Genomic DNA, 72,089 nt, shown 5'->3' with positions numbered 1-72,089 from the left:
ACTAACCCTAACCCTCCATTAGGGGTGCCTAACCCTAACCTCCCCCCCTAGGTGCCTAACCCTAACCCCCCTTCCCCTAGCCTAACCCTCCCGGGGGGATGCCTAACCCTGAGTCGCCCCCAAAGCCCCTAACCTAACCCGCCACCCCCGCGGCTGTCCGCGCCCGTTGCCCGTGCCCGGCTTACCTTCGGTTGGTATGCTGTGCGTCGGGCTCCCGGCATAAGTATAATGACAGGCATCGGGATTTTGACGCCTGTCATTAGTATCCTGCCAGGATTTGACAGTCGGGAAGCCGGTGGTCAGCGTTTCGACTGCCAGCTTCCTGACTGCATCCCTCAAAAAATAGGGAGGGCACCAATGCTCTTTCTGGCACAGGGCACCAAAAAGTCTAGTTACGGCTTTGGTAAGCACTACACAAAACAAAGATGATGTTGCAATCGGCACAGACAGTATTAGAAATGGGTTGGAAAAGTGATGGGCGTACCTGTGGGGTGACTGGGGGGTGGCTAGAATTGCACGCAAAAATTGTCTGTCTCATGGGTGTATAATAGGAATGTCGCAGATGTGTCAATGCCAGCGGCTGCAATCACAGACGCACAGCCATAAGAGATGGGGAAATTGCACCTGACACAGGGCTGGTGCAAGTGTCAATAGTACGAGCAATGGTGCGCCGATGGTGGCATGTAAAGAAACACCAGTGCTATTATAGCATGCAGAGACACTCAAAGTGGGCAAATTCAGACGCACACTTGCACATCACGGGAAGGGCCGGTATACACAGCCGCAACTCCGGCAAACGTCGCAAGGGCAAACACAACTGTGTCCATCTTAGAATCAGTCCTGTTACTCGTACCCTAAGCTCACCCTTACCTCACACCCTCTCACCCAGGAAAACATGATTAAAAACCTTTTCATTCTTTATTGGCCAATTTATCATTGACTGATCATGAGGTCAGACATGAGCACGGCCGCTGGGCACTTGAGTTTCCTGATTACTACGCAGCCCTATCAGTCTACTAATAATGAATGGGCCCATTACAAAAAACATGCAGAAACTAGTTTATCTGCATATGTATGGGAACCATTAGTGATGATGAGTACACAACTGTATACCAGTTTACTGTTACTCTGTTATGACATTAAACATTACAGGTGCAACTGACTTTACCTATAGTTATGTTTTCCCTTTGATCGAGCATATAATAAGGAAAAATTATCAATTGAACTCAAAGCTGCTACAAATTATCATCATTACATAGCTGTGGACAATTTTGATGTTGCCATCTAATATGTTGCAATTAATTATATCTGTTATATGCTGATTTAGATGTATATGAGTGAGCTTTTACAGGTGCATACACACTAGACGATATGCTCCCTGAGCGCTATCGTTTAGTGTTTCCCTGGCAAGGTGTGCTCAATGTCGTTCATGACATTGAGTACACCGGCTGAACAATATCATTAAAGATATCGTTCAGCGCCGGGCTCTCTCCCCCATTTCCCAACATGCAGCAACCTGAAGATATCGTCAGGTTGGCCTGCATGTTTGCCAGATGAACGATAAAGATGAACGACCTGCGGGAACGCGCATCGTTGGTCGTTCGTCATTATCGTTTATCATTTTGGTGAAAAAATGGACGATATCGTTATATCGTCCACTTTAATCACCCAGAATGTACGCACCTTACAAGTTGGCTTTTAGGCTATCTGTACTTTTTCTGTTTTATATATATATATATATATATATATATATATATATGTGTGTGTATTAAGTAAATGCATTGATTTTTATACTCCAGTGCAGAATTGTGTTATATAATTTTGGTATTTTATGTGAGGCGGGCAACACTTATTATTTATTCTGCAGCAGGTCTGTAAAGAGGTTTATATCAGGTGAGTTGCTAAAAACAGGCGCTGAGATCATATTTGATATTGTCACAGAGTCAGAGATGAATGCAATGGCGATTACAGACGCAGATCAAGCAATTGTTTATCAGTAAGCAAGTGTATAAGTCACACTGCGCATGTGCAGCGATTGCATTGTGATTACGGATGCACAGAGGATCCCAGGCGAAGTGAGTGACAGGTAATCAGCGTTTTTTGGGATTTTAACAGGGGGGGGGGGGGGAATGCAGTCATGTCTAACCATTTGAACACCGTTACATGGGTGTGCATCAATTAGCCATTGTGATCTCCTACGCAGAACCCTCTGTGTGTCAGGAGAGCTGCTGGGTCTGTGGCTGGTCAGAACTGCTGCAAGGGAAAGATGGTCACTCGATGTGCATCGATGTTACCGATTTACGCATGTAAGTGACATTGTATGCATGTAAGAAGGCAGCACTGTGCGTCCCTATGCCTGGGGGATCTCTGGAACCATTAGCATATTTTCGCAACCGCATTATCGTCCATCTCTGAATCAAGCCTACAGACACTAGGAAAGTACACTTTTTTTTATTTGTCTTTGCATATCTCCCATTCTGAGTGTCTGTAAAATCAGGCAATGTCCCTGCTTGGTGACATGGTAAAGCCATGTTCTACACACCTTCGGAAATTGAGACTGTTCTGCTGGTTGGGGTGTCTATGGGGCATATCCAATTAGGTGTGAGCTTACAAGAAATCTCACACCTGCATGTGCCAGATTTTTGGTATTTCAATTTTTTTTGAGTGTTCAAATTTTTTTTTCAGCGTCTCCTGAGCAGGTTTCATTTTTGTTTAAATCTTTTTTTTAAGGGAAAATTATTGGGACCCCTGTGGCACCCTCTTAATGACTAATTAAGCAATTGAAAGTTTCCAATTAGCTTTATTAGTCTAATAATTACTCTTCCTTCTCTGATTCTCCAGCATGCTGAAGTCTTCCCTCAGATGTCTGCAGTGTGTGTGATTTATATGTGTGTGTGTGTGTGTGTGTGAGACCCTGTCAGTGTGTGTGACCCTGTCAGTGTGTGTGTGTGTGTGTGTGTGACCCTGTCAGTGTGTGTGTGTGTGTGTGACCCTGTCAGTGTGTGTGTGTGAGCCCTATCAATGATACTCATCAGTTGTGTGTGACCACCCCATCAGGTGTGCCCCCTCAGTGTGTTGTGCAGTCACTTACCTCCGTGCAGCATAAGTTGCAGCCAGTCCAGAACCCTGCAACCAATTTTTTTAAATTGGAGCGTAACCAATTTTTTTGGTTATTGGGAGCAGGCATATCCGCGGTTATCCAAAAATTGGTTGTGATGTCCGCATATTTTATGCTATTTCTGGAGACTTATGCAATTGAATCCTCTGAATAGGGGCTTGTACTTTCATTTTTTATCATAGCAACCATCTATAAATGTGATTCCATATAAATTGTCTGTTATTCATTTCAACTACTTGGCAGGATATGCAGCGCCACATTGTGCCCCTTCCCCCTCTTATGTTTTTTTTTATTACATTTGCTATTTTATGCCTGAACCTTTCCTCTTTACATCGCTCCATCCTACCATGCACCACAATACCACTTGGCCATTTTGTATTCTACAAGATCTTCACAATGTAAATTTCTAACCGCAAAGTTCGCAAACACATAGTTTTTATTAATAACTTAAAATTTAACCAAAAAACAGGCTTGTAATTTGGCTTGTCTGTCTCCAGAATGAATAGCAGCGTACTGGAAATTCAGCTCCTCTAATGTGATTGGGAAGGAAATAAAAGACTATTCCTTTATCTCTCACGGCTTGTTCATGTTTGGTTAAAATATGTATAATTTCAGCAGTGGGTTGAGATGGTAAAAATAGAAGTTACCCGATTCTAGATAAATGTGATTTATTGTTGTGCAGCATAAAGAGAGTCTAGTTAGCTAGAATTGCGATGCTGTTATCACCACTCCACACAAGGACACATGCACTGCATCAGTGGCGGTTCTAGGTGCGGTCTAACAGGGCCGTCGCACGGAGCGCCGACACAGTGACTGCATCATAAACTGCAATGGGAGATTAGTAATGTGTGATGCCTTCAGGACTGCTAATGGTAGCAAGTGAAGTAGCTGCCCAGAAATGAAGATAGATGCCCACCGGAACCATCGCAAACTCATTCACAACTGCGTACGCATAGGCAGACTATTTGCAAGAACGAGGAACATGGACTGCTAGGAATTCCATATGCAGGGCCGCCATCAGGGGGGGACCACTGGGCCTCAAGTCCCGGGCCCGGAGGAAAGAGAGAGAGAGGGGGGCCCGGATTTCAGCGGTGCTACACCACACCGGCAGACAGGGGATGCAGGGAGAGTTCATACATTCAATGCCTGCGACCACAAGCCAGCTTGAGATCGCGGAATGGCAGCCAATCAGGAGCGGCTGCTCCTGATTGGTTGCTGGTAGGGGAGTTGTGATTGGCTCGCGGATGGCTTTTGAAATGCCGTCAGAGCTGTTTATGAATTCTCCTGGACTGCCGTTGCAGCACCGCTGCCACCCGGGCCCCCATCTCTGAAAAGCAGTCATCCAGCCAGCCTTCCCTGTCCACCCACTGTTTCAGCCAGCCTTCTCTGCTCTGTGCTTACCCCCCAGTCAGATAGCCTTCCCTGCCCTGTGCCTCCCCCCCTAGTTTAGCCAGCCCTCTCTGCCCAGTCCCCCGTCTAGTCAGCTTTCTCTGTCCTGTGCCTCCCACCCTAGTCCAGCCAGCCTTCTTTGTCCCCCCCTAGTCAGCCAGCCTTCCATGCCCTGTGCCTCCCTCCCTTGTCCAGACAGCCTTCCCTGCCCCCTCCCAGCCAGCCTTCCCTGCCCTGTGTTCTACACGTACTCTTCTTCTAGCTTTCTCTGTGGATTCAGCTTTTTCAGTGTAATATATATATGTATATATATATATATATATATATATATATATATATTATAGCATGTCAATCTAACAACCACAGTGCAAAGTTTGTGAATTCTTAAAGGCACCAACTGATCCCCCAGTGTAGCTCCGCCCACATCTGCCCCCCTACACCCCCGGTAATCTCTTTCTAACTATTTATATATGTTCTTCTGTGTATTTTTTAAATAATTGACATTTTCTTAAACTCTTATTAAATAATTTTTTATATGAAGTTTTAAGCTAGTCTTAAATTTTTATATATCTAACTGGTTTTTCATAGTTATGAATTACTTATAGATCTTACGTTATTTATATTGCACTGAGTCACTTTACCAATCAGAGATAGGTCTACCTGCACAGGCTGTATAAATTTGCACAGGTTGCATAAGTTCACTTTACAAACGCACTAGTAGGTGCCTATGGTCAACTATACCGTTATTTAGATCATTTTTCTAAGGTGGCAGAGCCCAACTGCCACCATCCTGTTGACTGAGCAGACACCTTTATATTTAAGCAAAGGGAGTGCCACATATACATAAGTATATCCACATATACACACGTATTTTCTACACGTTTAATTACACACAATAAGCACTTATTGGTGAAACACGTTTCACGTTGCATAGAGTGGGAATATATTTGGTGCTGTTTTTCTTTCATTTATATATATATATACATACACACTGCATAAATAAATACATTTAGAAATCATTACCTACTTTGCAGGTCAGCATTCTGGTTGCTGCCAGAAAGGACCTGCTTCTTTCATCTTCGGGGGGCGGACCATACAATAGCTGGCATTAGGCCACGCCCCATTTTAAAGAAACCCCCGCTGTTCGCAGGTCTGCGGCGAGGAGGCGGGGCTAAATGACGCGAATCACGTAATTTAGCCCCGTCCCCTCCTCACGGACCCGCAATCGTCTATATTTAATTCTTGTAAAAATATATTTAGCATACTTAGAACAGTGCTGCACTTGTACATCCCAAGGCGGTACTAGTGCTATAGTGCAAAATCATGCAGTGTTACTGGCGCCTGTGTTTGGCACCGCATCACACTACAGGAAAGAAACTCAAAAGAAACTACAGCTCCCAGCAGCGAGGGCTGCCGGCAACTGTAGTTTATTTAGATTTTCTTCACTGTAGTGCGATGCGTGCCGGACACCGGCGCAAGTTTCAGTCTTGCCTGCTGTGCGAGTCTCCGGGCCAGCATAAGGTGAGCACACCGACACCAGGTATTATCCCCTGACCGCGGGTGGCACCGTTGGGCAGGGCCCCTCCTTGGCTGGTGCCCCTGGCGAGTGCCATCTTGGCCAAGGGGTAGATACGCCCCTGCCAGCAGTTATCAGATTATATCATAATTTCCACAAAATTGCCACTTTAGAAATACTATAGCGATATTTCGGTTGTGGCAGAGATAAAAATAAAATCATTATTTGGCACCAATCATATTACGCAGCGCTGTATGGAGAATCTGTAATCCCTCACAATTCTCTGACCCAATGGAGCTTACATTCCAAATTGTCTACCAGACACAACCTATGGGTCCATTTAGTCAAAAGCAGATTAACCTACCAGTATGATTTAGGATTGAGGGAGAGCATGAAAACATGGGGACAACATGCAAACTCTGTGCTCTGTGTCATGGCACTACGTATTTGTTGATTCGGGTCGAGGACCTTTTGGCAATAGTTACAATTTCATATAAATACAAACACGTCCACTTCCATTGTTTTAGCAAATAGGAATCTTCTGCAGCAGTCAGATAGTGGCTGATAGTCATCATCATCGTGTATCATTGCACAGCCCGGCAGCACCCGCAAGAGGCAGATGTGTATATAAGTCTACATCAGATTATATTGCAATTATATGAATACACCCGTACTTTACTTTGCCAATTTGATCTCAGATTGCCCATAGGCTTCACTGGCAATTGTCCCAGTCAGTTGATGGCTCAGGGGCAGCTGGTCTATTGGGGCTGGCTCTAGTTTATTGGTGACCAGCCCACAACACAGATGTGCTTCCTGCCCCCCCCCCCCCCCCCATTGATCCGTTGCTTCCTTTCCTTCTCAGCCACTTACCAATTGGCTCGAGGATCCTACACTTTTTCCCATGCAACAGCCATTTTGGTTAAATCACTCAGGGAAAGGGGCACCAAGCAAGTGACAGGTAATCGGCGCAATGACCCATGAGTATTAAGAGTCAACTCAGCTAGTGACCAACATTAGATCTGTGTTCCTGTATTGAAGCCACAGTCCCCAAAGTATACCAATACCTACACATACCAGCCAGTAAACCATATGGTTCTTCCTGCCATTTAAGAATAAGAGTATCAGTGCCTACATGCTAGTCAAGATCTACAAAGTAAACCAGTGCTCCAACAGTATACAACTACCTCTGACGTATACCCTCTGGCGTCGAGGAAGCCGGGTCGGACATAAATAAAAGCATATCATCAGCAAATAATGCTACCTTTAGTTCAACTGCTCTAACTCGGATTCCCCCGAAATACCTTGGAAGCACGTAGTGCTATGGCAAGTTGCTCCAAAGCGAGTGCAAACAAGAGTGGTGACAGGGGACAACCCTGCCTGGTGCCCTTGTATATAGGGAAGGGATCCGAAGCATAGCCATTACAAATAATTGGTGAGGATGAATTAGTATATAATGAGGTAAGAAGCTTAATAAAATCTGACTGGAATCCAAATTTATGTAGTGTAAAGAACAAATGATCCCAGGACACCAGGTCAAAGGCCTTTTCGGCTTCAAATGATAAAATGGTATGTAAATCCCTGGTCTTTAATGACTGAACCCAGTTGGACGCTGCCAGCATTCTACGTATATTGGCCGTCGAGTGACGCCCCCATATAAACCCAGTTTGATCTTCATGGATCAGCCTGGGAAGTAATATTTTCATTCGCTCTGCTAGTATTTTTAATAATATTTTGTAATCATTATTAAGAAGAGAAATGGGCCTATATGAGCTAGAGTATTCCAAGTCTTTGCCTGGTTTGGGTAAGACCTTTAGGGTTGATGAGTTAAAGTAAGATGGTAAGTTCTTGGTAGTAAAAATGCAATTATATACAGAGGTTAATGTATCTACAATTTTGGGGGAGAGAAATTTATAAAATTCCCTGCTAAACCCATCAGGGCCTGGGGCTTTACCCAAACTCATACCCTTAATAGTTTTTTTGTACCTCTGATGCGTGTATCGGGGCGGTCAGGGAAGCAGCCAAGTCGGAAGGTAGTTGAGGAGGAGTGGACCAAAATGAATCTCTGCTTTTTTCATCAGGGGGGGACGCAGCATACAATTTGGCATAGAAAGGACGAAATTCTTCGACTATTTGTTTGCTAGAAGAAGTATAAGGGCCGGTGGATGTGCGAAGTCGCTTAACCAGGGTGGACGGTCGTTGGCCCTTTAAAAGATTGGATAAAAGGCGTCTAGTCCTGTTGCCATGTTTGTAAAACTGAAACCCTCTGTGAAAAGTGTGCCGATCTCCCATATCAGTCAGAATTGCGTCAAAATGAACTTTACAGTCCAAGTACGTTTTTTTAAGAGTAGGAGTGGGGGAAGTTTTAAATCTAAAAAAGGATTCTGTAAGTGCTTGTTGAGCAGACTTAAAAGCCTTCAAAAATCTTTTCCTATTATAGCTAACATATGAAATGATAACCCCTCTGATTACTGCCTTTGAGGCCTGCCAGAACAGTAGAGGGTCATCTTGTTCACATGAAAGATTATCCTGCCTGTAGTTGTGCCATGAGGATTCAATTATATTATGAAATTTCAGTGAAGACATTAGGCTGGACGGGAAACGCCTTTGGCGAAATGGGCCTTTATCTACATTAACTGCAAGATCAGCCCAGACCAACGCGTGGTCTGAAAAACCTATTGGTTCAATGCAGAGGCGGCCCTAGGCATAGGCATGATAAGCAAATGCCTAGGGGCGACTCTGCATGCTAGGGGCATTTTCCATCAAGCAGGGCCGAGGGCCGGCTGAGCTCTGCCCCCGTCGCCAGCAACTGCCGCTAGCCGCTGCTCCCTCCCAGTCCCACCGGCACCTACCTAGAGCCGGGAGAGCCCGCCCCGCCGGCACAGCTAACCCCCCAGCGCGCTGCCGCGATCTGAGCTCTCCGATCAGGCAGGGCAGCGGATGGCCAGGCGGCCGGTCATGTGACCGTCATCCGCATCTGCCCGGCCCCTTAGTCAGAATGAGCTTCTGCATAGAAGCTCATTCTGACAGTACAGGTCGGAGGAGCTAAGATGGCCGTGGGAGGGCATGCTGCGCATGCCCAGCCGCTGCCACACCTCCCATGGGCCTTTGCGGAGCAGAGCCATGAGCAACAACTCACGGCTCCGCCTCCGCCTCCATCTTGGCCCAGCCACAGCCCACAGCCACTGTAACGCTCGCTGTGCAGGTAAGAAGACTGAGTCTGACTCAGGGTGGGACAAATAATATGAAGCACAGCTGTCAGCTATATATATATATATATGACGGTCACATATATATATATATATATATATATATGAGTATATGTATATATATATATATATGCGTATATATATATATGAGTATATGTATCTATGAGTATATGTATATACATATATATATATGAGTATATGTATGAGTATATGTATATATATATATATATATGAGTATATATACATATATATATATATATATGTATATATATATTTGAGTATATATATACATATACAACCAAAACCAACCTGCGCTATATTAAAAACAGCCGCTCCTTTCAGTAAGTCCTCTGTTAGTAGGACCAACACATAAATACAAAACAATTACTTCAAGGGCACTACAACACACTTAATAATACAGACAATTCTTATATTCTTCGTAAATAACAATCCCTTCAGGGTTTATAGGCTCCAGTTATTTCTGTTTTGTGAATGTAGATAACAACTTTCGTGCTCGCTTTTCAGAGCTGATCGGAGAGTTCATATGACAAAACTTGTTTTAACGTCCTTCTTGAGGTTCTATAAGATACCCTCATACCAGAAAAACACCCAAGATAGGCCCAAAGGCCAACATTAATACAATGTAAAACAATCTTTATTAAAAAATTCGCAAATTCAGATAGATAAATGTATAAATATGTTAATACATCAACATCTTTTATACAGATAAAAATAGATTTTCCACACCTTACAAATGAATGAAGGTTTATAACATAATGTCCACCATTAGTATAAACCCTACGCGTTTCGTCTTACGTCAAGACTTCATCAGGGGTAGATCTCGAAATACATATATTTAAGGATATAGTATGACAGTGATCAGAACGGCTCTTGGAATCAATAATTAACCTCACACTCGTACATATTGAGATAAATCAGATCTTTAGATCATCAACATTAGGTTATACAACACTTTTTAGGTCCTTCTTCCTCTCAATCCCACTGCCACCTATACATATACTTATATATACGCATATATATATATATATATATATATATATATGTGGGTGTGTGTATATATGTGTATGGACATATATATGGTTGCGTGTACACATATGTATGTATATATATAACAGTGTATATATATATATATATATATATATAATATGCAGATAGCCGGCACTCCCAACCTGCTCAATATTAACTTGCGTCCGGTGCCCTCCGTGTTACCTCTCCTAAGCAAGTGAGGGCATATGTACATCGATGAAGGCGGCACTCTCAACGACTTAAAAGCAATAAAAAGTTATAAACCAATATGTTATTTTTGGCATCCACGTATAAATAATATGTTTGGTGGTGGGATTATATGCTAGGGGACACCAGTCAAAATTTTGCCTAGGGCACCAAATTGGCTAGGGCCGGCTCTGGTTCAATGCAACTATCAATTGATTTAAAAAATATGGAGTCGGACATCAAAATTTAGTTAAGATGAGATAATGAGCCATGGGCAGCCGACAAGCAGGAGTAATCCTTTTCTGTGGGATGCTTGGCTCTCCAAACATCAATGAGCTTTAGTTGCTGCATAACATATGGTATACCATATCTGGGTGTACGTGCAGGTCGACGAGATGGGTGCTGACAATCCATCTCCTTTGAAGCTATTAAATTAAAATTTCCACAGAAAATTATGTTTTCATTGCATATAGGGTATAGTTTTGATAGAACAGATCGTAAAAACATCTTATCATATCTGTTAAGTGCGTATATAGAACAAATCACATAAGGTACATCATAAATGGAGGTTTCCAGGATGACATAACGACCGTCAGGGTCCACTATAGTCTTAAGAACTGTAACAGGTAGAGAATGTCTGGTCATAACCTACAGCCCTCTAGACTTGGAGTTGTATGGTGATGACGCCAACACCCTCCATCCCAACATATTAAGTTTAGCAACCTCTGTCGCGACTAGATGTGTCTCCTGCAAACACACCAAGTCTACATGAAGCTTATTTAAATAAATTAGAATCTTTTTGCGTTTGATTGGGGAGTGAAATCCTCCCACATTCCAAGTTCCAAGTCTTAGCTGTGACATAACATCAATATAAGATGGTATTAAGAGAACATGTACCAAAATACCAATGAGCCAGTCTCACATAATTTTTTTCCAAACATATCATAAGGACATGACAAATAGAAAAAGTAATACATACACGGATGGGGAGGAGCGAATACAATGGGGAGAAAACATACGATGGGGTAATAGAAATACAGCCATTGTGATAAGCAATGGTAAATGCTTGTAATTGCAAATAGGCTGTTTCATAATCAGAACAAAGGCTTCCGGTAGGCGCAGGTGTCCTAACCAGACCCAGCAAAATATTCAATAATATAACCTTCAGCAGGCAACATCTTCAAATTTGTGGAACAATGTGCATCATAACTGAATATATTATTCATTATTAACTAAAGAGTAACACAGGCTATAAACAGATTAAACGTCAATGTCAGTAGGACACATTTTGTTCTAACCCTCGTGGGAGAAACAGGAGAAGATAGTGTGGCATCTTTTTCAATTTCAAATAACTCCCGAGTATATGCTTCATCATCTGCTGCAGTGGTGAAATCTTTATATGTGTCACCATCATATAATTTCAGACGCGCTGGAAATAATAAAACAAAGCGATGGCCATGCTGGATTAAATTTTGGCAGATAGGGGAAAATTCCTTCCTAGCCTTGGTAACTTCCGTAGAAAAGTCCTGTAATATAAATAGGCGGTGACCTTCCCATGAGAGGTTACGGCATTTGCGGGATGCTGACCATATAATATCTTTATGGATATAGTTCAGGCATCGAAATATTACAACTCGAGGTCGTCTGTCAGGGGTGTTTCTTTGTGGGCCCAGATGATGTGCTCTCTCCACAATAATATCCTGACAAGTCTCAGTAACATCCAAAAGGGCTGAGAGTGTTGTAGATAAAATTTAACAAGGTCTGTCCCTTTAATGGTCTCCGGGAGACCTACGACTCTTAAATTGTTTCGACGTGACCTGTTTTCAAGGTCATCAACTTTAAAAAGTAATTGCTGGTGAGATTTATGCAATGTGGCAAATTCAGCTTTTATAGTGTTAAGCTCATGAAAGTTAGATCCAGACACATTCTCAGTTTCAGAGACTCTTTGGGATATTTGCTGCATCTGGCCCTTTAAGGCAGACATTGTCTGCTGAAAAAGATCTGCCTGCTCCTGAAGCAAAGGTCTCATAGCCTCTTTAATGGCTTGGACCACCTCCCCATATGTTATGAAAGAATCAGCGGTACCTGTGGCAGGCTCAGAGGTGTTCTGAGTAGCCTGCTGTGCAGTAGTGGGAACCGATTCTCCCTGCTGTGGAGTCGCGGCCGCCATCTTGGATTCAGAGGGGCGGCTGTCAGCGCGATTTCTTTGTAACTTCCCCGGCATTGAGGAGGGGAAATACTTTTCCATGCAGGTGGGGGTCCCGAGTGCCACAGGGAGCTTCAGGGGGCTGAATTGAGGATGTCAAACAGCCATGTATTGTGGAATTTGCCTGATCCGGAGCGGAGCCCTAGCCACGCACAGCTCACTACATAGTGGGCGGAACCGGAAGGTGAGGGAAATATTTTTTAGATGGAAACAACAGGACTGCAAGAGGTTCTTGATATATGGTTTGAAGGAGATGGAGGAGTCCAGGATAACGCCAAAACAGCGCACTTTGGGGCTAGAGGAGATAGTTGCGCCATCAATTGGTAAAGAAATAGTGGGAAGTGAGGTTATGTGGGAGGGTGGGAAGATGATCAGCTCAGTCTTAGACATAATAAGTTTAAGAAATTGCTGGGACATCCAGGAAGATATCAGAGAGAAGTTGGAGATATGAGTGAGGAGAGAGGGGGAGATCTGAGTGTCATCAGTATAAAGATTATAATGGAGGTCAAAAGAGTGTATGAGTTCACCTAGAGAGGATGTATAGAGAGAGAATAGGAGAGGTCCAAAACATAACCGTGGGAAACACCTACTGTAAGAGACTGTGGGGGGGAAGAGGAGTCATGAGAGGAGACAAAGAAGGATCGGTCAGAGAGGTAGGAGGACAGCCAGGAGAGGGCAGTGTCACGTAGACCAAGGGAGTGAAGGATTTGCATAAGGAGAGGGGGGTCCACAGTGTCGAAAGCAGCAGGGAGATCAAGGAGCATGAGCAGAGAGTAGTGGCTCTTGGATTTGGCAGCAAGGAGGTCATTGCTGACTTTCGTGAGGGCAGTTTCAATGTAGTGGAGAGAATGGAAGCCAGACTGAAAAGGGTCAAGGAGGGAGTGGGAGGAAAGAAAGCGGTAAGGCGGTTATAAACAATACTCTCAAGGAGTTTGGAGGCAAAAGGGAGGAGAGAGGGGTCGGTAGTTGGGGAGAGTGTTAGGATCAAGGGTAGGTTTTTTAAGAATGGGGGAGACAAGGGCATGTTTGAATGCAGAAGGCACAGTGCCAGATGAGAGGGAGAGATTGAGGAGGTGGGCAAGATGGGAAAAGGCACAAGGAGAGAGGTAGCGGAGGAGACCTGAAGGGATAGGGTCAAGGGGGGTATATTATACAGTATATGCCTGGCAGTCATTGTGATGCTGTCAGAATTGTATGACGTTCACATGAATTACCTCTGCATTGTATAGTGGTTCAGTGGAAGCTCTCTGTATTGTGATTATGTGTATGCTTTTTTTTTGTATTCTGGCTAATCTTGACTACATTTGCGTTTGCCCAGCCAACAGTTAATACGGTCCTCCTGTTTACGTGGTCACTTTCAATTTAATCCAGAGCCACTTTTAAGTTCCCAATACACTCGCTATTAGGTTGCCTATCCCTGAAGTACAGCAACAGTTGAATGCCATAGGATATTTGAAAAAACTAACATTAAATAGCTGCTACACCTACAGAGGATACAAGCAGCAGCATACCCACAGATACAGTACACACTGTTCAGCCATAATATAAATTAAGTGTATGGGATCTGCTATTTATTGAAAACACTGTATCCATAATGCTGATCTCCTGTATATGTACTTGTTAAGATTGACAAAATGCAGATGCAGAACAAAAGCATTTAATTTCAGAAAAGGGTGGTAGTCCTCCTGAAATTGGGATTGTCGTCCCTGAACAAGGAAAGTTGAGAGCTATTGGGGTTGGATGGAATTATGCTTTAATGCAACCAAGGGGATTGCAGCTGGATAACAAATATGTAAAGCAATAACTCTATTACTGTAAAAGCATTAGATACACTATAGTAAGGGGCTCAATCCATATTTCAAAAATGTATATCCAACTCAAGTTGTGTCGGTGTATACCAATGCACTGGAGCAATTCATATTTAAGCAGTAGAGATGGGTGCGATTACGGAGCTGCAATGGCAATAGCGATCTTTAATGAGTCAGGCCCTTAGTTCACACATGCACACAGCGATGGCAGGTGGAGGAGGGATCTGAATAGAAACCTCTTCGCACTCTGGGCCTGATTCAGACCCGGACACTATTTGCGGCCGCTCGTTCTCAAAAAGGGGCCGGATATTAAATTGAGCGCTCGCTCTTTGCGGTGTGAGGACGCCTCTATGTCTGTGCGAGCGTCCACTAAACACTAAATGCGCTCGCTATTTTTTCAAGACGCCCCTTTGCCGTTCGCATCTCTTGTTTTTATTAGATTAATTGGGAACATCGAACGGCATCTGAACTGCTCGCAGCGCTTGAGGTAGGAATTACTTCCCGTAATCACTGCGAGCAGTTCAGGCTAAAAGACAACCAAGTGACGTGATCGATGACACTCCTTTGCTAATTATGCACTCCCATTAAACGCCTTTTTGACCGTTGGGCACGCCTGCGTTCGCACAACCACTCCCCCGTTTTCAAGCACCTTCCCCTGTTACCACCCACAAACACCACATTCTGTCACTCAAAATAGCAGCCCCTCTGTGTTTTACGAGCGCACGATTTCCGACCGCAATGACTGGTTTGCGCACGCGCATTGCGAACCATATGCATGCTCAGTTGTGCGACCATCGCTCAGAGCGAGCGTGCGGACGCTTATGAGCGGGTCTGAATCAGGCCCTCTATCCCTCAAATAGAAAGGATTGGGAATCAGCGGGCTAATGCCAAGTACTCCTGCAGAAAACCACCAAAGCCTGTCCATTGATGAAAGAACGGTGCCTACATCAGAGCACTAATGGTAAATAATTGGTTACTTAAAACATGTGCAAACTACTGTTCCTGCATGTATGATGGGCCTGTTCCCCTTGATGAATAGGCCCATAAGTGAGATGTGACCGGTACGTTACAAAGGTGGGCATGCTGTAAATTAATGAATACAGCCATTAAAAAAACACAAATTAAAGGAATTTGTGTGTATTGCTCAGAAATCATTGTATACAGCCTATTTCCTGAGTTGGACAAACCATTGATTAATTATCCCACACTGCATCGTCTTCCCCTATCACAACAACATTCTAAAAACTCTGATACACCCTGGGGCAAGGTAAATAATTAATTTATCATGCCGCTAAAGCTCTTCCTGCTCTTGTCGCTGACTATCTTGGCAAGTCTCATGACGTGTCAGCTTAGTTCTGATGTCATGTGCTACATCATGCCTCCAAATGCATCAGATCTCAAAAATATCACAAGATCTCATCCACAGACACTTCTACTGATAGTACACATACCAGCAGGTACTTGTGCCAATAGGTTAAATAAGATAAACCACCTTTTTAAATACAAGCTGCTGTAATATCTTCTCCATACAACTGTATGAAGGTGGCGATATCAGTACATGGATACTGTGGGTAACTGCCTTAAGGGTTTGGTATGGGATGCTGGCGCTCGGGATCCCGGCGGTCGAATCCCGATGCCCGCATCCCGGCCAAGTTAGAATGCAGACGCCCCCAAGTAAGTAAGCCTCACCTAACCCCCCTACCCCCCTGGAACCTAACCTTCTCCCTAGCCACAGTACTTGCTTTGGGGATTCCGGCGGTCGGGAAGCCGGCATTCTGACTGCCGGAATCCCAGCAATAGACATTTGACCGCATCCCCTGAATTAGGGGTCTAAGCCTTGGATGGAGATAAAGTGAATGGAGATACAGTACCAGCCAACCAGCTCCTGTCATTTTTCAAACACAGCCTGTAACATGGCAGGTAGGACCTGATTGGTTGTTACTATATCCCTGTTCACTTTATATCCATCCAAGGCTTAGTAAATAGACCTGTTGACGTTCGACATAAGTATCAAATTGCGCTGGATCTAGCGCATTTGGCACTCATCTACTGATAACACATCTCCCCCAATGTAACAATCCCATCGCTGACATTCCAAAACTCTGATACAATGTAACAATCGCATCACTAACATTCCTGCATCCTAAAAGCAGCGCAGCGACGTCACTCAGACGCAAGGCTCGTGCGCGTCGACGCCGGAACTCTCAGTCGCTGGTTGGCACCGCTCGGGTGACGTTTGGCTGGCAGCGTCCGCTCTGTTTTTCCGGGTTTACTGTTTCCTCGGCAAGGAGGGCAGGATGAAGGAGGAGGACGAGCTGGAGCGGTAGGAGCCTTCCCTAATTCATACTGCTCATTGTGTATAAATGGCTCTCAGGCTTTGCACCAGGGTCCATCGCCAGTAACTATTCCTGTGTGTGGATATATAGGTTAGTCGGGGGAGTCTTGTTACTCTCAGCAGCAAGATGCTGCTCGTCAGTTCTAGGTCTGTGGCTTTATGTATGCAGCATGCAGCCTTTTTGCTGTGTAACCAGCATATAGCTTCCTGCATCTACATGATCAGTTTCTCAGTAGTATGAATAGATCTTTTTACAGTTACATTTATATAAATGTAACTGTTTCTCCAAAACATATGGATGTGCAGACCAAGATGGCAGCATTTGTTTGGGCACAACTTTTGCATATGGCAGGAGCTGGGAATCCGAGGCAATCTCTGCTAAAGTGTATGTTCAGTGCATCCCTGCATGGTTATACGTGCACAAGCTAAACCAAAAGTTTTTTGCAGGATGACAATATTTAAATAAAACCGAGGAGTGTAAAATATGTATTAAAGGGAAGGGGGTTCCATTCTTGGTGGAGAGCCACATTGCATTTTCCTAACTGTCTAAAACAACTTGATGGGTTGTCAGCAATTTCCTAAATGATGCACCCGAGTCAGTTTGTGCTGGCAGTGCCCCAGGTTTGCCAGTTCTGGCTCAAGGGTACTTGCTGAGCCTAAACATCAAACTCCTATTCAGCTCTGGAACTGCTCCAGACTGCTGATCTGGTCACATTTCATAAGCTCCAGCTCAAGGGCAATTACATTTACTTTTTAACTGAGCTCCAGTTTAGTGTCCTTATTTACCATAGGCTTGATTCAATTCAAGTATATTTTGACCTAATATGCTACCGGTTTTAATTGGATATAAATATCAGCATAGTTTTTTTGTTTAAAAATTTTAATTTAGTTGAAGCTGAGCACCAACTTAAAGCACTAGGGGCCTCATTCAGAGGCAGTCGGAGGATGCAAGCGGTCGCTCAGAAACTGGGCGGCCACTTGAATCCTGACCGCCCGCCTCTGTTGCGGTCGTTAGGCTGTGGGTTAACACCCACAGCTCTAACGACCGCTCCGGTGATGGTCAGAGACCATCGCGACCATCGGGGCTTACGACGAGACCCTAGGGTAGGGTCTCCCTTGTCGTAAACCCCGGAGAGCTTCTGGCTCTGTCTGAGCCGGAAGCTCTCCACTGACATCACGATGTCCCATGGGAACGCCTCTGTTTGGGCTGCCACCCCCCCGGCCCGCCTTCCAAACGGGGCAAGCTGACAATCAACATCGACAGCTCGCCCCCTTTGGATCGAGACCGCGCCGGCGCCGTTGTGCGCATGCTCTGTGGGGGGCCATCGACCCGGTCCGAGCGCATCGGCGCTAACGACCGGGTCTGAATGACCCCCTAGATGTTTAGCCCTGTTCCATGCTGATTATGGCTCCTCTCCAGCACTATGGCCAGCTGCATGCGGGTTATGGCTCCTCTCCAGCACCTGTGCCAGCTGCATGCAGGTTCTGGAGCATAGAGTAATTAAAAAAAATGTAACTGATCAGCTCTGAGCTCATTTTACAGGTAAGCGTATTTTGCCCAATGCAACAAAAGCATTTCAACCCACGAGAGTGACGCACATGATAAAGTTAGTCCCAATGTCTTCTTGATTTATTTGTAGACCGGCTGAGCCAAATAGACTACACCTGTGATGTGTGTTTAGAAAATGAAAGCTAACATCCGATTGGTTTCTGTGGGTTACTGCACGGGTGTATTACTGTTCAGCGTTATATAAATGACCACATGGTGTTGATCTCAGCGGACACAACAAGATCACGGGTGCAAGTAGTTACATCAGTCATTGCACACACCTTTCCAATTGCATGTTCATAATTCTTTGTAATTCCTAGTAACAAGTAGTCCACTAAAATTCTCCATAGGGTACCTCCATGCTCAAAAGGAACATCAAGCAAGTGCTGGTTAGAATATTGTAGCAGACCATGATACCCTAGACCAGGGATGGGGAGCTTCCTGCCCGGGGGCCTTATAAGTCCCTCGGTATCATTTGGTCTGGCCCTTAGAGCTTTTCCTACTAGCCTCATTTGGCTAGCAGGGTGCCTAGAATGGCACACTGCAGCCAGAATGTATGCAGCAGTGCCACCTGGAGCATCCTTAGGATGCTTCAGACGGTCACACCACTGCCTTTACAGCTCCCCGGAACATCCTCAGGAAGTTCCGGGCTTTGCTGTAATCACCGGCAATTGTGGCCCCACCCCCATGTAATGTCACACGGAGAGGGCAGGGCCTAAACCAGGTCCACAAATAATGTATATATATCAAAATGGCCCTCGGCAGAAAAAAGGTTCCCCACCCCTGCCCTAGACCCTTTACATATTCAGGTCTTAAAGTGCATGTATTACGTTTCATGTTCTGAGAATCCTAATCCAGCTGTATGTGTGAATGACCTAGATACAGCTCAGAGTCTCTAACCTGCCTCCTCCATTGTTTCTTCTGGCTCCATCCTATCTGGAAGTGGTGGAACCAGTGGTGGTTGTAGTGATCCAGCCTAGTGGCCAAAGTTTGATCAAAGATTAGGAATAGCCTTTGCCTTCAGTGGACTGTCAGGTCCTGCTGTGTCTAGCATTCCTTGCATATGATAAACATAAGAATAAGGTTTTTACTTTCATGGGGGGATCAGTGGAGTATAAATGAAGGGGCAATGTGTAGTCATAATAGCTGTTTAGTATAGAGCACATTAAAGAAGTTACTATTTGTGTGCTAGCAGTTTTATCGCTGCTTTACTGAAAGCTCTTAATATCAAGAGTGGGTGCAGCTGTGCCAGGCATCTTCCTAATTTCTGAATGCAAAGTCTTACTTTCTTTCAGTAGTGACCCAGTTTTTGTAAAGCAGTTTGGTCCCAGAGGGCAGTTACCCTCATGTTCCCCACACCAGCTCTTATGTTCTTCTTCCTGAATATTACAGCCAGAAGACCATATAGACATTCATGTCTTAAGCCGCGTATCCACTTGTCGATTAAAATGAGCGATTTAACGATATTGTTATCGTTCAATCGCTGATTAATCCTGCATGAATATGTTGCCTGTATATGCTGGTCAATCTGCCGGTAACGACAGATTGTCCATGTTCAAGGATGAGGGAGGGTGCCTATACTGAACGACATATCGTTCAGTGTAGACACTACAGGGGAAGAGGAACGACTGTACGATTACAATGTTGTAATCATACTGTTGTTCCACTATCTGCTAGTGGATACGCACCTTTAAGTAATTGATATGTGGTAATGATCTTATAGGGCGCACCTAATGGAACTGTATATGTTAAAAACTAGGACCAATGCTGTCAACAGATGTTCTATCGTATACTAATATGCGTATATATATATATATATATATATGTATGTATGTAGATGGATAGAATGTGTACAAATGAAAATAGCGTTTATTAAAACATGATGTAGCAATTCAATCCAAATAAAATATAACTTATAGCAATGAGTATATACAATGTGCATCAAGATAAATGGCAGCACAAATTGATACCATAAAATAACAATTAATCCATAAAGTCACACAGTGTCTATAGTTTAAGACCAGCGTATTTCAAAATCACTGCTTAACAGATGGTTAGGAGACCTGTAGTTCCTAAGCAGTCTTCTCAAGGTTATCTTTGTAAAAAACTGGAAAATAACATCCGGCACTATTTGTCAAGTATTAGGTCCACTTTTTTCTTCCCTGGTCAATATTCCAAATGCCGTCTGTATTTATTATATATGACCTGGAACAAGTCCAGGCAAAAATGCAGTATTTTAATCACCGGACAGTTAGATAGTAACGCTGGGTTCCTTATTCTGATGTCCTAATTAAGGTATTGTATATGCATAGGAATGCAAGGTGAGATTGGTGTGGTTAGGGTGCGCGCACCTCCTACCTTTGGCTTGTCAGCTTCGCTTGCAGGTGGTGAGTTCCAGCTTGGCATGTTCCCTGCCTTGCGTGAACTCGTTAATCTGAGGTGTCCGTGTCTTCCGCCTGAATCACTGTCCCTGACGAAGCCCACCTGGGAGAAACGCATAGGACGCATGCACTAACTACAGATTCACACGCTCTGACAGCGCCAGCCTACATCGCAACAGGTGACCTGGACCCGTGGTAAGAGCTCTACCAGGGGGGACCCACACCTGCTGCCCGCATCGCCGGTGCCTGATTGGTACCACACACGGAGGGAGGCGGAAGACACGGACCCCTCAGGTCAACGAGTTCACGCAAGGCAGGGAACACGCCAAGCTGGAACTCACCACTTGCAAGCGAAGCTGACAAGCCAAAGGTAGGAGGTGCGCGCACCCTAACCACACCAATCTCACCTTGCATTCCTATGCATATACAATACCTTAATTAGGACATCAGAATAAGGAACCCAGCGTTACTATCTGACTGTCCGGCGATTAAAATACAGCATTTTTGCCTGGACCTGTTCCAGGTCATATATAATAAATACAGACGGCATTTGGAATATTGACCAGGGAAGAAAAAAGTGGACCTAATACTTGACAAATAGTGCCGGATGTTATTTTCCAGTTTTTTACAAAGATAACCTTGAGAAGACTGCTTAGGAACTACAGGTCTCCTAACCATCTGTTAAGCAGTGATTTTGAAATACGCTGGTCGTAAACTATAGACACTGTGTGACTTTATGGATTAATTGTTATTTTATGGTATCAATTTGTGCTGCCATTTATCTTGATGCACATTGTATATACTCATTGCTATAAGTTATATTTTATTTGGATTGAATCGCTACATCATGTTTTAATAAATGCTATTTTCATTTGTATACATTATATCCATATATATTAGGGATGTGCAGGCTCGGATAGGTTCGAGTTTGCACGTGGAGTTCGGATTTTTCCCTCCAAAAAAACGGAACTCAGAACGAGGCAAAACGTCATCTTACATGGACGAACATCATCATTCCTGGTCTTTTGTCCAGGAATGATGATGTTCGTCCATGTAAGATGACGTTTTGCCTCGTTCTGAGTTCCGTTTTTTTGGAGGGAAAAATCCGAACTCCACGTGCAAACTCGAACCTATCCGAGCCTGCACATCCCTAATATATATATATATATATATATATATATATATATACACACACACACATATTAGTATACGATAGAACATCTGTTGACAGCATTGGTCCTAGATTTTAACATATAGAGTTCCATTAGGTGTGCCCTATAAGATCATATCCACATTTCAATTACTTATTCTGGTGACCTTGGAAGGGGTCACTCTGATCTGTGGCAGCCCTAAGGATTTATAATACAATTTTTATATCACTCCCTGTCAAAATAGCGTGGATTTCACCCTACTACGATACGCACCTTTAGACTGTTCCAATCTTTTTGTCTATTTAAAGGTGCGTATCCACTCAGCGTCTTTGAAACGAGTGCACGATTACGACATTGTAATCATGCAGTCGATTCACAGTCTGTGATGTGCCTACACTGAACGTTCAGTCGTTCAGTGTAGGCACATCAATCATCCCCGAAAATGGGCAACCTGATGGCGTAGTCAGGTTGACCAGCATGTTCGGGCGATGATGGATGGCAAACACGACCAGGGGGCGCACGCATCGCTGGTTGTTTTTGACATTAAACTGCCAGATTTGTGCCCGATTTTCAAACGATTGAACAATAATGACGTCGTTATCGTTCAATCGCCTGGTAAAATCAGATAGGAGAGACGCACCTTTACTGTTGATTTTGGGTTTTCCCTTTTTTGTGTATATATTTTTATTGTATATAAAATGTATGCGAAGGAAAAGGCCATTCTCTAATTATGTGAAAAAAACAAATTATTCCAAAAAGAAGCCTGGTGTGCGGAATGGGCGTGCAGGGCCTGGTGCGCAGAGTGGGCACACAGTAGAGCGATTTTTGGCTACTGCATATGCTCCAAAGGCACACACTGTATGCGCACAGCGATGGGTTTGAGACGGTGGATGCAGTGTGGATTTATTCGCAAAGTGAGTGACAGGTAGTCAGCGTTTGGGGGAGGTCACGGGAGGAAGGCTACAAAAATGCAGACGTGTTGGGACGGTTTTCGACATCTTATGTGAGATGGATAATCTGAGACAGCATGGGGGTTACTCGGAGGTGCGATGTGTGACTGATGTTTCCTTTTTTATATGGAAGCAGCAGATGTGAGACACTGACAGTGGCCATCAGTCATTAGCATATTTTTGCAAGCCCGCTGCGTATGGGTTCGCAGCAGCGATGGGCGTTGCATGCACCTCTCAATCAAGAACTCCATCATTTCACAAGTCCCTACTAAATAGGCAGAATATTGGTAAAGCTGCCATTACAGTGTAGGAACCATTCACACTACAGGTAGAGGTCTAGCTCTAGAGCATGTAGGTCATTCATACAGACGTGTCCTCCGTCATTGCTGTTAGTCACGTTACACAGTCCTTCTAGTGGCGCCTAGTCCCGTGCGAGTTTACTAATGCAGAGCATCTTTTCGTATGTCTTTTTCGCCGCAAATGCGTCTTATTTGCAATGCTAATAAGATGCACCAGCAGACTTTGCTGATTAGTATGATATGTGGCAGGTATATATTTTTGCTGTATTTGCATATGAAATGCTACATCAGTGTCAGCGGCTGATTCCCACGCCATGTTCCGTTGTGGTGATTTTACAGACTCTGCCGCACACAGAACACATGCCACATATCATATTAATCAGTGTAGTCTGCGTGTGCATCTTATTCGCATCGCATTAGGAATAAGATGCATCTGCGGTGAAAAAGACACTAGCCGTATCGCAACATAACGTGACTCATAATGCACTGAGGATAGCCCAGGTAGGACATATCTGCATATAAAACACTTCTCAGGTTCTGAGAAGCCTAAACAGAGGTGTCTGCTTGAAATATGTGGTTCTGCATAATTCAGCTAGTAGGGTTCTAGCTGTCATTTTTCTGTTTCACAAACAGTTTTCCAAACTCCGGCATTACAGTCCACGTTTTAAGGATCTCCATGGCCGAGCATCGGTGACTTAATTAGTACATCAGTCAATTTGATTTAACCATCTGGACTCAAGCATGGATATCCTTAAAACCTGGACTGCAAAAGTTATGCCTATGAGACTATATGCCCTTTTTTCTGACTTGTACGCATCTGTGCAGCACTCTGCCCCAACCCCAGTGCAATGTCAGCGCGAGCAGCCGGCATCACGATAATCAGCCGTTACACCTACCACTTGGCTAGGTGCAGGTGACGCGACTGACGTTGGCGTGCATTGCTGGTACGCACCAGATAGGAATTCTACCCCCATCTGAATAATGATATTTTATAGCCCATGTGTTATGTTGCACATGTTCTGCTGTTTTAGGTTGCAATGGTTTGTTAGTGCTCTTGATCTTTTGAGAGGAAATGTCTCATTTTCGTTTGTTGCTGCAATGCTGGATGGTCAATGGGCACGATTCTATTCTACGCGTTGTGAATAGCGCCAGGAGTGAGCTCCCGGAGCTATTCAATACACCGCGCTGCTAAGCTCGACTAAGGATTTCTTCTTGCACCCCTCCGGGGATGCGAGTAGAAATCCGACACAAGTCCAGGCGCAATGCTGTTTTCTGCCCTTAGCACTGGGAAAACAGCATCGCGCGGGGAAGTTTAGTCGGAGAATGCCCGCTCTCGCACCTAAACACCCTGTTTAAGGCGCAAGAACGAGCCTTCCCCGACCTAACTTCGCGCAGAATTGAATAGCGCCGGGAGCTGATTCCCGGTGCTATTCACATCGCATAGAATAGAATCGTGCCCAATGTGGTAAGAAGAGCAGATTGTCTTGGGCTTGACTTGTTGATCATTTATGGACAATAACCATTAAAATAAAACTGCTACGCAATTAGTCTTTTTAAACAAACATTAAACTTAAAAAGCAAATTGATCCAGTATGGAATGCCCTTCTAATAACATGAACAACATTACTGTGTATTCATGTGATGACCAAATTTAAAATAATTAAAATGTTAGTGTTCTCTTGAAAAGTGGTATAGCATACCAGCGATGCTAATGTATTAACAATAGTGGAATGGCAGTGCCCGGTGAGTTACTTTTGGTAAGCAGGCCTGGTGCTGCAGGGTGTATAGAAGGTGAGGCCTGAAGTCTACAAGCAGTGATTGTGGAAGGAGATCTTTTCTACAGAAGCAGACTTCCAGCCATCTCATTGAAGGACATTGCTCCCAGCTACTTTAGGAAGCTTTAGAGAAAATGGCAGAAGAATATATTCTGAAATATTTCAAGTTGTGTTATGACATGGAACATTATTCATAACATAACACATAATCTTTTATTAAAAGCTCGGATATGTAAGGCAAATTCTGTGTTAGGCTTAATGGGTTCTTTAAATAGCTGTCCATTCCAAAAGCCTTTCTATAGCACTAAACAGGAAGCTTGGTGTCCATAGTAAAATTTACTTCCTCTCCAGTCCTCTCGTACCCCCAACAAGTCATGTTTTGAGGCTTTCTGTTGGTGTAAATAGATGGAATAGTATTTGACCCAGCAAAATCGATTAATTTACCTGTGGATTATTAGAGAAATCCTGAAGACATGACCTGTTGGACCTACTAGAGGACTGGATTTGAAAGCTCCTGCCCTAAAGAACCTCAGGACCTCGAAAATAGTTATCACTAGTTTGAGTTCCATATAAGTTTCTCTCACCATTTAAGCTGCGGTCACCGTTTGATAGACACAGAAAAAACAATAGCGTGCCTTTGACTACATATCAAATGAAAATACAGTAATGGTTACTGACTTTAGATGCAAATTTCTATTAAAGTCGGCAACCCATACTTGCCGACATTTGGGCTGCGCACTGGGGGGTGGGGCGTGCTCTACAAAGCTGTGATTACCGGCATTGTGAAACGGGTGGTGCTGGGATGACCTGATTCAAGATGAATTGCGTCATCTGCCTCCCAGACAGGCACATGGTGGGTGACTTGCCCACTCTTCCGGGCATCTGGAAATTCTACACAATTTTCTGGAGCCTCCCAGGTGATCTGGGAGAGTAGGCAAGTATGGCCCAACCAATTCAACATTTGCTTTCATTATCTAAATTGCTCCAGACCATTAGAAATTTTTCTTTTTTTTATTGGTTGTTATGGGTTATTGCAAGTTTGCACTTAAATGCACTGCTAGTATGTAACACTCAGACCTCTCAAGTTCTCGAAAGTTATTGCAATGTTTACATATCTGTGGATGTTATTAAACAAGTCAAATTTGTATTTTAGATATAGTGGTCCATGACCTTGGGGAGCATGGGATAAGCAATCATTCTGTCTAGCTTTTCTTATCTATTCCATTCTGTATGTCCACATTATGATGAGCTAAAACTCCCAACCAGGACAGCTGGGAAACACAATCTTCTTTACAGCGCTGGGATTTGATTGAACAGCAGTGTGCACTGATAAAACTGACAGAATGATAGCTGCCATCATCTCTCTTCAAAGTTGCATCAACTTCTGAGTAACTTTCTACAGATTGTTCTCACAGCTTGTGTCCATCAGAAACTGCTACTTTGCCTCTTCTGTTTCTCTCTGTAATTGGAATGTGACTTTTTTTTTTTCATATAGAAAAGCAGTAGAAGAACTTCTCAAAGAAGCAAAACGAGGAAAAGACCGTGCGGAGACTATGGGACCAATGGGCTGGTATATATTCCTTCTTTTTCATTATAATTATATTTGACCTTTATAATCTAAAATTTACATCTCAATGGAAAAGTCCAATTATTTTGTTTTATTTATTTTCAATGTATTCTAGGTAGGTGTTGCAAAGGGAAAGCATATCCCAATCTTTGCAAAACGGATACTACAAAAACATAAACCTAACTGTACTCTGCCTCTGGGAGCTAAACGGCTTATGCAGAACATTGCCCCTTCCCAAAAATTATCATGGGTTTATTAACAGGACACCCAAGGCCAGGATAGTTATATATAATGTAATATAACAAATATGCTGGCACTCACAGTCTCAGAATAGTGGTTCATTCTAGCACCCTGCACCTGTCACAACCGTGCAGTTCCTCTTTCCTGCCTGGGGTGTCACTCTCTGCTCTGGTACTTCTAGCACACTGAGCTGATGCAACAAACTTCTGATATACAGACCAGCGTGTGCTAGATGCACTAGAGCAGAGAGCGCCACCCCAGGCAAGAAAGAGGAACTACACTACAGAAGACAGCTGCCCCAGGTGCTCAGTACTTATGTAGTGTACAAGTCCAAGAAAAAAACGGCACTCCATATTAATAAAAAGCAAATATTATATAAAATTACCACTGTTTCAAGGTTCCATCTGCCTGTTTGTCAGGTCTAAGAGCATGAAACGAAAAAGAGGGAAATTGGGTTGCAGTTCTCTGGACCAGAGTACCATGGCTACATTACAGGAGTAGAGCTGTAGAGAAACCATCAAATGATGTAGACTCTGATTCTATATTTCTAGCAGTTGCACCAAGATGCTTAATTATAACTGCATATCTATTACCTACCAATCTCCTTACTGCAAATGTAATCTTGTCTCTTCTCATGAACTGGGAGTAAATATGGGCAAATTCCATTTTTGTCCCATCATTTGGAAGACCCCCCCCCCCCCTTAATCACTGTGCTGGGACATTCGTTGTTGGGGGAGGCAAGTGGCGGAATGATGTGGTCATACAGCATGCGATCCTGCACATCTGGGTCCCTTATGGGGGACACTCTGGACCTCATTCAGAGCCGGACGCTATTTGCGCTCGTTCAGAAAAAGGGGCCGGATATTTAAATAGAGCGCTCGCTCTTTGCGGTCTGTTGACGCCTCTATGTCTGAGCGAGCGAACAAAATATGCGCTTGCTATTTTGTAAAAACGCCCCCTGGCCGTTCGCATCAAACGTCATCTCCGCTATTTATTAGATTAATCGAGTACATCGAAAGGCGTCTGAACTGCTCGCAGTGCTTGTGGTTGGATTTTCCTACCGCAATCATGCGAACAGTTCTGGCTAAGAGACAACCAAGTGACATGGTCGATGACGCTGCTTTGTTAATTATGCACACCCTTAAAACGCCCGTTTTGACCGTTTGGCACGCCTGCGTGCGGATCTCCACTCCCCATTTTCAAGCACCTTCCCCTGTTACCACCCACAAACGCCTTATCCTGTCACTCAAATTAGCAGGCACTCGCTAATTTGCGAACACACGATTTCTGACCGCAATGACTGGTTGGTGCATGCGCATTACGACCCATACGCATGCGCAGATGTGCGAAAATTGCTCGGAGCGAGCGGCCGCTTACGAGCGGCTCTGAATCAGGCCCTCTGTTTCTTAAATGGTATTATCGAAACAGAAAAAGCAGGTTCGCTGAGAAGATGCCACATCTATCTAGGTAAGGGGAAAGGTGCTGGACCTTTCACTCTGGCAGAGGGTGAACTTATTATTAATATCTGCAGTCTATCAATTTCCTGAGAACTAGTGACATCACTGATGAATTGCCTGACATATATTCAGGTGCTGCTTCCTAGGGGATTGATTGAGTCTACATTCTCAGGAGCTTTCGTCTTGCCCCCAGCATAGCTTCCTCCACTGTACAATAAACCATATTAAATTAACTGAGCAGGACGGAGCATAGACAGGTATCCTAATGAAGCATACAAGCAGTACATTTGTAAATATGTCACTTTACTGAAGCCAGTGTGAGCCGGTCTGTGCTCACAGCAGCTATGATACACACATCAGTGGGCTATACAGACAAATGAGGAAAGCAGTATCATCCATGCCAGCTGTGCCTTCACATTATACAGTACAGTTACACCTGTCTGGTCAGGTGCCACACTCACTACATTCCCATCCCCCTACATAAGTGTCTCCCTGCTGCAACAGTTCCCTTTGACAGTCTTCATTTGATCAAGGCTTCAATAGCGAGTTCTGCTTGTCATGTCAGATGGGTGGGCTTCTCCCCCCCGCCCCAGTACCTAAACATAACCTTTCCCTCCCCGCATTATAACCCCCCCCCCTTAGTGCCTAACCCTAACGCTAAACCCCCCTCAACAGTAGAGTAGTACTAATACAGTGGGAACCCATTGACACTGGTGGTGGCGGCTCTTCAACTGGGATCTATTACCATTAGGGGTTGGTGCGGGGGGGATACTGCTGGGGATCTCTTATCATGCAGGAGGGGGGGAGGGGGTCATTTCCACTGGGATGGGAGGGTGGAAAGTGATTTTACAATAGAAGTCTATGGACAACCCTTGAGTATATGTTTTTAAATAACATTTATTAATATGTTTCAAACCTACATTTTACACTTAAATTAAAATATGACTATTTCTGACTTTTTTGGGGGGAAACAAAGTGTCAGTTAAGTGTTCAATATATTACATCATTCAATTTATATACGGCCACCACACAGAGTTGTGGATTCTTATTTGCAGAATAATTCATGTGTATACCTTTTGCTGGTCTTATTTCACTTTGATTCTAGTATATTTTCTTTCCATCTAAGTAATTTTCAAGTTGTCCAATATGCCTTTATAAAAGTTAATAGAGCTTATTCAAAATTGTCAGGCACGTAGTCAGTACATCGCATCGCTTATAAATATCGGGCAAAAGTCTAGTGCGAGCCGAGCCCTTACACACTAAAGAATCAGTATCAAGTATAACTCAATTATAGAGCAGACATACCTGCCTCTATCCATGATCCATTAAAACAAATCTTTCTGCAATAAATGATAGAATTAAGGTTTATTTGAGCTTGAATTTAACCCACTGCAGAACGTGTCACTGAGCATTATTCTCAGAACAGACACTAGGTGGCGCACTAGGCAAGCCCAACACTGCATAATCTGTAAAATGTGGGTGCCCTGCAGCCAAACATTTTTGTTTGTTTTTTTACATTCTGTTGCGTGAATCTTTCTTGCAGGATGAAGTGTCCAGTCGCCAGCACTAACAAGAGATTTCTGATCAATACCATTAAAAACACCCTGCCCCCTGACCCTGAGAAACGCAGCAGGAGAACGCATGACGAAAAGGATACCGAGGATCACAGTAGGGAAAGGACTTATTCGAGGAAACACAGTTCACATCCCTATAAGAGGAGCGATGACTCCAGAAGGGATGAGAAGAAATCCCCATCTTCAAGCAAGAGCACAAGACAGACTCGATCCAACAGCAGCCGCGAGAAAAGATAGCCAAGGAGAGACTTCAAGCAATACGGCTTATACTGTTAACTATTTATTTGCAATACACAGGGTTTTGGTGATCAGACACCTCTGACCCCTAAACCTGGCGATGACTGCTACATGTTTTTAAACCATTCCACCGCTATCATTGTTTGTACACAGCGATGGATGATTATTATTATTATAATACAATGGCTCTTTGGTCAGTAACCCAAGGCTATGGGTTATAGAGGGGCCCAGAATACAACGTACAGGCATGACCTTGGCAAAAAGGATTCTACTCCAATGAACCTGGGGAAGATGATATTGCTATTTATACAAAACACTTAGCGTATGAGGCTTGTAGTGTATATAGTATAATTCCCTTAGAGTGAGGGGCTTGTTTTTTCATGGAAAATTATCATGGTCATGCATATAAAAGCTATATGGGTGGGGTCCAAGGCTTTAAGGCCCCCATACATCAGCAATTGATTGTAGCAATCATGCAATTTGCAATCGATTGTGTAAAAAAATCTTTCCCTTTTTCAGTCGATTGCAGAATTGCACGATTGCTGCAATCAATTGCTGATGTATGGGGGCCTTTAGTCGCTGTTCTATAGTATTATATCTTCCATGTAATGTCAGTGGAATGGTTTAAATTCTCTCTCTAGGGGAAGCTCTGGAAAGTGATAAACTACCAGCCACTCAGCTCCTAGCTGTTATGTTACAGGTTGTGTTTGAAAAATGACAGTTGGGAGCTGAGTGGCAGGTAGTTTATCACTTTACGATTTATCACAATTCCAGAGCTTAGTACATGAGCCCCTCTGAGAGCACCTCTTACTACTCCCCGTTTTTTCTTTTAGAACAATTTTACTTGACGGAGTTCTAAGTTAAATAGCTCCTCGCCGTGATTTTTCCCTGTATGTACTTTCCTACTGGCATACGGTAATTAAAACTTTTGTGAAAAGCGATTTGTGTTTCTCAGTCACTGTTATTTAGCACAATGATGAACGGACAACATTATGACTATAACATCTGTGTCACAGTTTACTTTTAAATAGCAGCTGTAAAATCCGTAAATATAACCCACCCCCATCTGCTCATATTTTTGATCTTCTCCAGCTTGGTGTAGTCGGCACTAACGCCAATATAGACTTTCTCTCTCGGTTGGTAAAATATGTTGCCACCATTTTAGTTTGCCCCTAACACCCTTCATACATCAGTGTGAAAAATGATTCCTGTAGTGGAATTTAAACCTGCTTGCATTTGGCAGATGGCACAGCAGTGGGGTAGGCATGTACACATATATAAGATTGCTATATGTAAGAATATACAGTATGTAAATATATTACCACACTTTGTTTTTAAAATTTATACCGTAACATCAGATTTGTCAAATGCTATAAATATGTAGAAATATATTTCTGCAATTTATAATCTGATCATTAAAGTTCACACGTCACCTTTTACACGTTGCAGATAGCTGACCTTGTGGGCTGACTTAATATGAACACAAATGCTGCCTGTCATTTCACTGGGAACCAGTAACTACACTGAGATATGACGGCAGGACAATACAATAGCTTGGATACCGCTGCATGACTAAATCTTTGTCAGATAAAATGGATACTTGTGTACTTTACGGACTCATTGCAGAGAGAACCCAAGTGTCCTACACTCATTATTATTATCCATCATGGTAATGTCTAAATTCCCTTCACGGAGAGGACCCTGACATCATCAGCCAGTGTCCAGTGTCATTCCCAGTGTCCAGCGTCATTCCCTGCCATCCAAGTGGGCATAGAGGGGGAATATAACCTTGTAGCAAGCCACCAATGCCAAAGTGTGGCGAGCGCAGCGGGCCCGCGAGGGGACAACTTTCTTCTTTTGGTGGGGACAACTTTCGGTACTTGTGTACGTAAAGTACACAATACCGTTTAAATCATTCATTGGGCTCTCTCTGCAATGAGTCCATAAAGTACACAAGTACCTAAAAATGTTACCGGGAATCATAGAAATAATTTTTTTGTTGCAGACCTCTGATACTCCAAACATAATTGTACATAGATCATTATGTAATTACAGTAAAACGAAGCTACACCCTCTGCCCTAACAGGAATTAGGCTATTCGTTATAACCATTGGTTATGATAGTACAGTAATAAGTGTCTCCCTGCTGTTCTATGACTAATCTGGAAGCCATGTTTCCATAGTGGGGAGAGAGCCCCAGTGTGTCTAGTTCCCAAGGCACTACTACTTATGTTGCAGTATGTTTTGCATGCTCAGATTTGAGATTAGGTGTTCTTGACATATGAAATTATGTATTTTAACACGTTTGTATTAAAAGTCGAAAGGAAAAGATTTTTTTTCAGTTTGGGGTAAACAAAGTTTTTAAACAAAATTCCCTCTTTTTATCCTCATTTTTCATCTACTAATCTGTGTGTTTCAAGTTTTGAAGTGGGTGGGGGCGTAGAGAAAATTGTAGCCAATCAGATCACCAGAATGCCCACAGCAGCACAGATTATATTGGGAGCTGAATGTACTGATCTTGAGGAAGTCGTTGACCTGTCTACTTGTGGCTACAGACACTAGGTAATTATTCACCAATTACAGCTGGGGGAGTCTCAATAGGTAGAATCCCTAGAGACAGGCAGATGAATTATATCAAAATATATATATATATTATGTGTGTATGTGTGTGTATATATATATATATATATATATATATATATATGTATATATATAATCAAGTGCACTCACCAGGGCTTTGTTAATCAACTGTTTATTTTAATCCATAAGACAATTCTGACATTTTGGTCTCAGCAGAGACATTTTTCGAGACCAGACATCCACTCCACAACCAGAACTAAAATGAACGGTTGATTTACAAGGCACTCGATTTTTTTCTATATGGAAAATGTATGTAATTCTCCTTACTAGGGCAGTTAACCCAGCAGTTGTAGACTGTTAGAGTGCAGATCACATGCTGGCAGATATATGTACAGTATATATACAGTATGTTTTTTATTTACAATATAATGTGGGTGCATGTTACAGCTACTTACTGCTGGGTGCATCTGCTCCAATCCACCGATCCCCGCTTCTGGTAGGTTAGTTTTCTAAGTCCGAGCCTCCAGATCTGGAAAGATGTGAAGGTGTGAATACTAGCACATGTCAAGCGGAGCCAATGTAATTAACAATCACCATAGGTTGTGTATGAGGCGGCACTCTCAGGTCTAGTAGATGAAAGAATCTGACAACTTTGTCTGCCTTGTTCAACGTTGCATGGAGAGTTATGAAATTTCGGTAGTTGTTCCTGGGCTGTGACTTTAACAGCGATGGGCATGTTGGTGGTAGGTACTGCATCAAAATTTTCACTGGCACCTGCAGCCTTGATCCGATAGACCTTCCGAACAGCCATAGGGTTGCTCTAATGTCTGATGGTGTAGCCGATGTACGATCGATAGTGCATATTCATGCACACCGGCGAATTTGCGTCGCGACAGGTTGGTATCTCAATAGGTTGTCTGCCGGCATTAACTTAAAGACGCAGTAGTGGCTGCAACTCGTCACAGCTGCTACTGCAGATCCATCCACCTCTGAATCAGGCCCAGTATTACTACACCCCCACCCCACTACCTGGATAGCAGTAATACACCCCCCATAATTTTAATACACCTCCCATCCCAGTAGCATTACCCCCACACATAACATTATTAAACCTCCCCATATATACTTACCTCATCTACGCCTGGTCTCGGCAGACTGCAGATCTCTGGAGGAGGGAAGAGACCGGCTGAGTGACACTGAGGAGAGAACTGGGTGGAGACTAGGGGAGAAGAAGTGCAGACATAGGGTAGAGGATAGAAATGGGCGGGGCTTCACATAGGAAAAGTGGTGGAGTCTTGACCGGGAGGGAAGAGAGTACAGGTTTCCTCTCCTTGAGTACAGCAGCTCAGCACACAGTAGTGCCGGCCCCGATGATGGCAGCAATGCAGCTGCGCGACTTTTGGGCCAACGGAAAGTTTCCTACTGCTTCAGGGTGGCCCCTTGTGAGAGGGGGGGGTTACTTGCCCCCTGTGACGCCCCCCCTAAATCCAGCTCGGCCTGTGCACTTGCTGGGTGACCTGGAATATGTGAGCTGTGTGGGGTCCTGAGGGCCGAGTTTGAGCACCACTGCTGTACGATTTGTTCAGTTTCCTTCAGTGAACCTAACACACAAAGATACGCTCATCATAGTATTTTTTGTCCGTATGAAAATGACATTAACTAATATAAATCTAAAGAACTGAATGGAAACACGTACTATGGGGATGATACACCAATATCTTTTAAAAACCCCATTTATTTCTATAAAAATACCATTATATGTGTGTCTCATATGCCATCGATACAATATTGTTTCCAACTTGATCTAGGTGCAACAATAGCATCTTATATATTTGCTCTTATGAAAAAGCCACTGATGAAATGCACGTCAGGGAAGAGGATGACACCTGAATGTGTTTCCACCATTTTAACAGTTGTTTCTCCTCCTCTGCTAATATGAGATACTGAAAGCAGTGAGTGTCACAGGCTGGGGTCTCATTATAATGAGTATCATGAATGGCTCAAATATAGCTAATATTTCAGCAATAGCCATGCCATGGAGAGAATGTGATAGTAGGAATTACAAGTAAATCCAGACTCTGATTTGAAATCAGGGCACATTGTACAGACAAATATCCATAACTGCTAAAAGAAAAGCTCCTGGATGATTATAGCTTCCCTTAAGAAGGGCTGATATTAAAACATTAGTTTCCCCTAATGACTGTACTTCTGACATTATAGAGTCAGTCATCGGTTTTCCCTTATCTGATCAGTAAGCTGTTCCCCACATATGTATTAGAATGATTTATACTTTGTGACTGAAAAATAAATATACTATATTGTGAAATATTTACTCAGATCCATCTGATAACACCAGGGATAATTGCCTAAAATAATAACATGGACATATTGGAGTAACAAGAAATACACAATTTGTAAAAGAGAGATATTTTTTTCCTCATTCAGATTACACAGAATGGCAACATATACTTTTTATGAATGAGAGTTGCTACAATACAATACTACATTTCTATACATCTCATTGTCTAAATGTTTCACAACTGAGTGTATGAGAATCTCTAAAGGGGCCTATCCATTAGCAGATGTATTTCTGAGCGATGAAAGACAAAAGATATCCCTTGAAAATTCCGGTGGCTGTGCTGAACGATATCTGTCATGTACATGACAGATTTTGGCAAACGAACGATATCGCATGACATCATTCAGGGAGTGGGTTTTTTTCTCTGCATCGCTCTGTAGCTGCTGCTAATATCTTTCGTCGTTTACCGCATATAAACTGCACGATATTACTAATATCGAACAGCTATATGCGATAATTGACCAACATGTTGGAGAGATGATAGATGCAATTTATCGGCCGCGGGAGTGTTCATTTGTCATCGTTCAGGGCCTATCCATTAGCAGATATAATGAACGATATATCGTTCGTTTTATCTGCTAATGGATAGGCCCCTTAAATGTGAGCAAATCGGCACATTATATAGAAAACAAATTGGTATAAGAAGGTGATATATAGATATATAGCTGTATATTCATAGCAAATGTATAGGGCATACACATTGAATACTTTCATTAAAATAATTTTTTTTGGATAGTAAACATTACCCTAATGAGAGAGAGAGGTATGTAAAATAAAATGCTACTGGAACAATTAATATTTCAGATTCCTATCAAAGGTAGTAGCAAGAAACTGCAATGTAGATGAGCAGATTGTATATTACAATGTGTCTGGAATAATATATTTGGAATCATAAGAGATAATAATTTTATATAGAAATACAGTCAGGATAACAACTTAAGAAGTGATCGCTAGAATTCTAATATAGTCTGTGAGCGCCTCATAGGAGAATACATGGGAGTAGGTTTACTAAATGTCGGTTTTTCAAAGCTGCCGATTATCAGTGGCTTTGACCAATAGTTTGGTAACAGAAATCAATGCTAAACTTACATTTTGCAGTGATCCCAACATAATAATTATGGTAAATATCTCCCATTGTCTGGTAAGTTGTTGTTTCTATAAGTAAGTAGACACCTAAAGTGTTGAAGACCCCCTTCCTGTTTTTTGGTGTGGATCTCTCTTGAGTGTGTTGTTCTTCAAACATTCTTTTTAAGGAGACTGGGAAACATTTCTTTATTTTAAGCCTATTAGGGTGTGATATTAAGATACTTTTGCATATTAAACTATAATAACCCTTTGTTTTTCTTTCTCAACATTCGGATGCAAGCTGGGGCAGTCTGATGCTGGATGCATAGGGATAACCGCATATAAAGAAGTATATTTTGTGACTCTTTGGTGTCATATGTAAAGCCTTTTTATTTATAGTCCTATCTGGAACCAATCAGTACTTTAGAATGTCCACATAACTAGTCCCAACAGAATCCAATCAATACATTAGAATGCCCATAGTCTATCACTAACTGTAGCCAATCAGTACATTGGAATGCTCGTATAACTAGTCCCAACAGAATCCAATCAATATATTAGAATGCCCATAGTCTATCACTCACTGTAGCCAATCAGTACATTGGAATGCTCGCATAACTAGTCCCAACAGTATCTAATCAATACATAAACTAGTCCACTGTAGCCAATCAATACTTGATGTTCAGATTGATGAATCAAACAGTAGCCAATTGGGACATTAATATATTTACAGGGTTACATCCAAAATGTAGAGAATCCGTGCATTAGGATGTTTGCATAGCTAGATCAATCAGCCAATAGAAGCAGGAAATAATTTAATATGCAAAACAATAGTAAAAGTGATAAACTAGCAACAAAAACATCATCCTAACTTATGTGCAAAATGCTTTTTCTTATTAATCTTAATTATACACTTACACTTTTAATAAAGTTGTAAACTGTCTCTATTTGCGATGATTGATATATAAACCTTGGCATATTTTCATTCCAACAGTCTTGTTTTCTATCTGTTTTGGGTGGCTTAGAGATGTGACCTAGAGGTAAATTTACTAAAAATCAATCAACATTGAAGTTGTGTTTCAGGGACTGAATTACACATTTACTAACACTTAAAAAGCTATATATATATATATAAAAAAATCATATGTTAGTAAATGTGTGATTTAGCCCCTGAACACATCATTGTTGATTGATTTAGATCGCTTTTCAATCAAATAAAATTTACTAAAATCGACCTTTAATAAATGTATCCTCTAATCTGATCCTATTTTCCATTGGTGAAGTTAGAAGGCGCACTGCTTGGTATTCCCTTACATCATAGTATATTTTGTGTTGATTCATTTTTTTGAACTCTAGCGGTCAAATTTAGTAGTTGCCAAGATTTTGTTGATTTAGCCTTGAGAACGAGGTTTGGACTTGCAGCTTTAAATCACTCGGCTAAATTGCTGAAAACCCAGCACTTTCCGCCATCCGCAAGATATCACAATTGATCATAGATATAATTATATACTCTGTAATTAGTCTGCCTATAAGAAATATATATATTTTTTTTTTCGTAAAACTTAAGCCATGTTCCATTAAACTCTACAACAAGCAACTGCAACTACCATCATTTCACTGAATTCCAAATTCCAAAATATAGGGTGGTATTCCGTTGTTTTAATCAATTAAAGAAATGATGAATATCATCCTGTTTTAGAATATGAGATGTCAGATATTTTATTTTACCATTAAAAATATACAATAATCACATTAAATCGTAATATCCTTTTAAAAACAGCAAAGGTCTTTTGCTTGCCGTTCATGGAAATTGCTGACAGGTTGATATACGACTGTTGCATTTGTTTTTTTCTGTTCTCTCCTCTCCCCTCACTCATTAAAAGACACTTTTTTAGCTGGGAAATAAATTGTGTTTGTGTGTAGAACAGCTTGAAGGGGTGCAGATGTAATAGATTTGCACAGCGATTATGAAATTTCCACTGAAAACTACTTAACAAAGAAGATTTAAATGTTTTTAGATCAATAGAATAATGTAACCAGAGGGGGTTCCTTTTCTCAGCACAAACAGAGCATTTTTTTTGTTGCATTCGCTCGTCCAGACTCTGGGAAGCACATAGCGTATTCCTCTCTTTCAGATCGCAGGCTAATAATGATGGGTCTTCAGCTCATAACAAGGCACAATACAAAACTGGTCTTTCCTGGACAATTAACCACAAAACTGTCACATCTACTATTCATAAACGCTGGGCTATAAGAAAAGTGGGTAGAGGTGGGAAGAAATACAGCTACAGTATGTGTCTCCATCTACCAGCACATGGGAAGCCCTTTTAGCAGCAATATAGCTATTTACATGGTAAAACGTAACTTACTGTTCTAGACTTTTTTTATTTTTTCAGTCGTTGCCTTGTAGTTAATCATATGTGAGCTGCATATAACACAAGCCTCCCAACTGTCCCTCTCATGTACAACCCCCTGCTAACTAATTTCACTGTTTCATTATATATATTTTTTTACATCTGTTTGTTTTTTTTTTTCAATCCGCAGCTTTTATTTCTATTATTTTATTTTTATCTGTGCTTTTTGCAGCTGTCATAGACAAAACATTGATTTGTTTCTTTTGTATCACCTGTTTAAAACTTGACGGGATAAGGCAAGGGGTAACCCACCTGTGCCTGCTTTGACTCCAAAAATATATGTCTACAGACCTAAAATAGTCACTATTTGTTGTGGTGGAATAATAGATGGCAGAACCGATAAACCTTATGTCAGAGGATCCCAAAACGCGGTCCTCAAGGTTCCCCAACAGTTCAGGATTTAGAGAAATCCATGGTTGAGCACAGGGGGTTAAATTAAATTGACTGAGGTACTAATTAAGTCACCTGTGCTCAACCATGGATATCTCTAAAACCTGAACTGGTGGGGAGCCTTGAGGACCGTCTTTAGGAACCTCTGCCTTATGTCCCAACTGCCCCGGATATGGTGTCTCTGTCCTGCTGTCCCTATTGAACCTTAAAGTTGGGAGGCAGCATGTGAATATTTAGCCAGTTTCCCCAAATTTGAAAAGCTGAGAGGTATAAATAAACAATAATGTCAATTACTACGAAAAGAATAGATCCCATCAAATCACTAGGAACCAAAAACACTATTGAGGCATGTACAGTAGGTGGTGCCACTACTGTGGTGCCTTAGTTCTGTGTAGGTGCCACTGTAAAGTTCCCCATGTTAATTTAAAAAAAAACTAATGGAGAAAAAAAGTATTTAAAATGCAAAAGAAAATCCTGTCTTACCCATCCAAACCTCTCCCAAGAACGAGATTTTGCAGGATAGAGAGACATTTTGTTTGAGTGTCATAAAGAATGAAGCATATTTTTTAACTGCATACACTATTTTGTAAATCAATGTAATATCATTCAGAATTGAATATGTAGGAAAGTATTCTATAGCTATGCTGTTATATACTTTTTTATCTATGAATATACTGTTAAACTCCCTGTTAAGTGACACAGATGAGAGTTGTTGTTTTTTTGAAGCACTATACTGTATGGTTTGGAAGATGGACTACACTTTGATACATGACCATAGGAATAAAAAAAAAAGATGTTCTTTATTGGTTCAAAGCTACTAGCCTGACAGATTACTACTGTTAGCTTTCACTTCTTGTTGCACTAGTACACAGGTTCTCAAACTCGGTCCTCAGGACCCCCAAACAGTGCATGTTTTGCAGGTCTCCCGACAGAATCGCAATTGAAATAATTAGCTTCACCTGTGGATCTTTTAAAATGTGTCAGTGAGTAATGAGTACACCTGTGCAGCTGCTGGGTGACCTGCAAAACATGAACTGTGTGAGGACCGAGTTTGAGAACCACTGCACTAGTATAATACTGGACCCAATGTGAGTGTTTAATCTTATTGTTCCATATGCATGCAGGATGAATAATAATATAGCTTTTATCTACCAGTTGGACTTAAAGTGATTTACATTTGCAGAAAAAGCGGAGCATTTATTTTTAAGAAACTAAAAAGAGCCATTCGTGAAATGCGTAGTAAGTAGGTCAGTCTTGAGTCTGTTTTTGAAGGTTTCTAGAGTGGAAGCCTCATGAACTGTGTGAGAAAACGAGTTCCAGAGAGTCAGAGCCGCAAAGCTTACGGCTCTACCCCCAAATGAATTAAGGGAGATTCCAGGAACTGCTAATTGTCCTTCAACAAAGTAAGCAAGTGGTGCTGTAAGGAATCGCAATCTGCTTAAGGTACTTTGGGCCCTGGTTATGTGGGGCTTTGAAAGTCAGTAAACCAATCTTGAAATATATTCTTCAACTTACAAGCAGCGAGTAGAGAATGGGTGTTATGTGTCAGGAACGGGACTGGTTAGTTAAGTCTGTCTGCTGCATTTTGTTTCAGCTGCAAGCGGTGCAATTCTTTATCTGGAAGACCCAGGTAGAGGGCATTGCAGTAGTTCAAGTGTGATGATAAAAATTTATGTATGAGTGTAGGAAGATCTTCTGATGGAAACAAGGACATAACACTGGCTATGTCCCTTAAATGAAAGAGCGAAGATTTGATCATGGCTGACATCTGTTGTTTAAGTGACCAGCCACAGTTTATGACATCAAGTTTCCACATATGGTCATTGTTTTGAAAATCCTAACTCCCAAGCGTAAATCCAGGTGGTTAATAAAACTGCAGTCTTGTACTTTGTCAGTGATCTCCTGCCATGAGAACCTCGGTTTTATCAGGATTCAGTTGCAGCCACCTAGGACTTATCTGCTCCTGAAGTTCTGCTAGATAGACATTTAAGATTGCTATTGGGCTCTCAGGGCCTAATTCAAACCCGCTCGCAAGCGGGTCAATGTTGGCCCAGTGCGCATGACGGAGGCGGCTCCGTCATGAGCATGCGCGAGACCCGGATAGTGACGGGCAAGCCGTTGCTATGGGTCTAGCTACAAAGGGGAGCGTGCTGTCGATGGTGAGTGACAGCACGCCCATTTGGTGGGCATGCCGGGGGCGTGGCTGGCCAGACGGAGGCATTCCCATGGGAACGCCTACCGTCTGGGGCCGGCCCCACTGACATCACAAGTGATGTCAGTGGGAGTGCTCTCAACTCTGATAGAGCCGAAAGCTCTCCAGGGCTTGCGGCAACGAGACCCTACCACAAGGGTTCGCAAGCCGATGGTCTTGACCATCGCGACCATCTTCCTGGCCGCTCGCTATAGCTGTGAGTGGTCACCCACAGCTTTACGAGCAGCCAGGAGGCCGCTCTAAAAATTCAGGAGGACGGCCCTGATTCAGAGCGAGCGCTCTGTCGGAGCATCCGGCTCTGAATCAGGGCCTCAGTACCCAAAGCAAACGTACACCATATACTCCCCAAAATGCCATCAACCCACCAACCATTGTCTGTGCTTCCCCAACCCTCCTTCACTACATTGTGGAGTTGTGTACACAATACTTATGTGTTGACTGTATCCAACTCGTGCATTTAAAATTCGTTGCGTGCTGATCCTTTGAGAAAAGTGTCTTTGACACAGAAACTAGTCTGGAACCTAAAGTGTGGAATCCTACCTCTCATATGGTTCATCGAAATCTTTCCAGCATATGTATACTATTTGAAGATCCAGATACAGTTGTCTCAAATCTCCCACTGACAGTAATTTACCTGTTTAATAACTGCTGCAACTATATTTTGAATTGAGAAGTCAACAAGGACCTTGCTTTAGAAGCCGGCAATGAAAGCTAGGACCCGGAAATCATTGATTATGAGGCACTTTTAGAGTATTATTACAATTTATGTTTTCAAGTTGACACAACGCAGGTTGTTACTTCTTTCCTGTGCATTTAAAATATTGTTTCCTTTTATGTCATATTGATTTAGAAACATACTATATCAGTGATTCTCAACCTCAACCCTCAAGTTTTCCCAACAGCCCATGTTATGAGGATTTCTGTCTGTGGGATAGTTTCTAACTCAGCAAAATAGTGCATGATTAAAGAAATCGCAAACATAACATGTTGGTACTGGAGTTGAGAAACCCTGTACTACACATTAAAGTGTTAATATATAGCGGAATGGATTGGTTTTTATTGTACAGTATATATTTACAGAAGCTAGTTATGGTGACTGAACACGCAAGTACTGCAGGACTCTTGGGATTAAGCCTATAATTATTGTTAAAAGTTCCTGGCCCCATCATTTCTACGCTCATGCCAAAAACAGTCTCACATAAAACTCCACAGGTGTCTCTAAAGGGAATTTCCACATTCTGAATATTATCAGAAAACCTCTACCTGTTCTCCTCACCATTTGCTGAATTCAGCAGGTTGCTGGTACAAGTGTGGAGAACCGTGGGGTGGCTTACAACTAAGCTTTGATGTTAGAAAACCCCTTTGACACATGAATAAGACTACTTTCAGACAACAGTAAAGCTCAGTACAAACATGTTCATCTGGGCTCTTAGCAGCGAGCATAATTCTGCAACAATAGATTTAGGAGCTAAATAAATTTGCTGTATATACCATTAGCATTTATATCATGTTTGCAGATAGCACCCACTTCACTTAGCGTTATCACGGTGTCTGGGTTTATTTTGAATTCCGCTAAATAATAACCAAATGTGCAGTTTAGTTTATTATTACCTATAGCACTAAAAATATTGGAGTGATTCCTAGTCACATGCAGTTCCGTATGCAGCTGTGTTCTGATTGCAAATGCACCTGCTAATTTGTACCCAACACACAGCCCCTCTTTTCTTTACCTATCGCGAGAGTAGCCATCGAGATTACTGTTTGCAATTTGCTACCCAGTTGCCCCCCAAAAACACCCATTTAGTGGCTGCAGAAAAATGCCAGAGATATGTACCACCGTCTTGTGCATACGTGCGCAAAGGTGCATATGCAGCCTGGGACGCTTGGGCTGTATGTGAGTAATCAAAAGATGGACACGCATTTGGACCTATCTGTGACTTGTAATCAGGCCCACAGTTTGTAGCAGAGTTACTCTTTTCACAACCATCGCACATTTCCATGTAAGTGCTGGATCAGAATGGAGCTCTGTTTTCACTGCAGAATCCTCTCCTCCATCTCCCCCCTCTCTCATTGCATGACAGCTTGAGGGCTGTGACCCAGAGAGGTACTGAAAAATAGATGATTTATAGGAAGTTATATTTAATCAATTAAATGCGTATGTGTAGAAAATAAGGGGTCATTCCAATTAGGTGCGAGTTGCTATTTTCTCTTCAAATTCACATAGCGAGTTCAATTGCAATCCAATTAGTAACTCGCACTGCATCAGTCAGACTGAATTTGCATCTTTCCATTCGCACCTTCCTGAGAGATGGAAAGGAAAATCTTTATTTTAAGGTTAAAATGTCGGGACACTGTGCTGAACCCATTGGACAACCCCCGAATGACTAATTAGGCAATTGGAAGTTTCCAATTAGCTTAATTAGTCCAATAATGTCATTTTTTGGGGTAAAAAAAAAATATTGTCCTCAAATTACCCCAAAATCAACTTTTTCGTTAGTTTAGGAAACCCAAATTAAATTTAAATAATTTTTTGAATTGAACATTTTTTTTTTAATTTTTCAAGGTGCCCTCAAAGTACCCCAAAATCACCTTTTTTTCCTACTTTTTTTTTTTGCATTTTTCGTTTAATTAGTTTGAGATTAAACAAAAAAGTTTTTTTTTTTTTTTATAATTTTCTTGCATTTTAAAAAAAAAAACACACAAATCGGCCTTTTGCCACCATTTTAAAAATCTACAGTACCTTCCTAATGTACACAAACAGCCTTCTTTAGGGTCCTGCTAAAGAAATTATCCATTTTGGGGGGGGTCTAGGATGGTCTCCCCACTTTTCAATGCACTTCTCTCAAATATCATTTGGCAGTCAATTCGCACCCCTCCGCTGCGAGTAGTGTGAGTAGGCATTTTTAATTGGATTGAAGAATTCTTGGGAGTGCGCTTCGCTGCAAAGTCTGCAAGTTTAAAGAAACAAACTCGCTACTCACAATTCGCACCTAATTGGTTTGACCCCTAAGTGTTGAATGTTCAACATGAAATAAGAGCGATTACTCTGCTCAGAAAGTCAACATTGACAATTGGAACATTTGTGGAAAACATTTGAAAATTGGGACAACATCTAGAAATGAAGGACACTTGACAGCTTTGGTGTACTTGCTTATCTGTGTCTTCCCTCGTTTTTACATATTTTGTAACTACCAGAATATCAGTTGCAGTGGGTCAAGGTGTCCCTCAATGGAAATGTTGGGGGCTGCACAAATTTCTAGATCCTAGATTGCAGGTCCTAGGTCACACGAGTAACACTGACCACAATGGTCAGGTTATCGCTCCTGCAGTTTGAAAGTGATTGCCCTATATGTATCCTCTACCCAAAATGATACCACTGCTGTGTTGCCCTGCAAGGGGGAAATACCAGCTTGAGTATTGATGCCATTTCCCATGGAAAGATGGCAGTTCTGCATTGTGGCTTGGCAGATGACTGTATGGGATTAGTCAATGAAGATGTAGCTTGGCCTGATGTTAGTTTGATGGTCGTGATGTCTGGGCTTCCATCATTGATAATAACAATGTGGTAATATTCCCCAATATTCATCTAAAGGACAACTAGCTGGGAAGAGCAGAGCACCAATGCACCCTGGGCTGACACCACCCCCTGCCCCCAGCACATCTGCCATTGTGACATCATGGAAGAGTGGGCCGATTCCAGGAAGCTGAGCACCAGACTCAACCTAAGGTCAAGCTCTCCGTGCAGCAGGGTGATGATCCGGGCACCTGCAGGCCAAATACAGGAGCCACAGACGCAGTGGCAATGCTGCCTGCTCCGACTTGTACCCAGGTGTGGCGGCACCAGTCGTACACCCTAGTTATAGCTTTCGTCATACATGACAATATAACACATTGACAACAGGAAAGGAAGATACATGCTGTATTTATATCACTTTGAATTAATTTTGAAAACAATGATTAGACTGACAGAAATCCTACTAAACTGACTTATAGATAACAGCTCAACAGTCTCAATTCTTCAATGGAGAATGTTATGAAGTATTACATATTAAACTTATATTCTTGATATGTAACTTTTACCTAAAATTACCACTTTTTAAAAATGTGATCCTACTACATTGCTTTTACTGTGCAGGAATACGAAGCCATGCATGTTGTGTTTGTTAACATTTTTGCTAGCCCACTTTTATACATTTCCCATAAGTGAGCCATAGGGGGGCATTCCCATATGGTCAAAGTTCAATGAGGGGGTATGATGGAACTGCATTCCATGCCGAGTTGGCCAAATTTCCAGGTATAGGTGCAGTAAGAAGAGGCTGGTGTAGGTCCACCCTGCTGATGATGATTAGTAGCAAACCAAGGCTATGGATAGGGGTTGGTCGCACTGCAAGATCTGCACAACTCAGCATTCAGGTGAATATACAGATTAAATTCCATGCATGCTATGCTGGAGCACATCTGCCCAACTCAGTGCCCGTCCCAATGTGTGAAGGTCTAACAACAGAATATATAAAAGCATTACCTATTAAATACGAGGGTGCTTCAATAAATAAGGTAACAAGTTTGTGTAAATTTATTCAATTCATACATATACATATAATCAATAGCAGTGGAGGCTCCAGAGGTGGGGCTGCAGTGCAGTCCAAAATTCAAATAGGGGAGCCACACCAACTGCCAGTGAGTCCCGTTCTGCAATGTTTGGAAGGGCAGTTGATGTGGCTCCCATATTTGAATTTTGGACTGCACTGCAGCCCCACCTCTGGAGCTGTCACTGATCAATAGCATGGCCTTGGTACAGATTATTTTTTTACATAGCCCCCACACTTGTCTAAGCAATTGTTCCAACGGTGCACCAAGGCATCTATCCTGGCAAAGAAGAAATCAGTGTTAAGCTTCTGTGAGTTGCTTCAGTACCCAACGTGAACACTTTTTCATGTATCCTTGTTGCTCATGAATGATGTTGTGCATAGTATGTCAGTTTGTCAGCAATATCACTAACTCATCTGTGGTGGGACGTACTTGGTCGGCCGGATTACTGCTCATCTTGACCGTCTGTCCTGTTATCAAAGGCAGTGCACCAAAGACAAATACTGTTTCCATGACATGACGTTATCACCGTACACATCGGTAAGTTGGCGATGAATTTCAGCTGCTGATGTGCCCTTTAGATGCAGAAATCTGATCATACCACACTCCTCAATGTTTGACCATGTTTCCGCCAGCCCTGCCATCTTACATCTGATGTTAGGACAGTATGACTGATATGAGGCGCAGTCCAATGGCCATGAGGGGAAGCAGTGGTCTACCTGCTCTGGCCTGGCGGGAAATTAGAATGAAACAGAGAGAACATTATACATGTGAGAGGTCTTGTTAACATACTTATTGGACCACCCTAGTATTTCAGTTCTATTTGTTCATAAATGACAAACATGTTTAAGTTTTATTAATTCTAATCACTTTACAATTGAAATATTCAATCAATATTAGGGGATGTAGTTTTCAGACCGGCAGACGGCATGCCGCCAGTCTGAATCCCGACGCTGAAAGTCCGACACGGGACGTAAGATAGGCGTCGAAATACTGATGCCTGTCTTAATACCGACGGTGGAACACAGACAGTCACCAGCCCAAACCAGGTGAGTTCGGGGCATCTTAGCGGGGAATAGGAGGGTTAGTTTTGGGTAGCATAGTGGGGTTAGGTATTGGTGGGGAGGTTAGGGTTTTAGGCACCCCTAGGGGGGGGTTAGGTTTAGGCATGAAGGGGGGAGAATTAGGTTTAGGCACTAATGGGGAGTGTTAGGGTGCGGGGTGGGGAGGGTTAGGCTACAAGAGGGTAGGGTTAGAGGGAGAAGGGGGGAGGGTAAGTATACTTACCCGACCCCTGTCGGGATACCAACCATCGGTATGCTGCTATTGGTATATTGACAGGAGCCATCCTAACTGCCAGCATTACATACCGATTCCATATTAGCAACCACAGAAAAAAAACCTAACAAAGCAGATTTACAATTCATTAACTATGCTGCGTTAAAAGGCATAATATTTTGTTGGAGATTATTCCAGATAATTAGCGGCAGATGTTTTACACGTTACATATATGGGTCTAATTTCACTCCCCATGAACAATTGAATTAGAAAATAAGAATCTGTTTCTCGACGATGAAATAATCGTCTAAACTTACTTTAAGTTCAGCTGTCAAAACAATAAACTAAATTGGTTTTTGACAAAACTGTTTTTTCTCCCCCCTGCAAAAGTTTTATGTCCTTGCATATAAAGAGGGAACTGAACTATAACACCATTAGACGATTCCTTGGTAATTCCCCATTTTTGGGCTAACTGGGTGGTCTTAAGTCCATGGCCACATTGGATACATAGCTGATACCAATCACAGCCTGCAGCTGAGACCTTGACTGACCTGTTCCAGCAGCCTTTTCTCAGACCTCAGCTCGCTCATTTGTGTGGGGATGCTTTTCTGTTACCTTATTTATGGGATTACATAAACGAGCCATTAAAAATGTAAATCTTCACAACAGTTGAATAATACAGATTTTGGACAATAAGCTCGTGGTGGTACAGTACAGAGACAGCGCTAAACCAACAATATTGCAGCCTTGTGCCTATGGCAACAATAACCCGTAAAGAGACAATAAAATGTCACTTCTCAGGATTGGAGTTGTCACCGGGACCAGTGAAAGATTACACCCCCCTCTTTTTTTCTTAAATCAGCATTAGAACAATAATGAAGATGTGCCATTATAATCCACAAAAGACACTGTGCCATGTCTCACATACTGCAGGTGCCGAAACAATCAGCTGGTTATTGAGCGATATTTAACCATTTCATTGCATCACACTCCCACATCTGAGGACCTATTCCCATTCTTGATGGGAAAGTTTCTATTTATGTCACTGACAAATGGGAAGTATTATTGCACCAAGCGTATTTCGTTTGTCTTACTGTTGTGTTTCAGAAACAGGCTTACTGTCTCCCTGTATATGCACCTCAATAGTAGGTTTATAATTAATTTGGCATCTATTTTAGAAATTTGTGATTTGCTTTTCTTTTTTTTGTAAAAAAATAATTTATTCTATTTATTAATGTTTTTATATATAGATTGCAAGCTAGTAAGTTTTTCCTTTTCCTATACAATTGTTATCTTTGATTCACACACTGTGCTCTTCTGCCAGCTCTATGGCATATAATAGGTTAGCGTTCTTCATCTTGACTGTTTGTGCTTTTGTACTCTTGACATGCTCTTTCTTTAATGCGTTTTACTATAAGTTATTCTTTAATTTCACACAATACCTAAACTGTATTCTATCTATCTATCTATCTATCTATCTATCTATCTATCTATCTATCTATCTATCTATCTATCTATCGTTACAGTATTCAATGTTTTTTGTTATAATCTTAAGGGGTCTATGTATTAATTATCGCGGTACTGGCGCGATTACTAAGTATCTGTTTTGCGGTGGATATTTCCATTTCTAATAAAAATATACCCGCTACTTACTAAGTACTAAGGACCTCATTCAGAGTGAGTCGAAGCGGCCGCACGGTCGTACGCCACCGATGTTTGCTATACTGCGCATGCGTAAAGTTCGCAATGATCAGAACTTTCTCTCTCCTTGAACACAGCCAGGTCGGTAGTTTGAGTGACAGAATGAGGCATTTGTGGGCGGTAACAGGGGAAGGTGCTTGAAAACGGGGGAGTGGAGATCCGAACGCAGGCGTGCCTAATAATGCGAACGGCGTTTTATGGGAGTGCATACGGTTTATGGGAGTGCATAATTAACAGTAGCGTCATGGCACATGTGACATGGGAGGTTTTTACACTGACATGATCGTAGAGCTTAAGAGAGGGTATGGTCAACCTTAAGCTCTACGACCAGTTCCGATGGTCTCGATTAATCCTTATATGCCCGGAGATGACGTGCAATGCGTACGAGAAGGGGGCATATTTTTTTTAATTCCGGCCACTTCCTCCCCTTGGTCGGCCAGCTACCGATCCAAACTTAGGGACGCAACTTGCGAGGCAATCATTTGCATATCCGGCCCCTTTTTCCGTACGACCGTGCGGCCGCTTCGACCGACTCTGAATGAAGTTCTAAGTATCACAAGGATAGCCATTGCGATAACTGCTATCTCTGCGAGTTACATCCCCAGGAGTCTTTTACATTTGTGAGAGACTCCTCCGGGAGAATCTCAAACTGCGCAAATGCAGCGTGTCAGTTTCCATTGCAGTACGGAGGCTGCAGGAGAGGGATTGGAAAAGCTCTCTCCTGCGAGGAATAGGGTAACAGAGGTATACATTATATGAAGATGGTGTACACTAATAGGGCCAAACTCTGAAAAGTTTTGCTTTTTGGAGTTTAGTATATAGGGGTCAGATTATAGTCCCCATTGATAATGATGGGGACTGCAGTGCTAATTAGCACTCTGTCAGAGATTTCTGTGAAATCTCTTGCATTGTGCCATTAGTACATAGGTACACTACATAAAATTATGCAGAAGCTACAGTTCAGTTTCTATATAATTTTATGGAAAAAAAGCTTGATAAATAGGCCCCTTACTCATGTAACTAGTTCCAGAAACAAAAAGATCTGTGAAATAATTTCATAAATTAATAAAACAGGCATCAGAGTATAGAAGCTGCTGTAACTTTAGGTGAATACCAACATCTTAACCTCTGAATTCTCTGAATATAGTGAATATCCAAGAGAGAGCACACCAACATATGTGTAATACAGTGTGAAAGGCAGTATTCCAAAACTGGTGAGTATCAACATTGTTCTCACCAGGGCTATTTTTCTGGAAAAATAGGTTCAAGAACTGCGGGAGGAGCTACTGGGGTTGGAGCGATAGAAAAACAATGATATATTATACACACATATATTATAAATGCATAGAGTATAATATTCAGAAAAGAAGGCACTCCAAAGGGACTTTAAATTAAAACGTATCTAAAGGAAAATACATTTTAGCCCAGGACATTGCGTCATAGTTAATGAGAGGTTCAGGAACTGAGTTCCTGCTTGTACCTGCTGAAAATAGCCCTGGTTCTCACTGGGATTAGACCCAGATGAGGTTGAGGGGTAAATGTGAAGGGTGATTAAGTGAACAGTCCTAAATCCAGAGTGAATGTTCATTGTTAATGAAATTAGTAATTTCTGCACCCAGATCAAGTCCCAAAACACAAAGTAGGATAAAGATGGATAAATGAAGGCTCCACGCTATTCTGCACCAGCCTGGAGTGCTATGCCTGGGGTCATCTATTCCCTCTCAGCCGCATGAAATAAAATGCTTCCATTGTTTTCTCTTTCTATAGATAAATATGGACTGCAACATGAACTTTCAACTTCAAATGTAGAAAAGAATATATTTTCAATTGTTTCATTTGCAAGCTATGCAAACTTCCCATGGCCAGCCTGCTTTACTAGTATAACTCATTACTGACCATGCATATTTGGGGTGTTCTTAACAGGGTACTGAGTGCATTCTATAAATAGGGCCTACTCCACTCTCACCCACATTATGGGCCTGATTCCCAGATGCACTCAGCAGCGGGGCGGTTACGCCATTTTGTGGCACCGCAGTGGCTACAATATACAAATACTACTTTCTGCATTCCCCTCGTGTACCAGCATGCACTGAATGTGCAAGCTCTGATATGCCCACTTTCAATGCCCATGCATATGGCAACACCATGGGTGGATCTGAACTATCCACCATCTCGTGCAACATTGACAATTGCACCAGCTCCATGGCAGGTACAGTGTCTCCATCTGAACTTGGCCTCTATGGCTGCAGCACATCGTCCGAGAACGCAGCAGTTTTCCCTGATACTCCCGCAACCAGGGCTGTAACTAGGGGTGTGATCGGTGCAGCGGCACAGAGTACAGGGCTCTATGGGCTAGTAGGATGCCTGGTACAGCCCCCTGCAGCCAATAAAGCTGCAACAGTGCCACCTGTAGCGTTCTTTGGATGCTACAGGCAGACACTCTGCTAGACGCTCCATGCACAAGTGGGCGGCGCATAAAATCTCTGTTACAGCATACCCATAAAACGCCCATGTGATGGATTTTTGTGTGTTCTCTTCAGGCTACCTCCCAGTCACCACCCAGGATTGCCCATGATTTTCTCTCCCCAGTGTAGTTACCAGCAGTCCCGTGCGCAACAGCGCACTTGTGCGTACACTCAGGGTGTCACGGCCAGGGTTTCTCGGCATGGTGGTCACCGGGTATTACCTGTGAGGTCATTGTGGCGAGGGGTCTCTGGCAGTGGTGCTGGTGTTTGGCGAGGGGCATTGGCTGCGCATGGTTCTGTGCGGGCACATTGTCACTGAGGCCTGGTGGTGTTTCCGTTCAGTTTGGCATGGGTGCTGCCATCTTGCCTCAGGTCATGTGGTTCAAGCTGTCCAATCCTGGTGAGTCATGTGTTCTTTCCAGCCAGTCACAGCGCGGCACCTGGTATTTAGGAAGGTCCAGAACATTCATTCATTGCCAGTGCAACGTGTTTCTCAGCTGCGGCTGAGAGAGAGTACCTGTGCCTTACCTGCCTGTCTGTTTACACTACTAAACCTGGTATTTAGGAAGGTCCAGAACATTCATTCATTGCCAGTGCAACGTGTTTCTCAGCTGCGGCTGAGAGAGAGTACCTGAACCTTGCCTGCTCCAACCTGCTGGACCTACCCTGCACCCTCCATATACCTTTTCACCTGCCTGAGTACCTGTGAAATATAAAGTATTGATATACTACCCTATGACCTTTTCTTGGTTCTTGTTTTTGATGCTTGGCAAGTCTCTGGATATCTTATGAAAACCAGCACCGGACTCCGTCTAGTGAGGGGGTGATGCCACAGCCAGGGGAGCCCTTTCACTGGGCCCCCCAGCTGCAGTATGACCCCTGACCGCTAGTCAGCCCAGGCTGGGGTTCCCTGGGGAGTTAGGGACCCCCCCAATAAAGGGGGGGGTCCCTCCTCAGGGCACCCCAGGCCCAGGCTGATAGCCCGGGGCTATCCCCAGCACCCCTGGGCGATGGGTGCCAGGTTGATTATGTAAAGTGTGGTGCATATAAAATATAAATATTGGCTTTTGCTGTGGAACTACAGTTCCCAGGAAGCCTCCCCCACATGCTGGTACAGTATCAGCCTACAGGGCATTACGGGCTTGCTGGTACTTTTAGTTCCACAGCAAAAGTAATATTAAAAAAAACACACAACACACCGTACAAAAGTATAATTTTATTAAAACATACATGCACACACTCATGTACTCACTCATGCACACACTATCTCACATACTCACCTAGTATCCCTGAAGCCATTCTGTCCTCTTCTCCAGTAGGTAATCCAATGGTGTACCTGTAATAAAAATTCCATACTCACCTCCTCCTATGCATGGATCAGGTCCTCTGCACACAATCCAGGGTCTTGGCAAAAAAAACAAAACGAGATACCTGGACCCACGAACTTTAGTACTGTTCTCTAAGGACACTACTACCCAAATGACAGCTCCGCCCGGGATTTCAGTAGAGAAATCCCGGTGCGGGGTGCTCATTGGCTGAGATAGGCGAGCCTTCCGCCTTTCAGCCAATGATCTGTTCTCACCATTGAATTCAATGGTGAGAACCAAGCGTGCTCTTTTCAAAACTGGCGCCTTAGCGCCATTTTTGAAATTCAAAGATGGCCGCCGCGAGCCAATCACGGCTCGTGACGTCATCACCCCGCCCCCTCGGCTGGCTTAAATACAGACGGCGCGAGTCCCGTCCATTCAGTCGACGGCCGGGGAGCTGGAGAGACCAGCTGAAGCATGAAGACGCTGGGAAGCCCTGGATGGGTGGCGGCCACGCAAAAGAGCTTAATGGCCGCTGCGCTTCAGGTGAAGACGCCGTAGAAGTCCTGGGGGAGCAGCAGCCATGTAAAAAAGATTAAAGGCTGCCGCCCCCTAGATGAAGGTGCAGCATAATAAAATACTTTTAAAAATGGTGTCTGTTTGCTTTATTTTAATATTTATTTTGCAGGGGTACTATAGGTGCCAGCAGGCCCTTAATGCCCTGCCTGCTGGTACTTGTGGTTCTTCAAGTACCAGTATGCGGGGATGCCTGCTGGGACCTGTAGTACTACTGCAAAAGACAATATTTATATTTTTATATGCACCACACTTTACATAATCAACCCGACACCCACGGCCCAGGGGTGCTGGGGATAGCCCTGGGCTATCAGCCTGGCCTGGGTGCCCTGGAGAGGGGGACCCCTTTATTGGGGGGTGCCCCCAGCTCCCCAGGGATCCCCAGCGTGGGCTGACTAGCGGTCAGGGGTGATGCTGCTGCTGGGTGAAAGAGCTCGACTGGCTGTGGCATCACCCCCCAGCTAGACGGAGTCCAGTGCTGGTTCTGGGAAATACAGGGGGGCCTTACACATTTTTCCCCCTGTATTTCCAGAACCAGTAGCGGTTCAGAGCCCTGTGCTGTTTGCGCTAAATATGGGGGACCCCTATGTAATTTGTCCCCCCGTATTTTGGCAACCAGAACTGGTTCTGAAAAGCCTGGTGCTGGTTGTGCTTACTACGGGGGACCCCTACATCGTTTGTCCCCTGTATTTAGCACAAACGGTACTCGGGCTCCAAAGCCGGGTGCTTGCTGCTTTCTGGAGGCGCGGGGCTACGCTTTTTTTTTACATATTCAATTTTTAACATAGTTGCGTAGATCTCACAGCTGCATTCATCCACCTGTGACTTATTGATTTGATTTCTCAGGTGCATACGCACTAGCAGTGAGCCCTCTGTCGCCCACTGATGCCCCCTTTGCACTGCACTGCTGCCACTGCTCTGCACCACCACTCCTGCCGCTACCCCACACGCCTACAGCCATCTCGCACTCTGCACCTCCCATATCAACCTCCTGTGTGCTGTCCCTTCTTCCACCTGCGTTAGTGTACCATTTTGTTGCCCTTCTCATCTGCACATGGCCTGGTTTGCTCATTCAAACCCTGATAGTTAATACATTTTAAAAAAAGCGATGAAATTCCATAGACAAAAAACCTTACGGTTTCACATGTCCCATTAAGGCTACTTAGACATGATCTGAAAATTCACAAAACCTATTGATTTTCTGCCACTCAAACTTCAAAAAGCAATGAAATGACGATCATTAAGGCTAACGCCTTAATGGACATGTTCCTTGCGCAATACAGATATGGTATGCCATCACACCCTGTGGTTAACAGCAGATTCAGCACTCTCACAGAAAAAGATTGCTGTCACTCACAAAATGGTGGAGCTGCTAATTCACAGAGGGCCTGATTCAGAGCCGGACCCTCTGACCAGAGCGCTCGCTCTGAATCAGGGCCGGCCTAGCTTAAAATGGAGCGGCCTCCTGGCCGCTCGCATAGCTGTAGGTGACCACCCACAGCTTATGCGAGCGGCCAAAAAGATGGTCGCGATGGTCAAGACCAGCGTGACCATCGGGCTTACGACGAGACCCTGCGGTAGGGTCTCGCTACCGCAAGCCCAGGAGTTCTTTTGGCTCTATCAGAGCCAAAAACACTCCCACTGACATCACTAGTCAGTGGGAGTGACATCTGACATCACTAGTCACTCCCACTGACATCACTAGTCAGTGGAAGGTGTTCCCATGGGAACGCCCCCGTCTGGGCAGCCATGCTCCCGGCACGCCCACCAAAGGGGGCATGCTGTCACTCACCATCAACAGCACACCCCCTTTGGTGCGAGACCCCGACCGACGGCTTCCCCGTCGCTCGCCGGGTCTCGCGCATGCACACGACGGAGGCGCCTCCGACGTGCGCATGCGCATTTGGGTAACATCGAGCGGGTCTGAATGAGACCCAGAGTCCTTTAGGATATACTGTATCAAGTTTGAAAATCCATCTAGACTCACAAAGCTTCAATGCCAGATCCCTATCACTTCTTCTAGCCAGAGGTAGTTTCCAGTCGATGACCATACAGAGCAAAACAACTGGTGAAGGCCCTTTCTCCAAGAAATGTTTTGTCACAGGTTTAGTGGTCGTACCAGTTGCAAACGCTTGCTATATACATATGAATGAACTCTATGAACTCTATTAGAGCCGGAAGTTCACTGGGGCTTGCGGCAGACGAGACCCTACCACAAGGGTCTCGTCGCAAGCCCTGATGGTCGCGACCATCGCGACCATCACCTGGCCGCCCGCTAAAGCGGTGGGTGGTCACCAACAGCTTAGCGAGCAGCCAGGAGGCCGGTCACAAAAAAAAATGCCCTTCAGACCTGCGAGCTGCCTCCGGCAGCGAGCGGGTCTGAATCAGGGCCCTAGTTTCTTTGATTTTGTTTGGTGCTTTCATATAGTGGAGCTCACCTGCAGTTGATACAAGTTAGGGCCTTTTCACAATGATACAAGAGGTTTATTTGTTTGAAGCGGCAACACCTTATCTGACAATATTTTTTAATGGCTCTCTTCATACTGGTGGCATGTGTCATACTTGTTGTGAAGAAAATGCAATCACACAATTTTGTTTTATGAGATTAACGTCACTGCATAAAGCATAATTCCAAATCTTTAGTTGTAATTCCGCCAGATCACCTCTCTCTCTCTCCCTCTCTATGGGCGTGATGTACTAAAGCCCGAAATGCGGTCAAAACTCAGAAAACCTCAGTTTTCTGAGTTTTGGAGGCATTTCCATATGTACATTCTGAAGCATGGACCTGATGGGCTTCTTTTCACATTTTTCCCTGAGAGGGATCTGTTTTCCCTTAAAAGGGATTCCTCCCAGCACCCCTGTGGTGCGCGCGTCATTCTGCGCATGTGCAGAATGATGCCAGAGGGACTATAAACCCAGAAGTGTTTCTATTGCAAAGGTCAGCTCTTACCGGCATTTGCGGCATTATTATATTATCACCAGTATGCACCCGATAATTGACGGAATGTATGGCATCGTGTACGCGATGCTTAGCACATCCCATCATATATATATATCTTTGAAGAAGGTTTTTAAAACTGAAACGTCAGACACACCTACCTGTGACTGTGTGCTGTGTTATACATATTCAAGCCCTATGAATGCAGCCTGTTTTTTCATTGCTATATATATATATATATATATATATATATATATATATATACAAAGTAGTATTATCTAGGTGCCTTCCAACCTCGCTTCCATTGCCTCCAGGGGTTAAGCCACTGGCCTAATGAGCACCAAAATTGTATCCTTATCTAAAGTTTTAGGTCTTTTTCACAGCAGAGGGTCCTGCCAGCTTGTCACATTTCCAATGGATCTCTACAAGGCAATTAAGGCCTCCTTGGCCAAGAGCTCACCTTTCACATAGTAGACTGTGCCTCACCTTCAAATAGTGCAGCTCCACACTCCACTCCCAAAGCAACTCTTCCCCATTTTGGTGTTTTTTTCCCTTTAGTGATCATTCATATTGATTGCCCCCCCCCCTCCCCCACATGCATGCAGGGGTCAGAGCCTGCAATGTTTGGCAGAAGTTTGGTGGATTCCTTAGCTTAGCCCTTCTTCTACCTGCAATTTGGAAGTAGCCTGGTGCAGTATGGGCTTGTGTACGTCACTGCTGTATAGTCATTGGTGGATCCCCCTGTCAGGAAGATTATTTTTTGTGGGTGCTCTACCCATGGATCCGTGCTATGCTGCTGATGCATGCATGAACATTTGCAGTGTTAAAAAAAAGATTGACATAAGTAACTACAATGTGTGACCAGACAGCTTCAACGCTAAAGAAAACAATAATTAAGAAACACATTAGAACAGGACTAGTTTGTATAATGTGACCCTTGGGGGCATATTTATCAATTATCGGGTTTCATACTTGATAATTATCATTTTGTGTCGCCACTATTCATGGCAATAAGAAATTATATACTGCCAAAATGTACTAAAAGGCACACGCAGGGACAGGGGCTCCGAAAGTCCATCCCTGCATTGTGTTCAGAGTGAAGTGACTGCTTCAGCAGTCTCTTCACTACTCTTTCAGGACACCTGCGCAAGTGCGGTCTGACCACGCATGTGTGGTGGCCATTGCCGGGGAGGGTCCCAGAGGAACTCTCTCCTGGTAATTTGTATGAATTGTAAATGGGCAAACGCCTTCTTCAGATGGCATTAGCTGTAGAATCCAAACTCCAGAATGCTTTGCATTCCTGGAGCATGGCAAATCTGACAGCTTCTCAGCTCCCATAAAAACCTATGGAGGCTGTGGCTACTGTTGTGAACTGAGGGATCGCAGCAGAAATGTGAGAGTGTGTGTCTGATTGCTGCTGGGGTGTTTGCATTTAATGAAGGGGGAAGTGAGTGTGTGACTGGGTACTGTTGGGGTGTTGGCAGTGAATGCAGGATGGGAAGAGTGTGTGACTGTGCTACTGGGGCATTGGCAGTGAATGCAGGGGGTGGGGGAGAGTTTTGACTGGGAGCTGCTGGGGTGCCGGCAGTGAATGCAGGGGGGGAGTCTGTGACTGGGTCCTGCTCGGGTGTTGGCAGTGAATGCATGGGGAGGAAGGTGTGTGCAGGGCTGCCATCAGAAATTGTGGGGCCCAGTACTGGGCAGAGGTGGGCGGAGCTGTGGATGTGGGTGGAGCTACACAGGAAGGGCTGGACCTATTGGGGGCACAGATTATTTGTTCATAAGTGCTGTTATATTACTTGCTGTGCGGACATTTCTATTTGCATGTTTTTAATTTAATATACCTAAGCACAAGATGTTTTGTGTACACATATATATATATACAGGTATATATATATAAACATGCACAAAAAAAAGCCTGTTGCTTAGCCATATTAAATTAAAACCATACAACTGTAAGTGTCATCACAGCAAATAATATAACAGCACTTACCCATATGTATGTGTGTGATTATACTGTGTATATATATATATATATATATATATATATATATATATATTAGGGATGTGCAGGCTCGGATAGGCTCGAGTTTGCACGTGGAGTTCGGATTTTTCCCTCCAAAAAAACGGAACTCAGAACGAGGCAAAACGTCATCTTACATGGACGAACATCATCATTCCTGGTCTTTTGTCCAGGAATGATGATGTTCGTCCATGTAAGATGACGTTTTGCCTCGTTCTGAGTTCCGTTTTTTTGGAGGGAAAAATCCGAACTCCACGTGCAAACTCGAACCTATCCGAGCCTGCACATTCCTAAATATATATATATATAAATTAGGCAGCCCCTCCCTACAACATGTGTGGTACCACTCGTCACTTGTGGAATGCGGTGTGCACCAGCAGCCAGAGAGGAGGATAAGAGTCTTGGTAGCATTTAAAACACTGAGCCGGCCGCCAGCCAATCACAGCTCGCGGAACGGCAGCTAGCCAATCAGCAGCGGCCGCTGCAGATTGGCTGGCTGCTGTTCCATGAGCTGTGATTGGCTCGCGGAACTGCAGCCAATCAGCAGCGGCTACTGCTGATTGGCTGGCTGCCGTTCCACGAGCTGTGATTGGCTCACAGTTGGCTCAGTGTTTTAAATGCTACAGAGACTCTTCTTCTCAGAAGAACTGCTGATTGGCTACTGCTGATTGGCTGGCTGCCGTTCCACGAGCTGTGATTGGCTCACAGTTGGCTCAGTGTTTTAAATGCTACAGAGACTCTTCTTCTCTTCTTTGGCTGCCGGTGCACACCGCATGTCACTTTGTTCCACACCTCTGTTACCCGGGCCCCCTCTCTCTCCGGGCCCGGGACTGGAGTCTTCGCAGCCCCACCCTGATGGCGACCCTGGGTATGTGATAGGGTGTTGCTGGTATGTTGGTAGTGAATACAGGGGTTAGAGTGTGTGACTAACTGTGATGGGATGTTGGACGTGAATACAGGGTGAGGAGAGTGTGTGACGGGGTGCTGCTGGGGTGTTGGCAGTTCGTGTGGAGTTGGGAGTGGGGTGACAGTGTGTGACTGGGTGTTGCTGGGGTGTTGGCAGCAGAGCCGTAACTAGACTTTTTGGTGCCCTGAGAATGGCCTCATGGGGAAAGGCCAGGGAAAAGATAGGGGAGGCCAGGAGATGCTGGGTATGAAATAAGAGGAAGCTAAAAGTGAGAATGATAATAAACAGAAATTTGACAGGCCCAAACAGCACTCCCTGACCTGTGCTGCCCTGTGTGATGGCACAGCCCGCACTACCCTAGCATACGGCCCTGGTTGGCAGTTCACGTGGGTTAAGGGGAGTATGTGTGAGTGCTGCTGGGACTTGGGTGTTGGTAGTGAAAGTGAGGGGAGGAGGCACCAACAGCTATCTCACCTCCAGACTCCTGGTATGAACTTACGCCCCTGACTGTATAATAAATCATTTAAAACTATCTGTTCGGCACACACCCCTAAGCCTCAAGTGCAGCCTGTAGGACCTCAGGATGCAGCCGCTCCAAGGCCCAAGACTACTTGTCAGGGCATAAGAATTTGTTTAAAAAAAAATAGCCCCTTGTGAGTTAAAGGCATTGTTAAAAAAAATTTAAGTTGTGTGCAGGTTAACAATACCTGTTGCTTTTCAGATAGTACTGCGTTGATTTTGTTACAGTTAGTGTCTGGTTAAATGCTAACTTGGCCAAAAATTGTGATTTATCTATTCTCACTAACATTAGTACTTTTTCTTATTGACTATCCAGTGGCGTAACTGCCGTAGGTGCAGGGGGTGTGGCTGCTATGGTGCCCGGCCGCCTCCAGGGCCCAGCCTTCCTCCTGCACCTATGGTGCTACAGTGCTACATACAGACACAGCTGCACCGCGATTGTAAAGGAAGGAGCGGATAGATGTCATGACTTCACTTCGCAGTGTGCAAACAAGGCAGGATGCCGCCAGCTGGTTTAATGTGGGCACGTGTCTCCGGGCCCCCCCATCTCTCGGGTTCCCTCTGCCTGCTCTGTCCTATAGGCTATGCACATGGACCACTGCACTGTGCAGTTCCGTTAAGTGAATTTTCTAATTTTGATAGGGACGGGCCAGGCCGGTAGAGGAGTGGGGCGAGCCGGAGGAGGAGTGATGATGCAGGCTGTATAAGAAGAGGGGCGGGCTGGGGAAGGAGTGGACAGTTCATAATTGCATCTATACTTTTCAATATTACCACATCTGGCCCCCTTCTGTCTTTCCAGCCCAGCCTTGCTGTCCAACACTTGTCTCCATTCCAGCCCCACAGCAAGTTCCAGCCCCAGACAGTGAGACCCAGCCCCAGACAGTGAGTCCCAGCCCCAGAGAGTAAGCCCCAGCCCAGCCCCAGACAGTGAGCCCCAGCACAAGGCAACCAGCCCCAGCCCCACACTAACTTTCTACTTCTTGTTGCTCTTCAGTCCTCCTTACAAGCCGTGGTTCCTCTATCCATTCCAGTGTCTCTATCAGCGGCATGGCGTCATGCGCGACGGTCGCCGGGTCATCATCATCCCACCGGAAGGGAATCTATCCACTTCACCCTTGTTACAGGCTGGGGATCACAGCGGGAAGCGGCAGCAGCAGGTAGAGTGCACAGTTGCCCCTTGAGCAGTCCTGGCAGTTCCCCTCCTGATGGCAACCCTGAGTGCGGTGGGTAGGAGTGGGCGGGCCCCCTGAGTGTCCGGGCCCGGGACTCCAGTGCCAGCAGTCCCCCCCTGATGGCGGCCCTGCAGGGGTGGCCTCAGCCGCACATGCCCCTGTGACAGAGTGAGTGGAGACAGGAAGGGGAGGGGGGGGGGGTAAAAGGAGAGAATATTTGAGCCAGGGAGTTACAGGCCATCTAGATCAGAGGAGGGGAGATGACAGGGAACAATAAGGAAGAAAATGAGGAAGAGCTGTGAGAGAACACAAGATAAAGAAGGGAAAGAGCAAGAGATAAAACTAAAGGATGGAGGAGAGAGCACATGGGCCAAAGGAGAGTTGGGGGGAATAATGCCATTTGTTGGGGGATGTGGAGTGAGAGTCCTGGATGGAGAAATGTGCACCCACTGGTGTGACAGTAGAGACTACGGCGGGAGAGGACCTCCAGACCGAGTTCAGCAGAAGAGAAGGAATTGGAGCAGCCGACAGTCAGCCCAGTAATCCACAGACCGAGCAGCAGACTGGTAACCCAATGCACACTTATCAATCTGACACTAGATGTGTCTGCGCTGACATCACAACTGGGCGGGCATTTAAATTTGCCCACCCATTTGAGATGACAGTCACTGGTGGACCCTTGCAGCAAGTGTACGGGCGGTCGGCGGGTCGCCCTTACACACAGCCAGATGTGCCTATATATTTGCAAGATACAGTATATTGGCATCAGCTGTACTGCAAAGCAGAGGCAACATGTCTGTGAACGACGTCAATCACAGAAATATTGTGTGTACATATCCGCCAATGCACTACAGATATATTGGCCGTTCAATGGAATGAGCGATATCTCTGTCAGTGTGTACCCAGCATTAGGTTAATATACAGTATATACAGACACTCCGTATATATCTAACTTTTTCCACGAGACCAGGTCCCCTTAATTTTTGCCAGCGCAGTACAGCTGGGGGCACTGAATACAATATTTTCGCTTACCAAAATTATTGGTCTCAGGCCGGCCCTGGTGCCAGACCAGCTGTGGTCTTGTCTTCCTTCAGCAGCAGTGTGCTGCGCTGAACAGGGTAGGCACATCTGCCCTTTCCGGTTGGCTCCGCCTCAGTCTCTTCTCACTGACTGGTACTGAGAGGAGGCGTGGCCGTGATCTGGGGATGTTCCAGCAGGCTCAGCACAGCATCAGTCAGTGAGGAGAGATGGAGCCGACCAGGAGAGGACATGTGTCTGACCTGGGCAGCACACTGCTGAAGGAGGATGCAACCTGAGAGCAGAGGTAAGTTGCAGACGGGGAGAGGGGAGTGGGGGGGTCTGGAAATTTTTTTGCTATGGGGCCCCCCTAGGTCTAGTTACGCCCCTGTGGCCATCACGTCTTATTTATAAAACAGATGGAGCAAGTTATTTTCTATTCTTTCTTTACTTCTACATTTCTGTGAGGATCACCAATCTGTGCTCACATAGACCTGATTCAGAGTTGTATGATACTGCCACCGCCGCTGTGTCTGTATACGCAGTGGATGTGCGAAAATAAGCAAATGTTACAGACGACGAGGATTGTATTGGGACGCCCACTTGCGCCTTTGCAAACCCAAGCATCTGCGTACAAAGACGCAGCGTAGGTCACAGATCAATCAATTATCACAGTTCTGAGTTACACTATGACTACTCAAAATGGCTGCGGGAACTGTTTCGCCGGAGCCATTTTCACTGCGTGTGGGATATCAGACGCACAATGTGACACGCCCCGAAAACGGTATCGTCACACCTGCGTTCTTTGCCACCATACCCTGTTGTCTCCCACAAAAGTTCCCTGACTGTCAATTACACTGAAAGTAAAAAGTTGCTGCCAGGGACTACGGTAATGTACCTTGATGCATGTGCTGTGCAACTTAGACACATGCGCAGTTTACCGATAATCGCTCAACTTTGAAAATATCGGCAATGGGTACATCTCTGAATCAGGCTCATGGCACATTCAGACTGGGAATAGAGTGGAGCAGGAATGTGGGTTACAGAATGAAGTAATAACCTTATTAGTCTGGCCCCGCCTTTTCAGCTTTCATACAGGGGCCCGGTGCATGTGATCCTGAATCAGACATGCAGTTATGCAATTTCAATTAATCAAAATATATATCGCTTATCAAACATAAATCCGTCTTTGTACCAGACAAATCTTTATTGTTACATTAGCTTAGAATAAACATTTTGGAAGTATTTTCAGCCTTGAGTACTTACACTTATTTTCTTAATATGAAATTCATAATAATAGTGATCTTATTAATAATAATATTAATAATAATAGTAATTATTATTATTATTATTATTATTATTATTATATATTAAATTATTATTTATGATTTTTTTTTTCCGTATTACTATTTAGTAGTTATTATAAATACAAAAGATGTTACATTTACAATAAATATTTTTTTATTTAAAATTAGAGTGTGCTATTTTAATCTTAAATGGGGAAATACTCAATGAACTGGAAAACATCATTGGTCTCACTTTTCATGCTTTTTGGAGCTGGTCTTGGAGAGTAATAAATATGGGAAGCCACTAACTGGATTTATTTCTGTATTTTTATTTGACTATATATATATATATATATATATATATATATATATACATAATATTAAAATACATTGTAGACCTATGTATTTTCATTCAACCTCTGCTGCAAGCTGCTGTTATATTCTAGAACTTGCCTTCTACCAAGAGCCGCTCATAACACTTTTTTATGTAACTGGACAAATTTTTAATTAAAATGTCCACTTCCAAAATAAAAATGAAAAAAAAAAAAAAGTTTTCGAAATTCCACTTTGGAATGAAAGGATTCTGCCCCATTCATAACTGTCATACAGAGCTTTGATTGAAAAGCCAAAATCTGTCAGCACCGGGGCAGCAGCTGGTATTATGTTGAACAAAATGGATACAATTAGGCATTATTTTAAAGTGAAATGGTTAATTTCAGTCCATGCAAGCACGCTGTCCTCTCTGTAACCCTGTGTCATGAAAGCCGTGATCTCCAGTAGAGGGCTTGATTGCACAGGAAACCAGATTCACTAGCCTCGGCCTACCAAATCCACAGACGCACTGGCAATGCCTGAGTTACTATGGCAATCACAAAATAGGGAGGCCTTTTCTTTTTCCTCTGCTCTGCATGCAGCCAACGGGCAGCTCCTGAATAGCCTGCATCTGCAAAAAAAAAAAAAAAAAAGAGGAAAAAAGAAAAAGTTTTAACACGGTACTCAGTTAAAGAAAAGAGTCCAAAAATGGGCACTGACCCGTCTCCAGAAAAATGTAGCTAATTTTACATACAAGGACTGGGTAGCTTTGCCACTTTGCGCAGATTATGTCATAATGCGAACAAAAAAAGGGATAAAAGCCAAAGAAAGCTTTCGCTGTCAAATATCCAGAAGAAAGGGGGTAGGGGGAGACATATACGTAAATGACAGCTTTAATGCAGGTTTAAAAGGAAAAGTCATAGTTGGGTGACAAAGTTACCGGCTAATGAATGAAGGGAAAAAAAAATGTCAAGGGACAAAAGGGAAAAATACAATACATCTTATAGAGAAAAAAAACATGAAAGCTAAAGTACAGAAAAGTCTACATGCCAGCAGAAAAAGTAAACGAGCTGTTAGATAGAACCTTTCTCTATAATGTATAGTGGCTAAGACATATTTTTAAGTTGCCCTTTTTTTACATCATTGCAACTTGTGTATAGCGAGCTCAGAATTTAATATCAATGTTTTAAGTATTTTAGCTATAGCATATTGTGCAACTTAATAAAGTACAAGTTTTAGATTTGATATTTGCTTTTCATTTGGTGTATTTCATATCAACGGAGCAATTTAAAGTGCCATAGACCTGAGTGATGTTCCTTGCCTTCAATTTGGGTTTAATCAGTATTTCTCACATTTGCAGCCCTCTTATACAGGTGTATTGTTATGTATTACACAGTGACACATGATTAAACATGGTTGTGTTAAAAAAAAATGTGGGTGGCCTGTAGGGCTATGAACTGACAGATCATGAGAGACCAATAGCTTCTTGCCAGCTGTGACGCTTTAAGACATTAGAGGATTTACGGAAAGATGACAATAGTGGGCTCCCATTCCACAAAGGGTAGGAAAAGCATTCTCAAGAGTCCAGTACATCTGATGTGAGTGGCTACAGGTTGGCCTGGTCCTTTGAGTAACCTAGAGCTCCAACTATCTGCAGCAGTAATGAGTAAAGGCTACAGGTGACCCTAAGGATGCTGTGGAAATGGTGAGCTTTCTCCATGCAAACCCTATCTGCTTTTAGTTTTATTCCACTACTCTAAATTATTCTATGCTGTCTTTCCTGCCGAGCTTATTTATGGCTTTAATAATGTGATCGTATCAGCTGACAACAGAACCATGTGACTTCTCCATGCAACGCAGGGAGGAGTTCATTGCGGTCTGCACCTTGGAACCTGGAATTTTAAGCAGGGTTATATTAATAATCACCAGTAAGCACCTACTACTAATCTAAGGATGGCTATTGGCCGGTCATTAAAATGCACAGTTAGGCGTGAAGTAATTTTTGGGCTGTTGCTGTCTTTTTTATTACTGAGTTTCGAGCAACAGTTTTTTAGGGTTTGAGGGCAACGCATATGACACTTTAAGTGTATCTGGTTCACATCACTGATATACACGCTGAACCAACACTTAGGGATTTATGTATCAAGCAGTAAAAAGTGCAGAGAAGTGGACCAGTGGAAATGTTTCTAATAGCAACCAATCAGCTTCTACCTATCATTTTATAGAATGTACTTGCTTAATGCTACCTCAAGGCTGATTGGTTGCTATGGGCAATTTCTCTACTGGCTCACATCTCCATTCTCTTCACTGCTTGATAAATCGCCCCCTTAATGTATAAAGTTCTAACTGTCATTGGATCTCTAAAGCAAAATGTAGCATTGGCACACCTCTTCCTTAGTAATGGATATCTTATAGAAAAAATAGGAAAAGTTATAAATATAAAAACATTTATGACATGCAGGACCACTTGCACATAGCACTGTAACTGTTGACCTAATGATCGTTTTGTGCAATACTTGCATTTTCTTAACACACGCACTTTGTCAGTTCTGTTTATACATTTCCTGTGTCTTTATTATTACAGACACAATGAAACAGGATTGTGTTATTTCTATACAGATCAGTGACACAATAAATCTCTCTGTTTTCACACAAATAGATATGACAGGATATGTAAGTACTGGTAGCAGGAAATCAAGTATCTTGTGATTCTTTTGAGAGTGGAAAGAATTACTTAGTATCTAGTAATGTATCCCAATCCCCCTTGCACCCAGGACTGCTGTCTCTTCTGCCTGACCCTAGTTTCAAACCTATACTGGGTACACACTTGACTAGAGATTGCTTGTTCTATCGACAAACAATAAGTGCATCGGTGGTTGCGTACACCTGAAATGTTTGTGAATGATATAGTTCACTGACATATCAGGGCGGCCCTGCAGTACAGCTGGCTGTGTGTACGGGTGACCCGCCGACCTCCAAAACGGACATAAATGCCCGCTCAGTTGTGATCAGCAGATTGATTCATCATCAAAGCCTAATGGTGCATACACACGGTCAGATTTGTCAGATCTGTCAGATGAACGATTTAACGATTTGAACGATTTTACCAAAGATTTGAATGATTTGAACGATTTGAACAATTGAACATTTTTGACTGCATTAAAATGAATGGAATCATCCAAGTCTGACTGCAAACACATCAGATGTCAGATATCGTTATCTGACCATCGGGAACGCGCATCGTTCATCGTTCAGACATGTCATATATGTCAGATTTTCCTTCAGATATGAACGATTGAACGATTTTTTAAATAGTTATTGTTCAGGTCTGAAGAAAAATCTGACCGTGTGTATGCACCATAACACACATGTCACAGAAGTACACAGGACACACAGTTAAACATAAAAGACTAATTTTAGGCAGGTAGTACTTAAGATTTAAACTAGATACAAAATAGTTTATATAGGAAAATATTTTCTGAACAGTAGAACAAAACCTGGTTTGCACAAGAGTTACCTAAATAATAAAATGTTTTACTAAACTAAAATTCTGCTCAATTAAAATAAAATACTGCAGTAATAATAATGGGTCCCTTCCACTGCAGTGCTCAGCAGGACAAAATGCAAATTAGCTTTTTTTTTTTTTTTTTTTTTTAAAGTGCATTGCAAACAAGAGATATATAAATCTTAAAGAGCCCAGAACACTGCTCACTGCACTGTAAGAAAGCCAGGGTCCAGGAAAACAGACAACGCATTTCACATTCATAGCCTTGTTCTTTTTTTGGGACAGATTTCATTTAAAGAGAATGAAGACAATGACAGACAATGCTACTACCTTATCAAAGTTCAGTCATGCAGCTATTTGAAATACTTTTAACTGCTTGTCAATGAGAATTGCAAGACTCTGGGATTCTAAATGTTCTGTCACATTTGTGTACTAACTACTTAAAGTTCTGCTAAAGCTTTGTGACCTGGACTGACTCTTCTTTATATGGGTCAAAATGCAATGGAAATCCATTGTGTTAAAGTGCCTTCATTAAATTCATTGATTTGACCTAACTTTTTAAAAGGCCTAGAAGTCAGCTAAAATAGGGACATTATTAAGTCTTTGATCCTTAATTCACATATATTTGTGCCACTACTTTAGAGACATGGCCAAATTCTAAACACATAGATCAATTGAAAATGAAATAACATAAATATAATACCTTTATTAGAAGATTGTGGGACTGTAACATGACTGATATATTGTATTTAAATCATGTGTTTTTAAACTAGTAAACATTTGAAATCTTTGCATAACGGCAGAATTTGCTTATGTTTATATACAAGAGCTGGGTTCATATTAGACATTCAGGTACGGATAAACATTAAAAGTTTCCTTGCAATAGTATAATGACACATACCACAGACCCCTGACACATACACACGGTGAATGCTGTTATATTGATTATAGGAGTCAGATAAGGATGAACAGGTTTATCAATAAAATATTAAAAATAACATAAAGAGGTAGAACATGAAGGAAAAAGGTAGCAGCTTATAGAATTGGATCTAAAAAGTAAAAGCTTAAGCTGGGTACACACTGGCTGACATATCCACCATTCAATTGAACGGCCGATATATTGTGTATGCATCAGCCAGTGTGTACCAGCGATATGTCTGTGAACTACGTCATTCACAGACATATCATGACGGCTGTGTTGCACAGCTGATGCCCCATATATTTACAGATTTATTGGTGCATCGCGTTGTGTGTACGGGCAGTCAGCCGACCACCCGTACACTTGCTGCATGATTCGGCGGTGATTGACAGCTCAACTGGGCGTGCGCATGTAAATTGCCGTCCAGTTGCGACATCAGTCACGACTAATCGGGCAGTCTGTTTGCAGAACATGTGTTCTCCACAGTCTGCAGATATATCAGCAGATCAATCAGTCGGGCGTGTACCCACCTTTAGAGTGCCCTTACTATGGTCAGACCACTGGATGGCAAGGCAACTGCATTAAATACGCAGTCTTATGAATATTATGTACAAAATGAACAGGTACTTATTTGTAGGAATGAGGACTTCTACGCAGAAATATTTACATTGATCACATTCTGGTAATTCTTTTGAACCAAACATAGAATATAATATATATATATATATATATATATATATATATAAGACATTCTAGTAAATGTAAAAAATAATTAAAGAAATTCAAATTGATATTATGCAGCTAATAAACTGATTTTATGAAGGTGTTACAACATTCCCGGGTTGTCAGAAGTGTCTACATTATGTGCTGGAAATATGTTAGCTTCATTTATAATGTAATGAAAAATAATTGCTTTGATAAACGTCACACTGCTTTGAAGGTCCAATCTATTTTACACAAAGCTATATAGGTGGCAGCATTTTTATTCCCTTCTTTGTTCCTATCCTCACTGAAAAAAAGCACCAATTTTATCACTGTTGAGGCAATCGAAAAGTTACGCTGGTGCAGGATCACCTATGGCACAAAGTGAGTAGCACAGTGGTTAGCATTGCTGCCTTTCAGCACTGGGTCCATGGGGTCTAGTCTGATCATGTGAAGTTTGTATGTTCTTGCTGTGTTTTCGTTCGTTTCACCTTAGTTTTCTAATCGTTTAGATTAGTGGTTCTCAACTCCAGTCCTCAAGTACCACCAACAGATCCTGTTTTCCAAATTTCTTTAATCTTGCACAGGTGAGTTAACCTATTTTTGCTGGGTCAGTAACTGTCCCACCTGCTTCCACAGATAGAAATCCTGAAAACATGACCTGTTGGGAAAACTTGAGGATTGGGGTTGAGAACCACTGGTTTAGTATGTAGTCACCGCTTTGGCAGGGACTCATGTGAATGACAATAGAAAACACTAACTGCATAATATTGCTGCATAGTATCCTAGCACAATATAAATAAAGTATACTAATTATAACAGGTTGGTACTGCCTGCAGACAGCCATGCTTGCAGAAAGAGTGTAGAAATAGCCCACGTAATGTGACCATTTTTAATGCTCTTTAATATTTATGAGATGGCATTGTGTGTGTGTGTGGTTATCTAGAAGGGCAGGATTTATCAGGATGCAGTCAGGATACCGGCGGGCGCTATCCCGCCCGCCGATATCCTGACACTAACATCCCGACATGGAACTAAAACTAGGCATCGAAATACCAACGCCTATCATTAGCCCGACTACTAAGTCCCGACACCTGGCATACCGAACAAAGGTAAGCCGGGTGTCATAGCATCTAGCCACTGGAGGGGGGGAGAGGGTTGGCTTTAGGGACCCTCGGGGGGACTTAGGGTTAGGCACTAACGGGGAGGGTTAGGGTGCGGGGTGGGAAGGGTTAGGGTTAGGCTACAAGAAGGGAGGGTTAGGGGGAGAAGGGGGGAGGGTAAGTATACATACCCGACCCCTGTCGGGATACCAACCATTGGGATGCCACTGTAGGGATTTTGACAGGAGGCATCCCGACAGCCGGCATTACATACAGATTCCATTTTTAAACAAGTACACATTGGAAATCTGTGCAAAGAAACACAATTTACACAAAAGCTGGGCTCATATTAAACCTTCAGCTACAATTAAACATTAAACGTGGCCCTTGCTACTACTGATTCTACTGACAAATACTATGCTCAGATAGCATACTCTGATCCCTCACTCTGCCCAGCTCCTCCCTGCAGACTATGTAATCATCTCAAATAAGTTCAAACTGCTGCATTTGGCATAAAAAACGTAGGGCTCAATCCAATTAGCCGTGAAGGGTGCGAGTTGCCGTTGCCTCGGTGTTAAAATGCCGGCAACTGCACCGAATCTCGCACCCCTCGCGGTCTGCTCTGTCTGAATTCGCATAATTTTGCTAGGAACCCTAAGCATTTTTATGCAAATTCATCCTGCCGTAAAGTGCAGACATTGCCGCGATGATCTCGCGGGGCTAATTGAATTGACCCCTTAGTAGCAGTTGCTCCAATTGAGTCACAGGTCAAAAGCTGGGTTTCTACTGCACAGTGGAATGATAAATGACCTACATATTATAATTTACTTATAAGGTACCACAGAAAGTCAACAGTCCTGTACAATGGGAGTGGAACAAGCAACTACAGATAACACAACGAGCAAACAGCTAATGTGTAACTTAACGTCCGAATAGAAACAATTTGCATAGTATAGTGGTGGGGTGTTTAGAACAGGGAGCCTATCAGCATGAAGCAAGTCAGTTCCCCGGAGCATTCGTGGAACTAAAAGGGTACGAGATGATGAAGGAGACTTAAGGTGCCTACACACTTGGCGATATTTTTACATGATTTGCCCGATTTCGACGAATTGTGACAACAAGTCGTGTAAAATATGTCCAAATTGTGAGTCTCCACTCACGTTCACGATGCCGATGCGCGTCCCCGCTCGTCTTACATCGCATCTTCAGATCTGCTGTGCTCTAGGGCAGATCTGACAATCTGGGACACGATGCAGTGCCGATTGTGAGTACTCTTTACTCACGATCTATCGCACGATTCATCGTACTGTACATCGCGTATTTTGAATGACAGGATCCTGTACACGCCCAATCTCCATCTTGTGCAGCATCGTGGATTGAAGAAGAAGGACGCGATTGCACAATTGAAGTGTGCTATTCCTGGTTTTGGTGAGTATTGCTACTGCAACTCCACTGCCCACCAATGTGTGCCACCCACCTACCCATCAAAGTGTGCCACCCACCTATAAATGTATGACCCAACCACCGCCCACCTATATGAGGCGGGCGGTGACTGGGTCATGCATTAAACTCCCATGCCCACCAATGTGTGCCACCCACCTACCCACCAATGTGTGCCACCCACCTATAAATGCATGACACAGCCACAGCTCTCCTATATGAGGTGGGCGGTGGCTGGGTCATGCATTAAACTCCCATGCCCACCAATGTGTGCCACCCACCTATCCACCAATGTGTGCCACCCATCTATAAATGCATGACACAGCCACCGCCCGCCTATATGAGGTGGGAAGTGGCTGGGTCATGCAATAAACTCCCATGCCCACCAATGTGTGCCACCCACCTACCCACCAGTGTGTGCCACCCACCTATAACTGCATGACCCAGCCACTACCCACCTATATGAGGTGGGCAGTGGCTGGGTCATGCATTAAACTCCCATGCCCACCATTGTGCGCCACCCACCCACCTACCTACCAATTAATGCCACCCACTTATAAATGCATGATCCAGCCACCGCCCGCCTATATGAGGCTGGCGGTGGCTGGGTCATGTATTAAACTCCCATGCCCACCAATGTGCACCACCCACCTACCCACCAATATGTGCCACCCACCTAAAAATGCATGACCCAGCCACCACCCACCTATATGAGGCGGGCAGTGGCTGGGTCATGCATTAAACTCCCATGCCAACCAATGTGCACCACCCACCTACCCACTCACTGCCCACCTAATAAATATCTGGAAAATATGAAAACACTCCAAATATATTTAAACGCCATAAAAAATATATTGCAACAACAGAAACAAATATATTACAATGCCATAAACAAATATATTGCAAGAACAGAAACAAATATATTGCAACAACAGATACATCAGCATAAACAAATATGTTAAAACCCTGTAAAAAAAACTTATTAAAATACCATTACAGACATATTAAAAGTCTGTAAAATAAACAATATTAAAATACCATTACAAACTTATTAAAAACCTGTAAAAAAATATAGTAAAACAACATTAAAACATTTAACATCAACAACATAAAAAAAATCACAAAACAATTTGCAATTATAGCTAAAAATGTATATGTCCATAATTTTCTTCCTCCTAGGAATGTATATGCATAGCGAGCGAGAGTTTGTGACTTAATTCCTGGAGATCCTGCAGTCCAAAGAGTGTCTATGGTGGATAAGCTGAAGACAATACCATAATAAGTCCCAAAAATTGGCAGCTTTGGAGGTGTTGTTGGAGTAC

At 43.2% G+C, this 72,089-nt stretch overlaps 1 protein-coding gene across 1 annotated transcript; it reads left to right on the top strand.

The window, feature by feature from the left end:
• The first annotated feature begins 16,640 nt into the window (after positions 1-16,640).
• On the top strand, positions 16,641-30,932 carry POLR1D (RNA polymerase I and III subunit D). Its single transcript, XM_088460163.1, has 3 exons — positions 16,641-16,799; positions 26,412-26,486; positions 29,724-30,932. The coding sequence occupies exons 1-3, from the start codon at positions 16,774-16,776 to the stop codon at positions 29,989-29,991; spliced, it is 369 nt and encodes a 122-aa protein (XP_088316289.1). The 5' UTR covers positions 16,641-16,773; the 3' UTR covers positions 29,992-30,932.
• The last annotated feature ends 41,157 nt before the right edge of the window (positions 30,933-72,089 follow it).

The sequence above is a fragment of the Taudactylus pleione genome, unplaced genomic scaffold, assembly GCF_031769625.1.
Source record: "Taudactylus pleione unplaced genomic scaffold, aTauple2 ptg000043l, whole genome shotgun sequence".
In the NCBI taxonomy this organism is placed as follows: domain Eukaryota; kingdom Metazoa; phylum Chordata; class Amphibia; order Anura; family Myobatrachidae; genus Taudactylus; species Taudactylus pleione.
Note: the sequence above shows the minus strand (reverse complement) of the source record. Positions and strands in the feature narration are given on the sequence as shown.

What these genes read in the sequence shown, in the direction of transcription:
- POLR1D (XM_088460163.1), top strand. Translation starts at nt 16,774, where the DNA reads ATGAAGGAGGAGGACGAGCTGGAGCG. An exon ending in GAGGAGGACGAGCTGGAGCG is followed by an intron (nt 16,800 to 26,411) that starts GTAGGAGCCTTC and finishes TTTTTCATATAG; the next exon opens with AAAAGCAGTAGAAGAACTTC. An exon ending in ACTATGGGACCAATGGGCTG is followed by an intron (nt 26,487 to 29,723) that starts GTATATATTCCT and finishes TCTTTCTTGCAG; the next exon opens with GATGAAGTGTCCAGTCGCCA.